A 72089-nucleotide genomic window follows, 5' to 3' on the forward strand; every position below is an offset into this window, starting at 1 on the left:
ATATATCGCGCACCCGCAATCCACTGCTGATGATGTCACATATTACATCATTCATGACATGGTCAGTGACATCACTGATGACATCACTGATGACATCTCAAATGACATCACTGATGACATCACTGATGACAACATCCAGTGACTGTATGTTTCTGTAAAGTTAAAATATGTCTTACATATTGAAGAATGAGTGGATGTATAAGTGTCTGGATGAAGGATTTAGTAGGTGCATGACTGACTGTATGAGTGAGTGATTAAATGTGTCTCACTGAGTGCATGGGTTAGTGACTAAACTGTCTTAATTTGTGCATCATTATGTCTGTTGTTCTGTAAACTGTTGCATGTGTTGATAAGTAGCTATATGAGTAACTATATGGGTTATTGATTGGTTGCCCAAGTATTTGTATGGGAGACTGAGTGTGTGTGTGGGTGGCTGGGAGGTGTATGACTCTGTGCATAGATGTGTGAGCAGTTGATTCACTAGATGTATGGTTTCAAAAGTGCATGTGGAAACAGCTGTATGGGCGGTTGACTGTGTGCATGAGTGTATTGGTGAGTGAATGGATATCTCAGTGCTACATGTCAAAGTAAGTACATATGTAAAACACAGTACATGTGAGAGTTGACATATATAAATAACTGTGCATAAGAGCCAGTGAATGTGTGAGTGGCTGTATGGATCATTGTGAACTTGTATCAGGGACTGTATAAGAGAGTAAATATGTGTTAGTATATGTTTGAATAAGTAAAGTTTGTATAACTGTATAGTTGAGGAAATGGAGGTGTGATTGATTCTTTGCATGACTGACTAGGTGTGTGAGTAACTCCATGGATGAGTGACAGTCTGTGAGTGTCTGTTTACACTGATTGTATCTAAGGTTATATTAGAGTCTGAAGAGGTTCATCGTATTATCACATGAATGATATCATCAGTGATGTGATCAGTAATGTCAAATGAGATGTCATCAGTGATGTCATCAGTGATGTCATTTGAGATATCATCAGTGATGTCATTTGAGATGTCATCAGTGATGTCATCAGTGATGTCACTGACCATGTCATGAATGATGTAATATGTGACATCATCAGCAGTGGATTGCGGGTGCGCGATATATAGTTAGTGCAACTAACTATATATGGAATTTCAATGGTTTTGTGTGAGTAAAATAAGGTTTTGTAAATGCGAATTCCTAACTATATATGGTCTATAACCTATGGCTTTTTCAGTGAATATATATATATATACATATATATATATACATATATTATATATATATACACAGAGGGAGCACCTCAGAGTTGGTGCCATAGTCGAGACCAGGACAGGGTCTCGTAAATATTTCACACGAAGAAAATGATTACTCCGCCTGGTAATTCACATTAATTTATTCCACAAACTGTGATGGCCTACGCATTTCGAACGTATAGTTCCTTCTCACGGCAGTGTGATACAATTCTCCATTTTGATTTCCATATTTATATTGTAAAACATTTGCAATGCATGCTGGGATATGTGGTTTACACATTACTTTGTATGTAACTTTATTCAGTGACATTTAGACAAAGTTGACGCCTGTTGTTTGTGAATAGGACTATGTGCTAGCGATCTTATTTCACGGCACTTCATTTGGGCACGGCTGCGTTGCCATCGTACTGTTATTTGATATATTGTTTCTCTTATGTTTGCGATCTTCGTGAAATCGCAGGTGGTTATCGCATCAAGTTACAATGCGGTAGTTTGTTATGGGCTGAGTGCCCTTACCCAAACTATATTAAGCGCAGGCGCATGTCCTTTGGTCTGTGTATTATCCCTTTATGCAGCATTAGATTTGGTCTATAGTGTGTCAAATAAGGCTTCGCAGTGTATCACTACACAATTATGGCTCTACAATAAGCCTTCTTTGTACATATACTATTGATTGCTATTTCATTTACAATCAATTGAATTAATGTGTATAGTGTGAGTTCATATCTAGGGCTGAGTGCCCTTGCCACTGCTTATACATAGCCTATATCACTGTAATTGTTTCACAAATCATGTTTACAAATACCAAGTCAGTAGTTCTAACACACAATGTATCTTATTCCCATTCGCATATTTTAACTGTTTGTCATATTCATGGTATAGAGTCTTTAATTAAGTCTTTTTTGTTGATTCAGTATCATTGTTCATGGCATGTCTCACATCAGAGATGGACATATAATTCTTCGTCCCCATTCAATCCTGCAGGTTGTTTTGAATCTCATGATTAGTTTTGATTCCAGTCTTCTTAATTTGAGTTTCCTGTTCCCTCCTCGTTCATGTTGTGGTATTGTAGCTAATCCCGAGTATTGAATGTCTTTCCCGGTTTTATTAGCATGGCTGGCAATATGTTTTGCCATTGCATATGAATGGTCTCCATTTTGTATTGCCCGTGTGTGTTCCAAAATTCTCTTTTTTAACGGGCATTTTGTGCTGCCAATATATCTTTTTCCGCAGCAACATTGGAGCATATATACCACAAATGAGGTTTTGCAAGTGATATAATCTTTGATGATAACATTTTTACCTGCTGGATCTTTCACATTTTTTAAGTTTTTTCCTATCTTACAGGCCTTGAAGGTGTGGCATTTAGTGAAGCCCTTGTTTTTATCATTTAGCCAATTGTCCAGTTTTCTAGTCTCAAAGTGACTACGCACTAAATGATCCAAGAGGTTTGGTGCCCTCCTATAAGTCATTAATGGCCGATCACCTACATTGTTGCCTATTCGGGATCTTTTTGGATTATATGCCAATACTTTGTCAAGATTTTTTGGATTCTGTAACTTTCTTTGTTGTACGTTATGATCATACGCAGTGATTCCTCTTTACTCCTTGTCATTTCTTTTTGATTTATCTCTTGTTCATTTTCTTTACTGTTTTTTTCTTCTTTCGTTAGTAAAGTTTCTGCCCTTGATTTTTTTCGTGTTTCCGATTCCCGTCTCAAGATGTCAGAATGTTTGTATCCTCGCTTTGCAAAGCGCTTCTTGGTCTCTGTGAATTTTTTCTCCATTTCACTGTTTTCTGAGCAGTTCCTCTTCATCCTGAGAAGTTCTCCATAAGGGATCCTTCTTTTAGGTTTCTCAGGATGAAAGCTTTGACCATGTAATAGGCTATTTGTGGCAGTTTTCTTTCTGTGTACAGTTGTTTGTATTTTGTTGTCTCCCACATATACTTTAGTGTCCAGAAATTCCACCTCTTTGTCGCTAATTGAGTAAGTGAATTTTAAGCCCACATCATTGTCATTCAGTATGTTGAAGAAAGTTTGAAACTCTGATTCAGTCCCCTTCCATAAAAGAAAGAGGTCATCAATGAAGCACAGCCATAGCGCTACGTTCGCCATGTGATGGTTGTTTTCTTCTCTCCAAGCTACGCTCCTCTCCCACCACCCCATCATGAGGTTAGCGTAGCTTGGAGAGAAGGAAACTCCCATCGCCGTTCCACATCTTTGCACATATATTTTCTTGTTGAAGAGAAATAGGTTGTTGTAGAGGCATAGTTTGATCATTTCTATCAACATTTTCGAGTGTTCAAGTTCATTGATAGGTAGCTGTTGCAAGAAGTATTGTATGGCTTTTATACCAATTTCATGTTCGATTGAGGTATACAATGAAATGACATCTATTGTCACTAGTAAGTATGTAGGTTGCCATTGTATATCCATAAGTATGTGTAGAAAGTCCCCCGTGTCCTTGAGGTATGAGCTCAATGTTGGTACAATTGGGGATAAGAAGTGGTCGACGTATATGGATATATTTTCATAAAGGCCACCACAACTAGATATAACTGGTCGTCCAGGGGGGTTTGTTGAGTGTCTTGTGTACCTTCGGGAGGAAGTATATGGTAGGGTTGATCGGACATTCTACCATAAGAAATGTTCTTTCCTCTTCTGTTAAAAGACCTCCTTCTTTCCATAAATGCAGTTTTTTTACCAAGTTCAACCATATAGTCTTGGATTGGATTCCTGTGTAAGAGTTTGTAATATTTTGTATTATCCAGTTGGCGCATGGCTTCCTCTATGTAATCGGTCTTTTCAATGATTACTATATTTCCGCCTTTATCGGCAGGCTTGATCTCAATTGTTACGTTGGTTTTCAGAGTTTGTATCGCCAAGCGTTCCATCTTACTCAAGTTTTCTCGTTTATGGTTGTCACTTTGTTTCATTTTCTCAAGGTCTCCTAAGACTAATTCGGAAAAGGTATCAATTTTATTGCAGGATGCAATATTGGGCAACATTTTGATTTGCTTTTGAATTCTGTTGCTCTTCTCTTCCCTGTTATGACGCCCATTCCTCTAGTATTTGTGTGTTGGTAACTTATGATGCTGTTGTTTCATTCGCCAATTCATAGGCTGTGCGGAGATATGGTATTTCACCTATATTGTAACATCCAGGTTCTTGCCTTGTTTCCAGAGTATTTGAGTCGGGGTTTGTTCCTCTGTGTGAAGGAAATTTCATAAAATGTTTTTTTAGTTTAAGTTTCCTTATATATTTATAGAGATCAATTTTTGTGTCTACAATGTTCTGGTGGATCTCTGGGCAAAATGACAGTCCTTTGTTAAGGAGATTTCTTTCACTTTCAGTTGGTGTGTATCTATAAAGATTGATTATCAGGTCAGGGGGTGAATTTTTTCGAGGTTGCCGTTTGTTTGTTACTTTTTCAATGTAGTGCGATTCCTAAGATTGTATCCGCTTCCTTTTGCTCCTGCCTCTCCTTTTTTTCCGTCCTGTCCTCCTGATTGAAAGAATCACCTTCCTCTGGCTCTTGTTTGATAAGTTCCCCTGTTTTTTGATTTCCCTCGGGTGTTTGCTGCTCTAAGTACAGCAGCGTGAGTTCCTCTAAAGAAGAGAATTTTTTTGTGCTTTTAATTCTTTGTTCTCCATCGCTAACTTCGGACTCAGTTTCACTCCCAGACAGCACTGTATTTGACCCAGTTGGTGTTTTCATTGTTGTTTGTACACATCATATTTTTTGGCAAATGTCAATATGGGGCCATACGCATAATCATCTTGATCTCTATGAAATTTCCTTTGTTTTCTAATCTGTACTTCCTCCTCATGTTTATCTAGATTCTTTTCCATAACCCTTCTTAATTTCTTCAGTGTTCCACTGTCTTCTTTTAGGGAAAGTATCTGGCTTTCAACCTCCGATATTTTCTGGTGAAATTCTTCCACATCTTTTCTTGTTCATTTAATTATAATGAGCATCATATTGCGCGAGCATCCCATGTTGTTAATTCCCCACTCCTCCAGCATTTCAGGCTTTGTATCTGGATGGTTTGGGAATGTAAATATGCGCAAACCTCTGGGGACCATCTGGCATTCAATATTTTTTTCTAGGGTAATTATTTCCCATGATCTGGATATTTCCTTGCGCATGAACTTTTCAAGTTGGGCAAATAGCTGTTTTGACGTGATTATAGCTGGTTGCGTTTCCTTCAGACATGTATAAACGGAATGAAATACAATATGGGCCATTTATAGAAAACAGTGATCAGTTAACTGTGTATGGGCCATTCAAAGAAAACAGTGATTAATTGGCTGTGTATAATTCTTGTTTTGTTTAAATTTAAAAATGTGTACGCTATAGGCGCTGTAATATGTGATTGTATATGATCATACATTGCTAGAAGCTAAAATGTAATTTCTAACGTCAGGTTATATTAGGACTCCGTGTATGTAAATTTTAAATGTTGTATTTCTTTTTAGTGATTTTTTAAAAAAAACGTCCTGAAGAAGGTGTGCACATCCCCATAAGACACCGAAACGCCGCGTCGACTCTTGTTTTTTTTACAGTGTATTGTGTATAATTATTTGATGATATGTTTGAATTATGTATTTTGTAGCTCTGATATGTTATTAACTCTTAAAAAATAAACTGATTGTTTTAACAGTTTTTCATAGTAGATTGTTCTTAACTGTTGCATGGATTTATTGTATCTTACACAGAGTTCCCAAACTGACGTTAGTCACTATCTTCAGATTTAGTGAGCGAATACAGTCTTAACTGGATCATACAGTTATTCTTGGGGTCGAGTACTGCCTTCCATATTAATTTTTTTGGCTGGTTGTATTACGATGTAGGGGATATCCTTATGCTCAGGGACTTCTTTTCTTTTAAGCGTGTGTTATGGACATAAACTGGCCGTTTCACTTGCTCACTGTTAGACCTGGCTTTTACAGCTGGTTTATACCCAGATTTTTTGCTTTGTGGCCTTTGTGTTTCTGACCTGTTTTTGTTGGTTTTATGACTCTGGGCACTTTACCACTGCTGATCAGTGCTAAAGTGCATATGCTCTCCCTGTACACTGTATTTATGATTGGTGTTTCCATAATTGGCTGATTTGATTTACTAGTCAGTTGCTAATACAGTGCACTGTGTGTGCCCAGGCCCTGAAAATCAAATGCTGAGAGTGGCACTGCAGCACTGATTGTGCCACCCACATAAGCAAACTGTAAATGTCATTCAGGCCTGCCATTGCAGAAACGGTGTGCAGTCTAGTACTGCTATGTCGACTTGACAAGTGCACCCACTTGCCAGGACTTAACCTTCCCTTTTCTTCCATGTTACTCACCCCTAAGGTAGGCCCAAGGTACTCTAGTGGCAGTGTGCAGGGTATGTCAATCAATCAATCAATCATTTGTAAAGCGCACTGCATACCCGCAAGGGTCTTAAGGCGCTCGGGTGGAGAGGGGGCGCTGCTAATCGAACAGCCAGGTCTTGAGTATTCTCCTGAAGGTCAGCAGGTCTTGGTTCTGTCGTAGGCTGAGCGGGAGGTTGTTCCATGTCTTGGCGGTGATATGGGGGAAGGATCTCCCACCAGTGGTTGTTCTTTGGATGCGCGGGATGGTGGCGAGTGAGAGGTTGGCGGAGCGTAGCTGGCGGTTGGGAATGTAGAAGGAGAGCAGTCTATTGAGGTAGGCTGGGCAGGTCTTGTGGAGTGACTTGTGCACGTGGGTGAGGAGCTTGAAGGATACCCTCTTTTTGATGGGGAGCCAGTGCAGGTTTCTCAGGTGGGGATGATGTGGCCGTGGCGTGGTATGTCGAGGATCAGTCGTGCTGAGGTGTTTTGGATGCGTTGTAGTCGTTTGATGAGCTAGGTCGGGGATCCCTCGTAGAGGGCGTTTCCGTAGTCAAGTCTGCTGCTGATGAGAGCCTGGGTGACTGTCTTTCTTGCATCTGTTGGGATCCATCTGTAGATCTTGCAGAGCATGCAGAGGGTGTTGAAGCAGGAGGAGGAGACGTTGTTGACTTACTTGGTCATTGAGAGCGTTGAGTCGAGGATGATTCCCAGATTGCATGCATGGTCGGTGGGTGTCGGGGCTGCCCCCAGTGCCGTCGGCCACCAGGAGTCGTCCCAGGTTGAAGGGTTGGAGCCGAGGATGAGGACCTCAGTCTTGTCCGAGTTCAGCTTCAGACAGCTGGTCTTCATCCAGTCGGTGACGGCCTTCATTCCTTTGTGGAGGTTGGCTTTGGCAGTGATGGGGTCCTTGGTAAGGGAGAGGATCAGCTGAGTGTTGTCGGCGTAGGATATTATGTTGAGGTCGTGCTGTTGGGCTGCGTGTACAAGCGGGCCATGTAAATGTTAAACAGCATCAGGCTGAGGGAGGATCCCTGCGGTACGCCGCAGATGATCTCAGAGGCTTTGGAATGGAATGGGGAAGGCAGACGCTCTGGGTTCTGCCGGAGAAGAAGGAGGTGGCCCAATCCAAAGCCTTGTCTCAGATCCCTGCGGAGTGGAGGTGTGCGTGTAGTGTGCAGTGGCAGATGGTGTCGAAAGCGGCAGAGAGGTTTAGGAGGATGAGTGCTGTTGTTTTGGCGTTGTCCATCAGGGTCCTGATGTCATCGGAGACACGTGGGCTTGAGGAGAAGACGGGGTTGAGTGTGTGGCTGGTGGAGTGGGTGGGCATTGTGATGAGTTGATTCAGTCCGAGGTTGGCGAGGTTATCAATCAGAGTTGTGGAGTTTTTGTCATTGTTGTTCTCAAGGTGAAAGTTCAGGTCTCCGAGGAGGATGTAGTCGGTGGAGGTCAGGGCGTGCGTGATGATCAAGTTGGCGATGGAGTCGCTAAACTGAGGGCAGGGTCTGGTGGATCGGTAGATGAGGGTGCCTCTGAGGGTAAGTTAGGGTCTGTGTGAATCTGGAAATGAATGAGTATGGTGGTGCTGAGCGTGTCGTTGGTGCTAGTCGAGAACCGGATGCTGTTCTTGTGGACGGTGGCGATTCCTCCTCCGACTCTGTTGGTGCGGTCTCTGCAGGTGATCTTGCAGCTGTCTGGGATGGCTATGGCGATGTCGGGTGCGGAGGAGTCGTTAAACCAGGTCTCTGTCAGGAAGGCGACGTCGGGGATGTTGTGTCGAGCAGGTCCAAGAGCTTGACGGCATGCTTGCGTGCAGAGCGGGTGTTCAGTAGTATGCATCAGAGGTGGTTGGGGTCTTTCTTGGCGGGTGGTTCGTTGGCTCTGAGGCTGGTATAGCTGCAGTTCCGGCAGGTGAAGGGGCCATTTGTGCGTTTTGGGGTGGCCTAGAAGCAGGAGTGGCTCCGTCCGGAAATGAGAGAGTGCTGGCGTCGTAGTGGTGGCGGTCGTCGTGGCAGGTGCGGGGGCCAGGGGTTCTGGCACTGGGCGCGGTCCAGGTGCGGACGGGCTTACCTTCGGCACGCCAGCGGCGCAGTCGCGCAGCGGCCGACATATATGGGGAGGTGGGAGGGAGGAGCAGCTGGGAGATTGGGGCAGCGAATGGGCAGTGGGCCGTTAGCAGAGCGGGGCCGCAGGAGATGCAGCAGCGAGAGCGGTGAGCGACAACAAAGGTAATCGAGTGAAAAATTTGTGGCACAGTAGGCAAAATGGCACAAAAAACGAGTGGAACAGAAAGCAAAAGGGGCATAGAAATGAGGGAAAAACGAGTGGCACAAAGGGTAGAAGGGCAAAATAAAATGAGTGGAACAGAGGTCAGAAGAGCACAAAAAACGAGTAGAACAGAAGGCAAAAGGGGCAAAAAAACAAGAGAAAAACGAGTGGCACAGAGGGCAGATGGGCACAAAAAAGGAGTGTAACAGAGGGCAGAAGGGCCCAAAAAACGAGTGGAACAGAAGGCAAAAGAGGCACAAAAACAAGGGAAAAACGAGTGGCACAGAACGCAGAAGGGCACAAAAAACGAGTGAAACAGAAGTCAAAAGGGGCACAAAAACGAGGGAAAACAAGTAGCACAGAGCGCAGAAGGGGATACAAAAACGAGTGGAACCGAGGGCAGAAGGGCCCAAAAAATGAGTGGAACAGAAGGCAAAAGGGGCATAAAAATGAGGGGAAAAACAAGTGGCACAGAAGGCCGACAGGCACAAAAAACAAGTGGAACAGAAGGCAAAAGGAGCACAAAAATGAGGTAAAAATGAGTGGCACAGAAAGCAAAAGGGCACAATAATACCGGAAAAACGAGTGGCACAGAGACAAAATACAGTACACAAAAATACAGGGGCAGGTAAGAACAGAAGACAGAATGGGCAGAGAGGCACGGGGCAGCGAGGGGAACAGAAGGGAAAACTGGGCAGAGACACGGGGCAGCGAGGGGAACAGAAGGAAAGACTGGGCAGAGAGAGCAAGGGGACAGCGAGGGGAACAGAGAGAAGAAAAAGGGGCATGGACCACGTACAGGCAGCAGGGGAAGACAAACAACAGCAGTCACAGACACAACAATAAAATACAGGCAATACAATAGAAGCAATAAAACAAAACTACCTACGGCCTACCACTGGCCACCAGGGATGAGGCACAGGTGGTAGCCTGCGGGTGGTGGAGGGCATCAAACTTCCTTAGCAGCGGCAGCTGGGGCAGGGAGACAGGGAGACACAGGCGGTGCTGTGCGGAGGGGGAGCGACCTACCTGGTGGGCTCAAGTCAAGACATGCCCTGAAGTGTGTGGCATGTCCTGATAGTGAAATACTGCCAATTTCGTTTTTTCACTATTGTAAGGCTATCTGCTCCCATAGGATAAAAGGGGGAGTTTGTTTATGAATATATTTTATTTCATTTACATTTTGTGAACATAACTACCCCTGGGACAAGATAGGAAAATAAAGTTTGACTTGCCTGAACTCAGAGTGTTAGGAGGCATCTTTTAGTTAGGGTGATATGTACATTCTGTGCTTAGAAATACCACTTTTAGAAAGTAGGTATTTTCTTGCTTAGCCATCCAGTGTGCATCTGCCACCATGTGTATTCACTGTCTGGCTTTGGTGTGACAGAGGCTGGGGATGAACAGTGGCTCCAGAGAGTCTGGATCAGTCAGTGCTAGACTGAATAGGCCTAGTCTGCATTTGAAGTGGTGGGAGGAGTAGCACCTACAACAGAATAGGCCTGTGCATGTCTTCCACAATGAGGAGTCCGCACCCCTGTGGTATGTCTGGAGCCAGGGCTCACACTGACAGTGGAGGTTGCTGTGCACTTGCAAAGTGCCTGCCAGAACTGGTTTGGACTGGGCTCAGAGCCCTGGGCCAGGAGAGAACAAAGAGATTTAATGTAATAGAAAGAGGGCCCCAGACCCCAGACCTTTAGATCACTTCTGGGAAATCAAGAAGGACCATTGCCAAAGAGAAGAGCTGGAGAAACTGAAGAGGAATACTGCCCCTGTACTGTTTGCTGTCTGGAGCTGACCTGCAGTGGCTACTTTCTGCCAAGCAAAGGCACAAGGACTTTGTTGTTTGCTGTGTCCCCTGCTTGAGGAAGATCTCCAAGGGCTTGAAACTGAGCTTGCCTCCTGTTTTGAAGTTTCAGGGACACAAAGACTTCACCCCCAGCTCTCCTGAACTTCTTTGCTGGGAGTTCTGACCTGCCAAGAGGTGCCTGCGTTCTAGGCCTCTGGAGGTTGTTCTGGCTGTTGGGAGAGTGAAAAGCAACTCAACAATGAGAAGCGTGACCATTCAGCCCCTGTTTCTGATGCATCACCAAAGAAATCATCGTAGCGCCTGCCTAGGGCTCGAGAAATTAATGCATGCCACACTGAGTGGACCGATCTCCGAAGTCTGAGATCACCGCACCGATTCTGACACAAGGCCTGCTGTGTGGTTGCAGGAACCCACGCATCGTCACGGATCGTCGCACAGCATCAAGGGGCCAAGTCGGTCACATCGTTAGGGGACGCAGGAAGAAACCGACGCATCACCTCCCCACGCAGTAAAAAAACAACGCATCACCTTCCCTGAGTGTAAGGAACCGACGCATCACCTTCCCTGCGCATCAGTAAGGAACCAACGCATCATCTCCCCCTGAGCAAGGAACCAACGCATCACTTTACCATGCAGTAAGAAACCAACGCATCACCTCTGATCGGGTAAGAAACTGACGCATCACCTCCCCTGCACAGAAGAAAGGAACCGACGCTTCACCTCCCTCTGAGAAAGGAACCAATGCATCACCTTCCCTAAGTGTATGAAACTTATGCATCACCTTCCCTGCGACCCTTTTTGTTTGCGTGTCCGACGTATCCAAGGTACTTTGTGTGAAAAGTGTTGCATCTGCAATTTGCTTTGAACTGAACTATTTCTATCATTTGAAATCCTTATTTTTATTTGTTTGGTTTAGATAAAGAATACTTATTTTTCTAAACTGGTTTGGCTTCCATTTGTAGTGTTTTCACTGCATTACTGTATATGTTCACAAATGCTTTACACACTGCCTCTGAGATAGGCCTGTCTGCTTGTGCCAAGCTACCAAGGGAGAGAGCAGGGGTTATTTTAGAAGTGTATCCACCTTACCCTGACTAGAAGCAAGAGTACATATTTGGACAAAGGTACCTACCTCTGCCAACATAGAGACCCTCAATTCTAACACTCACATATGGAAATGTAAGGTGGTGTCAATCCTGGCAGCCCGTGGCAGGCACCTCAAGGCGCCTTCCACAGGATGCAGGCATTAATAGGGCGCACCATAGGTGCCTCCTCAGCCACCACTGGAAGCCACAATGCAACGGGGGCCCTGTTAGGGGCAGCCAAACATGATTTCTAACAGGGTTTCCATGAAAGAAATCCCAGCATGGAAACCCTGCTAAAATCGTGCATCGTAGTCTAGATGGCATAAACCACTGTCCATTTGGATTACGGGACGGTTCCGACTGACAGACTGGCTCCTTGAGCCCATCAGAAGCCAGCCGGAATGACCAGCCGGATTGAATTCTGACCAACTGAATCAAAATCAGATGATCCGAATTCAAACTGACGATGTCGTTGAAAGGCCTCCTACCTTAGGTCAGAGGCCTTACAATCAACATGGATTCAGAATAAGCCCAACTATGTTTAGTTTTATAATTTACAGGTGTTTTTGTTTGGGTTATTGCAGTATTTTGTATATTATTGTATACATCAAAAGTTATGTGAGAATGTGCAGTATTAATTGTACATATAACGTTTTTAGTGTTCCACACCAAAATGCTTTATATTGTAGTGGAAATACTAAATGTCACCCCTTTTAGTTTTCAACTCCATCCACAAATTAGTTTAGATTTTTTTAGGAATAGTAAGTGTCACCCCATTAGTGACCAAAACCTCACCCTTATTGGTTTAGATTAGAGTGGGAATAGTAAATGTCACACATTTACTGTCCAACACCTTTCACAATTGGTTTAAATTGGAGTAGGAATAGTACAGGTCTTTCCTTTAGAATCCAACACTTTCTTCAAAATGGTTTATTTTGGAGTGTCAATATTTAATTTAACCATTTTAATCCGAAATTCTTTTGTTAAATTGTATTTCTTTGTAGTTGGAATAGTTTTTGATATTTAAGTAGTATTTTGTGAAGTTTGGAAAGATAATTCAAAGCTTAGGGGCCAATTATGATCTCGGTCTGGGACATCATCCCCAAACTGGGATCAACTGACCTCTGGTTTACGGTCTCAACCTCCTCATTATGAAGGGACCACACATGGTGCGGTCATATAATAAGATTTCATTTTAGGAGCTTGAGCTATTGCTGTAAACCGGCCGTAGCACAAGCTCCCATAGGGAAACGGGAGGTTGTGCACATCCCTGCACCACGTGACAGGCCCCTCAGGGTGTCTGCCACATGGTAAAGGGGTTATCAGGCCTACATCTGGAGGCTACAAGGAGAAATGGGCCCTGCTAGGGGCCCCCAAACTCGCTTTCCGTCAGGCTTTCAATGTCAGAAAGCCCGGCATGGAAAGTCTGTCGGAAACCAATCATCATAATCACAACGGCGGAAACGCCGTCCATTGGAATTATGGCCTGGTCACTGACTGCCCAACAGGCTCCTTGAGCCCATTGGAATCCAGTCAGAATGACCGGCCGGTTTTAATTCCGACCACCTAGATTATAATGATGTGTTCGGAATTGAAACCGACGATCTCGTCGGAAAGATCATAATTGACCCCATAATTCTATACTTGTATTAAATAATCGTAATATTTACATATTATCATAGAATAAACATTTGTAAACAATTTTCCATCCATTTTTATTTATTTTTTGAAGTTCATTAAATGTATATTTTTACAATTTTAAACATATATCTAGAATTATAAATATATATCGATAAATTAAACCCTTTTCAATAAATTGTTATTATTAAATAAACACTATAACTAAACTTTAAATCTCCACCCACATCCCATCCCTGCCCTCAAAACCATAAAAAACCTTTAAAAAGGACTACATAAACATTGAAAATCTTTATTTAAAATAGTATTGTACATTTTACATGGTTTTCATACCCTTAACTGCCTTTTAACATTTAATAAATTCTTTCATATACATTTTCTTAACATAAGTTTAACATACATTTTTACAGTGTACATCACAGAATTGCCTTGTTAAACAAGTATTTAAATTATACTTTGCAATTTTTTATATTTGTAACATCAACATTTGACATGTTTAATATATTTATTTATTTTTGAGAACATATATTTAAGAAGTGTAACTTATTTTCCAATTGATTTCTATGCGGAGATGGTATTTTGTTAATTTAATTTAGCAGCCATGTTTTACCTTTACTCTCTATTTTGTAGTGTAGGTGTCTTGTTTTTTGTCTATTTTCTGGGATCCAGGTCACAATAAGGTGCTTTTCATCGGAACAGGTGAAGCCTTTTTAAAGTTTTTTTTAAGGTTTTGAGACCTATGAAAAGATATGGGGGGAGTTCCAAAGGTTAGTTATGGTGTTGGTGGGATTTTTGTACATATATTGATAATAAAGTTTTTCACTAGTGTGTTGGTTTACATTTTTGTACAGTGGCTTAGTATTGTTCATATATCTTATGCTGTATTATATTGATTTGTACGGCGCACTAATCACCAGAGAGGGTATCCAGATGCTTGGGCAGTTCTGTAGGTGTAAGGTACCCAAGATGCTTATACAAAGATCAGGTCTTCAGCTTCTTGCAGAACTCAAGAAGTGAGGTTGAGGCTACGTTGTGTTGAGAGAGGTCATTCCATGTTACAGTTGTGATGTAGGGGATTGAGCAATCTCCTGCTTTTTTTTGGTGGGTTTGTGTAAGTGTTTACAGCTGTTAAGGTAGTCTGGTACCATGGTCATGCAGTTGGTGAAGTTGGTCCAGCTGGGTGTCTTGTATTTGAGCGAGAGGATGAGTTGGGTGTCATATGCATAGGAGATGACTGGAGTTCTGGACTTTTATTAAGGTCCAGAGGTGTCAGGGACAACACCCGAAGACCCCTGAGTTCTACCTGTCTTGGTGCACAAATAAACAGAAACACGGGCTTCTCGATGGTGGCGTCAAAGACCAAAGGTTTATTACTGCAGGGACACAGAAGTCACAGAAACTACACACGGGCAGATTCTAGGAGCCTGTTCGATTTGCACAAAGTGGGTTGCTCCTTAAATACAAATTATTTAGCTGGGGGCAACATTCTCCACATACTAGTACGTTTCTTAACCTTTATGTCCTAAACAATAAATATTTGGCGTTGCACAGGAATCGTCAACAATATCTGATGTCAAAACATTACAAACGAGAGGTTCTCACTGTTCGATCATAATCCCATGTCATCTTTTCATTCAAGACCCGGACCGCCTCATCGTAAATTTCGTTACCTCCCCCTAATAAAGGCCCAGAAGGAAAGGAGCAGAGCCAGGTGCAGAAGATAGAAAAACAGGATAAGAGATGTTTGTGGGTCGTAAATGGGCAAGGCTACCAGCTTCGGCCGCCTAATCATGATCAGGCCAACGAACACGAGAACCAGTATAGCAGGGCTGGCCTCGGGCAGAGGAGGCAGCTTTTGCCGAGTCATGCGGCCACAGCGTTTCTGTCCTAAGGTGCACGTGTCACTGGCAAGGTGAATCGCCGGCTAAAGCCTACGTGTCCTTAAGTGAAATGAATTGATCAGAGGTCACTGTGTGTCCATTGACTATGTGAGGACAAGAATACAAGATGGATGCCATAATCTAAAATGGATGCCATCGGTGTGTCGGAAATGTGTTTATAACAGGAGTGCTCTTGCTCGTAGCATAGCGAAAACACCAGGATATACTAAATGGATCATTTGCGGTTCACTGGTACCAAAATTATGAGTTTACGACAATGTTGAAAACACGGGTTCAAATCGTCACGGAACCTCAGACCCTCCTTTTGCCCTTACATAGGCAATTACTCAGTCTATGTCAGAGTCTATCTCTATGTTCATTAGGTCAGTGATATGTTGTTGCAGCATCATCCTTTCTCGCACCTTGTCTCCAAACACAGGTGGTTTTCTAAAACAGGTTGCAGCACAGAGGCTACACAAAGCAGGACCACATTGGATAATAAGGCAGCACGAGAATAGGAATACTAGGATAATACCAACGACCATCAGAACCTTCCATCCCCACGCTGATAGTAGAGTCCAAAGCCATTCCATTAATGACCAATTTCCCTTGTCTACATGAATAGAGTCGGAAATCTTGTGTAGCTTGGAGATCGCTTCATATACGGTCGGAGCATTATTGGGGATAAAAACACAGCAGCTCGATTGGATCATTCTGCATACCCCACCTCGATCTGCAAGTATTACGTCAAGAACCATACGATTCTGTAACGTCATGAGACGATCCGCCTGGAGCTCAGCTGTTAAATTACTAAGGGCACCAGCAGTTTCTGTAATAGTAGATTCAACTACCCGTGTTAGCTGACGTAGATTTCTACTATTGGCCCCCAGAACAGAAGGAAACCTTTGAAAAAGTCTCCGGCTTCCTAACCAGCGGTATCTTCTTTCCTGAAAACACCTCTTGCTACTCTGGTCTTGTGATAATCTGCGGAAGCATTGTATGTCGGAGGCAACAGTCGAGCAATATAGCATGAACCTGAAAAGTCAGCAGGCAACCATGTATATGCCCTATCCTGACAGATGAAGTAGGTACCCTTAGCAGTTAGAAAGGCAGGGGAAGAGTTTGACGGATACACGTAAGTTTCAACACAGTCACTCTTCCCTAGCCGAGCTCTTGGATTTCTCCCATTACCTTGCAAACAGAATTGACCTCGGTGAGGTACGACCCAGACTGGAGTGGAGCTCTTACGCTTGCTTTCACCCAAACTAATGCTATACTCTGTAGAATTCCAACTCAGATAAACTCGAAGTTCATCTCTAGGGATAATTGGGGAGTTATTGGCGTCTTTAATCATGTCAGTTATTCCCTTTATCAAGGCTTTATTAACGGAGCTATACTTAGCGGAACGTGGAGGAGGCGGGGGATAGGTCTCGAGGGCATAGACAAATACAGTTTGGAAGGCCCGACATGATCCATTATAGCTAAAAGGCAAGACCAGATAGGGAATGCCTTTATCCATAGTGTGTGGTATCAAACCACATACCCAGCAGTCTGTTGTGTTAACTACCAGTTGGTGTTGATGCAAGAGCTGTACAAAAGTGTTATTTATGAATTCTGAGCGTCGAGCTTGCTCATGTTCGGGGAACGGATGAAAGGAATGAAAAGAAACAGTAGTAGGAGAAACAAGATCAAGGGGAGGTACTGTAGTTGTTATCGGTGAAAAAATTAAATGGATACCAAAGACGATTCCACCCATCAACGTTATTGAAACAATCAAAAACGTAATTGCACATTGCATCAGAAAACATTTGTTATGAAGAATCTTGTAGAGTCTATTTCTGCGAACATAAATTACATTCTTTCGGTGCAGCCCAGGAAGCTCCATCTTCTACAACCGCTTGCGACCACTGATGATATGTACGTAGTTGAAAATGCCTCTATCAGCCCTGGGAGTTCCCAGAACTAACAGAAAGACCGACCTTGTGTCTGGCCCCTGCAGATTCAACTAGGCACAAAGCCACGACCCTACGGCGACCCAGACGGCAAGGTAACAGAAACAACAGAAACAAACAAAGAAATACAAAACATGAATAGCAAGCTTCCTGGCTGGAGGTAATATGACAGATCAAATATGAAAAAAATGCAGTTTCCTGCTTTATTTGTCCTTAGAATGAGAACGTAGGTTGTATCTCAATTTTCCTGGAGTAGTTTGATCCGGAAATAGTCTGTTTTCAGCAGGAGTAACAATGTTCGAGTTCGCAGAGGACAAATGTTTGTTTGATGCAGTGTTCTGTTCAGTGATCAAAGGAGCAGCTTCAGAAGGGGAGTCAGAGTTCGGTGGATCAGTTATCAGTTCTGCATCACTGAAAGGAACATATCTAGAAACCGGTTCGGTGTCAGAGGCACCAATTCCTTTTCTCACCCAATTATCATAAGGGAGTGGAAGGGGTACACGCTTAGTATGCGTCGCGTGGACCCAGTTTTTCCTCCCAGCCACACGTACAGCAGTCCTTGTTGCCAACAGTACTTGGAACGGGCCGACGAACTTGGGTTGAAGATTTCTGGTTCGTCCAAAATTCCTGATTACAACGTAGTCGCCGGGTTTCAGCTGATGACCTGGACTTTCCGGAGGCTTTGGTAATGCATCGAAAACCTGTTGGTGAATGAGACTCAATTTAGCAGTCAAGTCAAAAAGGTAATCAATTAGCATCAGGTATTCCAGTTGTTTAAACTCCCTAGGTCTTGGTACCCCCCAAACATTAGCAGGGCGACCAAACACAATCTCATAGGGGCTAAGCCCTACTCGAGAATGCACAGTCGCTCTTGTGGATAACAGGGCCAAAGGTAGTGCGTCAGGCCAGGACAAGCCCGTGGAGGCTTGTATCTTGGCCAGTTTCAGCTTGAGGGTGCCATTGTACCCTTCAACTAAACCTGCTGACTGGGGGTGGTTCGCACTGTGAAACTTTTGCTTGATACTCAAGCCTGCACACACACTCTGCATAACTTTCCCTACGAATTCACTCCCGTTATCTGACCATACAATCCATGGCATACCATACCTGGGGAAGTATTCTTTTAGGAGGATTTTAGCAGTGGACATGGCAGTGTTATCTTTTAGTGGGTATGCTTCGATCCACCTTGAAAAAGCACAGACTACCACTAGGACGTATTTAAGGTTGTTACATCGATCCATGTGAATGAAATCCAACTGAATCACTTCGAAGGGGCAAGAAGGAGGAGCGAAGTGACCAGCGGGTGTGGGGATTCCCTTGCCAGGATTATGCATCAAGCATATCATGCAATTTTTCACCACTCTTTCTGCACACTCACCAATTCCATCATTCTTCCAGACTGGAGCCAACATCTTACAAATCCCTTTAGAACTGATGTGCGCTGCTCCATGCGCCATCGTGACCACCGCAAGCACATACGCATCAGGCAACATCCAACGCTGCTGTTCCGATAAATCAATCCAACATCCACTCGAGTCTAATTTACCCGTTTTCTCTTTCCATGCAAGCTTTTCCTCTTCAGTCGCTTCTTCCTGAATTGCTTTCACACTTTCCACTGTGTCCTCACACATTCCTGATTCAGCAACCCATCTTGCAGACGTTGCAACATACATCCCACTCATCGTATTCCTAGCTATCTGTTTAGCTGTCTCATCAGCAAAGGCATTTCCACGACCAACATCATCCGTGATTGCTTGATGAGCACTGCATTTCACAATCGCAACTTCCATTGGTAAGGTTAGAGATTCCAACAAGTCATTGACTAGCTGACCATGCTGGATCTTAGTCCCATGGGACGTAATAAAACCTCTTTCCTTCCACAATCGGCCAAAACTATGCGCTACACCGAACGCGTACTGACTATCTGTGAACACATTCACTCTCTTTCCCTTAGCTAAAACACACGCTCTAGTCAATGCAATTAATTCTGCAGCTTGGGCAGAATTCTGACTCACTCTTGCAGTCTCCACAATCGTACTCAAAGTCGTTACTGCATAGGCAGCCGTTACATCACCACGCAATAATTCTCCAATTTAAAACAAGACCCGTCGACATACAACGTGCCATCTGGGTCTGATAATGGAGAGTCTTTAAGATCAATCCGTCCCTTTGTCTCCTCCTCAGTTCTGAAACAACAGTCATGTGGTTCAGAATCACTCGACTCCTGACTAGTCGGCAACAATGTTGCTGGATTCAATACATTGCATCTTTTAATCTGAATATGACTTGCTAGCAGTGTCAGCTCATAGCATGATAATCTAGCACTGGTAAGGTGCCGTGTCTTTGTTCGGTTCATGAGTGTATCCATGGCATGTGGAACCATGACCACTAGCATGTTGTTCATGACCAAACCAGCAGATTGTCGAATGGACGCTGCAGCTGCCGCTGTAGCTCTCAAACAACTAGGCAACGCTCTAGCTACCGGGTCTAATGTTGATGAAAAATACGCACAAGGGCGTTGTTTATCACCAAATCGTTGCGTCAAGACACTCAACGCGCAACCTTCTCTTTCATGAACATAGAGTGTAAATGGCTTACTGTAGTCGGGTGTACCCAACACAGGAGCTGAACACAATGCATTTCGTAACTCAGAGAAACTTTGCTGACATTCGGCAGACCATGGCACCAGACTCGGAACACCTTTTCCAGTCAAGGCCACCAATGGTTTTGCCAAAAGAGAAAAATTTGGGATCCATTGCCTTCAGTATGAGGTAATACCTAAAAAGGCACGCACTTCTCTCTGTGTGCTAGGAACATTCATCTGCGTAATTGCTTTTATTCTCTCTGGGGTCAACCTTCTTCCCTCCTTTGACAAGAGATGACCTAGGTAGGTCACTTCTTGACAACAATATTGCATTTTGGAAGGTGACACCTTGTGATTTAAGTCGGACAAATGATGCAATAAGGAAATTGTAGCTGCTTTGCAAGTTTCCTTGTCATCGGCAGCCACTAGAAGATCATCAACATATTGCACTAAAGCAGAACCAGGAGAAAGTACAAAAGAATCTAACTGACTTTTTAATGCCTGACTGTAAATGGATGGGCTTTCACAATAGCCTTGTGGAGCACGTTTAAACCTGAAGCTTCGGCCTCCTAGAGAGAAGCCGAAAATATCTCTGCTTTCTTCGGCTATTGGAATGCTGAAAAAGGCATTCTTCAAGTCGATCACTGAGAACCATGTGGCTGTAGCAGGAATCAACGTTAACAATGCAGTAATGTCTGGAACCACAGGAAACTGTGGGATCACAATTTTGTTAACCTCTCTAAGGTCGATTACAAATCTATAGACTGGAGGCTTTGAAGGATCAGTGCGTTTTAGAATTGGCAGTACAGGGCTGTTACAGAAATTTCCTCTAGTTTCCTCTATTACGTCTTTCTTGATCAAATCCTGCACTATCAATAAGAGCGCGCGTTCACCTTCACTAGAGATCTTGTGTTGTGGGATTCGTGGAAATTTGACATTTGCTTTCAAAGTTACTACATATGGTGGAATTTCCAAAAGACCTACATCGTTAGGACCAGTCGCCCAAAGAGTATCAGGGAGAGAACGCAGCTCCAGTGGGAGCGCATCCATTGACAAGTACATCGGGGAGATGATTCTCTTACCCAATGTAAGCTGTACTCCTGACGGAGAACAGTACAAAGTCGCGTATAGGCGTTTTAACAAGTCTAAACCAAGCAGATTTTCATTACAACCGGTCGTCAAAATCAGGGGTGCTTTCAATTGACGAGGCCCAACAGAAATAGACAAAGGTCCAGAAACGGGGTTGTGAACAGGGGCGACTGAAAAACCTACTGAAACATTTGTTAAGCCAGACAAAGGTGCGCCAGGGAGTTTCACATGTATGATAGAACTTTTTGCTGCACCAGTATCCAACAGAAACGGTTCGACTACACCTGATGTGGCTACTGCGACATAAGGCCCACTCTGATCTACTGGAACTGATACTACTCCCTCTCTTTGTCTATGGCTATCCTGGTATTCATTTTGTTGAAATTCCTCACTAACTTCACAGTAATCCTCAACGTGATACTGTTGAGATCTAGTTGGCTGAGCAGATTGTCCGTTTCGTTGATCAAAATAATTAGAAGGGCGGTCATTCGTTTGCGGAGGCATAGCACCTCGTCCTCGACCTCTAGAATTTTGCGTAGAACCACCACGACCTCTTTGAGCTGCAGCAGCATTATTTTGTGCTAGTACTGGACACTCATTCTTATAATGACCTTCTTTTTTGCAGTAAGCACACTGATTCCATTGGTATTGCGGTCTCTGAGAACCATAGTCGGTCCTCTGATATGGCCCTTGCTGTGTGTTCGTCTGATTCGTGCGAGGCGGATATGCCTGCTGCAAAAGGACTTTAGTTTTTAAATCTTTTGTTTTCTTCTCTGATTTTTCTTTCTCTTCTTTATCCCTATTTTCATAGTACTGGGCAGTTGCAAGTATTTGCGCAGTCGTAGAGACAGCCCACGCACTTTCAGAATCTTTTAATTTATTGCTGAGCTCTGGTAACAAATTGTGCACAAATTTATCAACAAATAATCTCTGGCCTCCTTCCGTGCTCATGTCCTGACCACTGTGATCCACGAAAGTTTCTTCGAATCTGGTGAAAAAGTCGGAGACGCTTTCGTCCTTCTTCTGCCTGCATGCGGACAACTTGTCCCAGTTAACGCGCAATGCTGGCATCAGAGTTTTCATTAATTCGATTATTCTACCGGGCAAATTAGCAATTAGAGGTTCTGGTTTAGAACCACCAATTTGTTGACCATCTGCCGCTATTATAGCTGCCCAATCACCACCTAGGGCAACTGGATGATTTTCTTTACGAATTTTAGCCCAAATTGGTTGCGGTACTACATTGCCAAATAACATGTCAATGTCCGCTAAATTCATTACGCAAGCTTCAACCGTCTGGGCCAACTCTTTGTAATATCCAGCGGGATTTTTACGCGGATCTGGCAAGGCCTGTTTTACTGCTAGCACTTCGGCTCGTTTCCACGGAATGTGTATCCACACTCTCTGGAACTGAGCCGGAGCGGCTGCAATACCATGAGCCGCATCAGCTTGTATAGCTTCGCGCCATATTGGCGGACCTTCTCTCATAGGATATTGGCGACCTTGTTTTGTGCTACGTTTCTCTAAATCTCTTGGTGAACGGAGGGAAGGATCAAATCTAAAATCTAAAATCAGTTCCATTGCTTCTTTTATCTCCTGACCAACTATCATACCTGCAGCAAATTTCTGTTGGACATGAATTAATTCATCCGGAATTAGTTCAGATTCGCTCTCCTCCCACTCTTCACGTAAAAGGGAACACCTGACATCAAACACATAACGCTGTGTCGGTTCATTCCATTGCATAAATGTATCGGTATAGAGACAAAATATCGACTCCAAAATATCGACTGGACATAATATCGAGTTTTAAATATAGACTGGACAAAATATCGACTGGACATAATATCGACTACAAAAATATCGTTTTTCAGGTAAGTGAAGTAATATCAACTGTATAAAATATAGATAGCAAAAATATCGATTTTTTAATAATATATAATATTTTATAGTGTATTTTTATGTAATAATATGTGTGAATAGTGTGTATTAATGTTATAAAATATTTTATTACATGAATTTTGTTTTTATAATAATTGCGTAATGTAATTCTGTAGCGGGTTGTGGGTTTATAGGGGAATAGGGTGGGAAGTAATTTAATAATAATTAATTAATTAATATATGTTTGTTAATATTTTTATTTAATAATTAATTGATAATTAATTAATATTAATTAGTTAATTAATTAATATAATTTTGAACATATTTTGTATTAGTAAATAATTGTTAATTAATTAATTGTAATTAGTTAATTACATTAATTAGAGTACATTTTTAATATATATAATTTTGTGTTATTTTTAAGTAATTAATTTGGAAAAAATAATATTAATTATTAAAATAATTACAGCTAATGTTCTAATATATTTACTTTATTGTTATTGTTAATTAATAATTAATTGGTAATTAAATAATATTGATACATTTTGGGTAAAGGAGCATTTTTAGGGTTCAGGGTCAGTTTTCAGTTCATGGGTAAAGGGGTATTTTTAGGGTTCAGGGTCAGTTTTCAGTTCATGGGTAAAGGGGTATTTTTAGGGTTCAGGGTCAGTTTTCAGTTCATGGGTAAAGGGGTATTTTTAGGGTTCAGGGTCAGTTTTCAGTTCATGGGTAAAGGGGTATTTTTAGGGTTCAGGGTCAGTTTTCAGTTCATGGGTAAAGGGGTATTTTTAGGGTTCAGGGTCAGTTTTCAGTTCATGGGTAAAGGGGTATTTTTAGGGTTCAGGGTCAGTTTTCAGTTCATGGGTAAAGGGGTATTTTTAGGGTTCAGGGTCAGTTTTCAGTTTTTGGGTAAAGGGGTATTTTTAGGGTTCAGGGTCAGTTTTCAGTTTTTGGGTAAAGGGGCATTTTTAGGGTTCAGGGTCAGTTTTCAGTTTTTGGGTAAAGGGGTATTTTTAGGGTTCAGGGTCAGTTTTGGGTTTTTGGGTAAAGGGGTATTTTTAGGGTTCAGGGTCAGTTTTGGGTTTTTGGGTAAAGGGGTATTTTTAGGGTTCAGGGTCAACAAATAAGATTTTAAAAAATTATTTTTATTATTTTCATTTATTATTTAATTATTATAATTTAATATAAGTCGTTTTAAGTATATTTTAGTAATTAAAATTTAATATTAATTTAATTTAACACTGTTTTTAATAAAGTCGATATTTTTTACATCTATATTTTTGTTAACGATATTTTGTACTCGATATTTTTGTACTTACCTGTTTGTAGATACAAACTCGATATTTTGACTGTCGATATTTTGTCCACGATATTTTGGCAAGTCGATATTTTCTCCCTCGATATTATTTCAGTGATCCAAATGTATCTAATACATCTTGTACATTATACTTTCCAACTTTCGAAATCCACCTAAGGGCAGTGGAATCTAATATTCCTCGTTCTTCAACACTAGGAAGCTGACTACGTCTCTGAACAGATTCAGAGGCAGGACTCCTAGTCAGACTTTTATAAAAGGGAGATAGAATATTAGAGACAGATTCAGTGATTCTCTGACGAACGGAAAGTGGAGTCACATAGCTTGCAGAAGTTTGAAGTAGAGTAGTAGTCGGGACAGAAGAAACAGCAATAGTAGGGGTAGCAGGCAGGGTAGCTCGCGAAACAACAGGTATCAGTGGTACAGGCACAGGCAGAGGAGCTGGCAACCCTGGAAGAGGGGGTGCCGGAGGAATATTGTTAACCACAGGGAATGCAGGAGCTTGATTCAGGGGAGCAGGAGCAGGTATACCAGGCTGTCCAGCAACCGGTAACAAAACATTCGGCAAAGGTGGAGCTGTAGCACCCTGTGCATACGGTGGAGGTGACCTCAACAAGTAAGACAACAAGGGATCCTTTTCAGGGTCCTCTACTGTCTTAGCTGTACTCGATGGCAAGGCAGGGTAGCACTTGTCTATCGCTAAATTACGCTCTCTATTGGCTACCTCCATCGCTTTCTCAGATTCATTGAGTTGCAGCTGCTTGGCAGACTGTTTAAGAAGTCAACTCTTGCTCTTTTTGCTCTTTCTTCAACTTTTTAGTCTCTCTCTGTTTGGATTCTTTTCGCCAACAACGGAAAGAATCAAACATTGCCGGCCGGGCTTTCTTCTTAAACAACTTAATTTCTAAATTATCGAGAATTTTGGGTTCAAAACTACCATGTAGTGGCCAACTAAGGACACCATCTTTCTCCGTGTAACGGATCCATACCTCGTTATAAGATATAGGACCCACACCGTACTTGCAATAAAGATCATAAAGAGGAGTTCCAATCGGAGGAACCAGACACGAGTCCTCCAACCGGGAATCCCTGTTGCAACCAAAACATGACAACATATAGTTTTTCCGACTTACCATTTTAAAAACCGGAACACAAAACAAGCACAAACAAAGGTGCGCACTCGAACTAAGAACTTAGGCCTACCAAAGTGAACAAATGTATCGATACCCAAACCAAACCAAAAGATTATCATAACTAGAACAACCAGTGATAATCTTACGAAACCAAACCAAACCAAGGAACTAAAAGGATTATCCAAACAGGAGCAAACCCTTACGAAGTAACCAAACAACTAGCAACCACTTAATACTTAACTGAGGCGCTGAAGACGTCACCAAGGAGAAACCCGTCTTGTCTCGCCGTACTAAGGTCTGCACCTCGGGTCCAAGACAGGGCAACAGTCAAGGCAGCGGACCACTGCAGCCGTCCGAACGGGAACCCTCGTGGAAGAGAACGTCGGGCCACTTTTGCGATATGCCGGGATCGATGAAGTGGGGCGCCTCCCTCTGGAATCTTCACACGAAGCTTCTCGAACTCTTCAGGCTTTTGGACCGGTACCAAATGACGTCGCCCCACGTTGGGCGCCAATTGGAGTTCTGGATTTTATTAAGGTCCAGAGGTGTCAGGGACAACACCCGAAGACCCCTGAGTTCTACCTGTCTTGGTGCACAAATAAACAGAAACACGGGCTTCTCGATGGTGGCGTCAAAGACCAAAGGTTTATTACTGCAGGGACACAGAAGTCACAGAAACTACACACGGGCAGATTCTAGGAGCCTGTTCGATTTGCACAAAGTGGGTTGCTCCTTAAATACAAATTATTTAGCTGGGGGCAACATTCTCCACATACTAGTACGTTTCTTAACCTTTATGTCCTAAACAATAAATATTTGGCGTTGCACAGGAATCGTCAACAATATCTGATGTCAAAACATTACAAACGAGAGGTTCTCACTGTTCGATCATAATCCCATGTCATCTTTTCATTCAAGAGCCGGACCGCCTCATCGTAAATTTCGTTACCTCCCCCTAATAAAGGCCCAGAAGGAAAGGAGCAGAGCCAGGTGCAAAAGATAGAAAAACAGGATAAGAGATGTTTGTGGGTCGTAAATGGGCAAGGCTACCAGCTTCGGCCGCCTAATCATGATCAGGCCAACGAACACGAGAACCAGTATAGCAGGGCTGGCCTCGGGCAGAGGAGGCAGCTTTTGCCGAGTCATGCGGCCACAGCGTTTCTGTCCTAAGGTGCACGTGTCACTGGCAAGGTGAATCGCCGGCTAAAGCCTACGTGTCCTTAAGTGAAATGAATTGATCAGAGGTCACTGTGTGTCCATTGACTATGTGAGGGCAAGAATACAAGATGGATGCCATAATCTAAAATGGATGCCATCGGTGTGTCGGAAATGTGTTTATAACAGGAGTGCTCTTGCTCGTAGCATAGCGAAAACACCAGGATATACTAAATGGATCATTTGCGGTTCACTGGTACCAACATTATGAGTTTACGACAATGTTGAAAACACGGGTTCAAATCGTCACGGAACCTCATGACTGTGGTGTCTTGTGATTGAATGATTTTAGTGAGTGGGGTCTTGTAAATGTTGAAAATGGTGGGGCTGGGGAAGATCTCTGTGGGAATCTGCATAACAATCTCTTGGTCTCTGATGTGAAGGGTGGTAGCCTGACCTTTTAGGTTCTTTCCGTGAAGACAGAAAAGATCCGTTTGAGAACAGATCCTTATATGCCATACTTGTGGAGTCTTCTGATGAGGGTGTTATGGGAGACAGTGTTGAAGGTTGAGGAGAGGTCAAGAAGGATGAGGGCAGCGGTTTCTCCTTGGTTGAGGATTATTTAAATGTCATTGGTGGCTGTGATGAGTGCTGTTTTGGTGCTGTGGTTCTTTCTGAATCCTGATTGTGTGTTGTCTAAAAGATGGCGCAGTTTGTGGTGCGTTGTGTGTTCCTTGTTGATGTCCTTCTCATTCACTTTGGCTGGATAGCGATTTATTTAAGCAAAGAGGTACAGGATACTAGTGCATTCATTAGGTAAAAGTAAAGGAAATAAAAACCCCAACAGGAGCAGGGTGAGACTAGCTCAGCCCTAACTCTCAATTGAAGTCTGAGGGCTCTGTAGCATTCTACACATTTGCATTTGTCTGGAAAAATGGCAGACATGATGGAATTGTTGTTGATGTGGGTCAGGATGGTGCTGACTGGGGGCCCTCAGTGGATGGTCCACATGATTGCCTCTGTGTCATTTCTGTTGAGGGATGTCCTTTTGGTTAGGTGGATGTCTTGTTTGCTGGTGGGTAGATTAGCAGCAAGTTCTCTGCACAAGGTTGTGGTAGATGTTTGTGTTTTTACTGTGAAAGAAGTTGGTTACGTTGTTGCAGAGTTGTTGGGAGGTAGTGATGTTGTTGACAGTGGGTAAGGGTGAGGTGAAATCCGTAATAATCATGGAAATATATGTGCTGCTGTTGGGGCTTCCTTTGATGAGGTCCACTAGTGTTCTTTTTTATGTCTCTTATTTGCTGGTGATAGCATTGCAAGTAGGTCTGTCTGTCGCTGACTCCCCATTTCCTTTCTAGCAGCTTACAGTGTCTTTTGGTATCTCAGAGGTTTCCTATGTACCATCTGGCCTGCTTGTTTGATCTACTATGCTTGTTGGGTTTGATGGGTGTGAGGGAGTCTATGCAGTTCTTGGTCAGTTTTTTAAATTTGTTGATGTCCTTGCCGAGGTTGTCTGTGGGGCTAGGTTGATCTTTGCTGAGGGTGCTGAGCCAGTCTGTTTCAGTGAGTTTGCCCCAGCTGTGGCTTGGAATGCTAAATCTGTATAGAGTGTTGAATTGAGGTGTGTTGATGTGGATGTGGATGATGGAGTGGTCGGTCCATGTGAGTGGTTTGGTGGAGTTGTATTTGATGCTTTTGCTTGTGGTGGAGATGTGGTCCAGTGTGTATATTGTGGTGTGTGTTAGTTCTGGGACAAGCTGAGTTAGTCCAATGTTGCTCAAACTTTCGAGGAGTTCTGTGGAAAATATTTTTCTCAATTTCTGTGTATTATAATTTTTGACTAAATGGATACAGCTATCAGTAAGTCATATTTATATTTTGTGGTTTGAGTGGGAAATGTTATACTTCAATATTTATGTAAGTGTTTTGGTATTGTTATTTGGAACTCTGCATGTTATTTTTTTAATTATAGTTCATAAGGATTGTGTTTGTTCTTTCAGCTTTTTGGTTGTTGAAGTTGAGATTTTTTATAGAAATTATTTATGTATTATTAAGGTTGGAGTTATATTTGTTATTACGGATGCAATGCATATTATGCTTATTATTTATAGCCCTGGAAACCATGCGACCTTCATATTCTCCATCAACGCACACCACCTCCTCCTCAAAACCACAAATAAACCAGCTCTCCAAATCAGAATCAGCGCCAACGCACACAGCAGCATAGAACTCATTGCTATTGTCAAGGAGTTTGCCAGGCTCAACAGCGAGACCACAGATGTCCCTCCCTCCCAACACCTCTGCAACAAACTTGGCACCTTCTTTCACCACATGATCAGACAGATCTATGACAGTTTCGACACCCCAGACCCTGCCACTATGCCCGTCACCACCACAATGAACCACAACGCACCCCAAAAGGCTGTGCTTTTATGGACACTGCTCACCACAGAGTATACACTCATGACAATGAAGAGTCCTCAGATGCCCTGTCAGATCCTTTCCCTTACCACATCTTCCAAAGAGCAGCTGCCTCCATCAACCCCAGCTTTGCCGTACCATCAACTGCTCCATCAAAACCGCCATCTTCCCCGATGACTGGAAACACACTGCGATCAATCTCCTGCTGAAGAAGCTGTCTGCTAACCCGACGGACCTCAGAAACTTCAGACCGATCTCCCTCCTCCCTTTCCCAGCCAAGGCCATCAATGCCCAACTCTCTACGTTTATAAAAGTGATCCACATCCTGGACACCTCCCAATCCAGCTTCTGAAGCAATTACAGCACGGAGACCGCACTCATCGCTGTCACCAACGACATCCGCTCCCTCCTAGACCGGGCTGAGTTGGCAATCCTCATACTACATGACCTATCAGCTGCCTTCAACACCGTCTCCCACCACACCCAAATTGCATGACTCCATGACACCGGCCTCCGTGACAAGGCACTCGACTGGATCCATTCCTTCCTCACTGACTGGACACAGTGAGTCCAACTAGCACAGTTCCTCTCAGAATCTGCAAAGATCAGCTGCGGGATCCCCAGGGTTCCTCCCTGAGACCCACCTTTTTCAAAGTCTATATGGCCCCACTCACAGCCATCTTCAGAAGCAACAGACTCAACATTGTCTCCTAGGCAGATGACACCCAGCTGATCCTCTTCCTCACCAACGAACCCACACCACTAGAACCAACTTCCACAGTGAAATGAAGGCTGTCACTACCTGGATCAAACAGCTGCCTCAAGCTCAACTCGGACAAGACCAAAGTACTCATCCTGGGACCCTCCCCTTTAGTCTGGGAGGACTCTTGGTGGCCAGCCACTCTGGGACCCCCTCAATCAATCAATCAATCAATCACTGCATTTCTAAAGTGCACTACATACCCGTTAGGGTCTCAATGCGCTGGGGGGGGGCTGCTACTGATCTAAGAGCCAGGTCTTGAGAAGTTTCCTGAAGGCCAGCAGGTCCTGGGTCTGTCGTAGGCTGGTAGGGAGAGCGTTCCAGGTCTTGGCGGCAAGGTAGGAGAAGGATCTGCCACCGGTGGTGGCTTTCCGGATATGAGGAACTGTGGCGAGGGCGAGGTTGGCTGAGCGGAGGTTTCGGGTGGGGGTGTAGAAGCTGAGTCGGTTGTTGAGGTATGTGGGTCCAGTGTTGCGTAGTGCTTTGTGTGTGTGGATGAGGAGTTTGAAGGTGATCCTCTTGTTGACGGGGAGCCAGTGCAGGCATCTCAGGTGGGGTGTGATGTGGCTGTATCGGGGGACGTCGAGGATCATTCGTGCTGAGGCGTTCTGGATTCGTTGTAGTCGTCTCAGGAGCTTGGTTGTTGTTCCTGAGTATAGGGGGTTCACGTAGTCGAGTCTGCTGGTGATGAGGGCCTGGGTGATGGTTTTTCTCGTGTTGGAGGGGATCCATTTGAAGATCCTGCAGATCATTCGGAGGGTGTTGAAGCAGGACACGGAGACGGCGTTGACTTGCCTGGTCATGGAGAGGGTGGAGTCGAGGATCACCCCCAGGTTTCGTGCGTGGTCTGTGGGTTCCGGGGCTGTGTCTAGCGATGTGGGCCACCAGGAGTCATCCCAGGCTGATGGGGTGGGTCCGAGGATGAGGACCTCTGTCTTGTCTGAATTCAGCTTCAGTCTGCTGTCCTTCATCCAGTCGGCTATGGCCTTCATTCCTCTGTGGAGGTTGGCTTTGGCTGTGTGGGGGTCTTCGGTGAGGGATATGATCAGCTGGGTGTTGTAGGCATACGAGATGATGTTGAGGTTATGTTGTCATGCGACGTGGGCAAGCGGTGCCATGCAGATATTGAACAGTGTTGGGCTGAGGGAGAATCCCTATTAGACTCTGCAGATGATCTCGGGGTTTTTGAGTGGAAAAGTGGGAGGCGGACGCTCTGGGTTCTGCCGGAGAGGAACGATGTGATCCAGGCCAGGGCCTTCTCTTCAATTCCGGCGTCATGGAGGCGTGCTGACAGAGTTCGGTTGCAGACCGTGTCAAAGGCTGCTGATAGGTCCTGGAGGATGAGGGCGGCTGTTTCTCCTTTGTCCATCAGGATCCTGATGTCGTCAGTGGTGGCGAGGAGGGCGGTCTCGGTGCTTTGGTTGCTGCGGAATCCAGATTGGGAAGGGTCCAGGATGCTGTTGTCTTCGAGGTAGCGGGTTAGCAGTTTGTTGACAATCTTCTTCGTCACTTTTGCCGGGAACAGGAGCAGGGAGATGGGCCGGAAGATCTTGAGGTCCTTAGGGTCTGCCTTGGGCTTTTTCAGCAGGGCGTTGAGCTCAGCGTGCTTCCAGCTTTCCGAGAAGGTTGCTGTCTCGAGGAACTGTTGATTGTTTTCCGGAGGTGGGGTGCGATGGTTGAGATGGCTTTGTTGAAGATGTGGTGAGGACAGGGGTCGGAAGGGGATCCGGAGTGGATGGAGTTCATGGTTTTGATGTGTCTTTGTCACTAACGTGGGACCAGGTGGTCAGGCGGCTGGTGCGGGTGGTGATCGCAGGGGTGGCGGACTCGGTGGTGGGTGCAGGGGCGTCGGAGTTGAAGCTGTCGTGGATGTCGACGATCTTGCTGTGAAAAAAGGTGGCCAGGGAGTCGCACAGGTCTTGTGATGGTGGGATGTCGTTGGTAATGGAGCTGGGGTTGGAGAGTTCTTTCACGATGCAGAAGAGCTCTTTGGTGTTGTGTGCGTTGTTGTCCAGGCGGTCTTTGAAGGCGGTCCTCTTGGCGGTCCTGATGAATTGGTGGTGTCTGCAAGTGGCGCTTTTGTGAGCTGTGTGGCTGTCTGGTGTTCGGACGAGGAGCTATTTATTCTCCAGCTTCCGACAGGTGCGCTTGGAGATCCGGTGGTCTTCGGTGAACCAGGCGGCTTTCTTGTTGGTGTTTTTGGTTGTGTAGGTCTTGAGAGGGGCGAGGGTGTTGGCACAGTCGTTGATCCACTGTTTGAGGTTGGTCGCGGTGGTGTCTGGGTCGGTGGGGTCGGCGGGTGGTCTCAGGGCGAGGGTGGTAGTCAGTTGGTTCTTGGTGACTTTGCCCCAGGAGCGGCGTGGTAGCTGTTGGGTGCGGTGGTGTGTGGCGGGCTTCCGGAAGGTGAAGTGGACGCATCTGTGGTCGGTCCAGTGGGGTTCGGTGGTGTGGTTGAAGGAGACGTGTGGGCTTGTGGAGAAGATGGGGTCCAGCGTGTGTCCATCGGCGTGGGTGGGTGTCATCAAGAGCTGTTTGAGTCTGAGGTTGGCGAGGTTGTCGATTAGGGCGGTGGAGTTGGCATCATTGTTGTTCTCGAGGTGGAAGTTCAGGTCCCCAAGGAGGATGTAGTCCGTGGAGGTGAGGGTATGGGTGCTGACGAGGTCGGCGATGGTGTCGCAGAACTGTGGTGACGGTCCAGGTGGTCTGTAGATGAGTGTTCCTCTGAGGGTGGTGTTGGGGTCGGTGTGGATCTGGAAGTGCATGTGCTCGGCAGTGGGGAGGGTGTCGTCGGTGTTGGTCAAGATTTTGAGGGTGTCCTTGTGGATAATGGCGATTCCTCCTCCAACTCCGTTGGGGCGGTCTTTGCGGGAGATCTCATAGCCCTGTGGGATGGCTATGGCGATGTCTGGTGCTGAGGTGCGTTCAGCCAGGTCTCCGTCAGGAAGGCGACGTCAGGATTGGTGGAGTCTAGGAGGTCCCAGAGTTCGATGGCGTGCTTGCGAGCGGAGCGGGTGTTGACGAGGATGCAGCGGAGGTGGTTGGGTAATCTGGCTGGTGGTTTGGTGGGCTGGATGCTGGTGAATCTGCAGTTCCGGAAGGCGAAGGTTCCTTGAGTGCGCTTCGGGGTGGCCCGGTAACAGGGGTGGTCCTGTCCGGTGTTGAGTGCGTGGAGGGTGATGGAGTCGTAGTGCAATCTGGCGTTGCGGGGGGGCGGGGTCCAGGGGTTCTGGCGCTGGGCGTGGTCCAGGTGCAGATGGGCACAGATGGGTTTGCCTTTGGCGTGCCCACTGTGCGCGTCCACTATGCGTCCGCTGCGCGTCCTCCATAAGAGGGGGTGTGGGAGGGTGGAGCAGCTGGGAGGCGGGAGCGGGGTGGCGAATGGGATGGCGGGGGCGGGCCGCAGGAACGCAGTGGTAGGAAAAAGGCACGGAGGGAGAGGGGGGGAGAAACAGGGGAAGGGGGTACAGAGAGGGAAAAACGGCGGAATAAAAAAGGGAAAAACAGACCACACTCACAATCTTTTCATCATACTGGACTCAGCTCACAATGATCCACCAAACCAACACAGTTTCTCCATCCTGCTTCTACACGCTCCACCTACTTTGAAAGACATTCAGATGGATCCCCACAGAATCCAGAAAGATGGTTACCCACGTACTCATCTCCAGCAGACTCGACTACTGCAATGAACTCTACACCAGCATCACCCAGAAACAGTTCAAGAAACTACAGAACGTCCAAAATGCCGCAGCCAGGCTGGTCCTCAACATCCACTGCTGCAGCCACATCACACAACACCTCCGATAACTCCATTGGCTCTCAGTCAACAGAGAATCACATTAAAATTCCTCACTCATGCCTACAAAACTCTCTGCGATAAAGGACCAGCATACCTGAACCACCGCCTCGCATTCAAGTACCCACCAGACAACTTTGCTCTGCCCAACTCACCCTAGCCTCCGTTCCCAGGATAAGCAAGACCTGAAACGGTGGAAATTGATTCTCCTACCTCGCCACCGAGACCTGGAACAGCCTGCCCCTCCAACTCAGGCAATCTACGTTGCTCGCCCAATTCAAGACCCGCCTTAAGACATGGCTGTTCAAATGATCCTACACCCAGAGGTAACGGCACCAGCTCCATGAGACCCTCATGGGTGAGTAGCAATGCTTTACAAGCCCTGATTGATTGATATAAAAAATTATTTGTAATTTGAGATTATGTTATACATTTTTGAGAGTTTTGTAGGTTAGTATTTATTTCATAATATGCTTTTGGCTATGATTCTAAAGTAATCTACTTCTTGTTTAGGAAGAGATTTACTTTGAATTGTAGCATATTGTACAATAATTTGGTTTGTTTGCTAGGTTTAGGTGCAATCTGAGGTACAGATTTTGCCATTTGTAGTTGCTGGTAGATTTGCTCCTATTTAGAGCTGAAGAGCGCCGACGCGCAGGTTGAATTTGAAGTCTCAGGTCTTTGCTGCGCTAGCGCTTGGGGGCTATTATCCGCTACACTGTTGCCACTGTTTTAAATTGCTACTTACTTTTATAAACTGTTCTGGGCACTTTGTAATCCCGAGCTGACTCCCCGGTCCACCGCAGCTCATTGGTGCTGTTTGTTGTGGAGGGAGAATACAGCACACTGCACTTCCTGGTGGTGCCATTAGCGGGCGGCCATCTTGCAAGGTGACGCTCTACCTTTCCCAGGAACCCAATCTATATTAGAACATATGATGCTGTTGCGCAGCGGATACACGCAGCGGACGTGCCGCGGATGCGCCGAAGAGGTGCCTAAGAGAAGCCAGTCTGTGCCAGTCCGCGTCCAGCCGCGCCCAGGGCCCCAGACCTCCGATCCACCATCCAAAAGTATAATTACCTAGGAACCCCTACGCTTACTTGAGCCTGTTGTCAACGCTAAATGCCTACACTCCATGTACCCTGACACCACGACCCACTGTAAACATTGTAACCTGAAACTATCAGCTAAAACTTCTGGGAGACTTACTACTCTGCTCTGGAAGATGTTTCTCCTCAATTGTAGATAATTGCCAAAACACCACACTGAGATAGCCCTATTGATATACAAACTCAAACCCGATGCTCTTTTTTTAACAGAGACGTGGCTCCAACCAGAAGCTGATCCAGCTATTGTTTGGGCACTCCTGCAAGGTTACACTGTAAAAAGAGCCGATCGCACCTTAGGTAGAGGAGGTGGTATAGCTATTATATATAGAGAGAGATATATATGTTGCATCATCCCCACCACACTTTTAGACTACGAAAGCATGTCTTTTGCATTAGAATTCTCTCAGACTAACAGCTTAGCGGGCATCCTGGTTTATCGTCCTCCAGGAGCCATAGGTCATTTTATCCCCAATTTGGTCGACCTAGTCGCCGACTCAGCACTTGCATCGGCCAACTTCACTGTACTGGGTGACCTAAATCTCTATCTGGATAACTCTCTTGACCCCCTCGGCCAATAACCTTCGGCTGAGTCTTCAAGCGATCGATCTGGCACAACAAGGATTTTCCCCGACACACAACAAGGGTCATTTACTGGATCATGTATTTAGTAACATTGATACTTTAACTACTGAAATGCCTCTCCCCTTGCCTTGGACAGACCATTACCTAATTCCCCTAAATTGGGTAACTGGGAGCCCTTTATCTATTCAGGAGCCAAAAAAACAATGGGGCAGGAAGTGGTCGAAACTCTCCTTCAATCATTGGGAGTCTGCTCTTATCGACCTCAAGCCAGTGAAGGTCTCCAATCCAACTCTAGCTAATAGTAATTTTGACAACTGGATTCAGAACTCTCTTGACCTAGTCCTTCCCAAAGAACGTTTGCAATGTATAAAGAGACAAAAAGTAGCCCCATGCTTTACATCGAAACTAAGGGACATGAAACAATCCTGCCGTAAGATGGAAAGGGTGTGGAGATGGGACCACTCTCAGGGTAGGAAAGCGGAATATAGAGCGGCAGTTAGACTCTATAAGACCAAAATTAAGGCAGCACAAGCTCTCTTCTATGAAACAAAAATTTATATCGCTGCCAATTCACCTAAGGAAATCTTTCAGATAGCTAAATCACTGATTTCCCCTCCCCAAGAATTGGTATCCGCAGAAGGACCACTGACACGATGCAACAACCTAGCAAATTTTTTCCATCAAAAGATCGAGACTATTTATGCCTCCTTTGCCCCTGACAATGTTGAGCCAGATGCAGCTGGAACGGTGAGATTCAATCTCCCGGCCGCCTGCATGCTGGAGCAATTCACCCCCTTAGACCCTGTTGCCCTGGATTAAATAATTCCCAGGGTTTCCTCGGGCTCTCCTAGGGACCCAGCGCCCCCCCAATTCCTCACCAAAGTCATTGATTCGATCAGTCCAGCAATTCTTGATGTCCTCAACATCTCAATTGCCTCGGGCATAGTCCCTATATCTTGGAAATGTGCAATGGTCAGGGCTTTACTAAAGAAGCGCAATCTGGACCAAGGCAATTTTTCCAACTACCGCCCTATCTCCTTTTTGCCTTGGATGAGCAAACTGGAGGAGAAGCACATTAACAACTTATTAGTCAAGTATCTGGAGTCTAATAGATTGCTGTCCATGTCTCAGATGGGGTTTCATCCCCAGCATGGGACTGATACAGCCCTGCTAGCTGTGACGGAGGAGACAGGACTGTGTTGGACCAGGGAGGAAAGGCAGCCATCATCCTGATAGATCTCAGTGCTGCGTTCGACACGGTTAACCATGCCATCTTATTACATCGTCTTAGTGGCATGAGGTGTCGAGCGCAGCACTGACATGGCTTACCTCCTTCCTAGAGAAGCGTTTCTTCCAGGTTTTTGAGGGAGAAACGGTCTCCACTAAGCAACCACTTAGGTGTGGGGTTCCTCAGGGCTCTTCCCTGAGCCCCACTCTCTTTAATGCATACATGAGGCCTTTGGCGGAGGTGGTCCATCCTTTTGGCATCAGAATTGTCACCTATGCAGACGACACCCAGCTTGTGGTCCCATTAAACCAAGCTGAGGGGTCGTCTAGCACTCTCGGCCCTTGTCTGGAGGCAGTCGCCAGATGGATGGAACTCTCCTGCCTCAAATTAAACGGGGAAAAAACTGAAATCATGTTATTGGGTAACCCCTCACCCAATATCCTTGTCTCCCTATGGCCTGAATGCATGGGACCCATTCCCCTTCCGAAAACACAGATAAAATGTCTGGGAGTGTGGTTAGACAGTTCGCTTGATTTCATGGTCCAGGCCACCAAGACCTCATCCACCTGTTACGGCCTGATGAGAATGCTCCGTAAGATTCTCCCTCTACTTCCATTCCAGGCGAGGAGAATCATGGTTCAGGCTCTGATACTCTCTCGCCTGGATTATGGCAATGCTCTCTACCTGGGAGCCCCAAAGGCCACAATCAATAAACTCCAGGTTACACAGAACTGTGCTGCACGACTGCTCTACCAAATCCCACGTAGGCAGTCTGCCAAGCCTGCTCTCAAGAAGTTACACTGGCTTCCTATTACAGCAAGGGTACAGTTTAAAGCCATGTGTCTTACTCAGAAAGCAATCTGGAGGACTGGTCCTGTCATATTGCACCCATTGATTACTCCCTACCTCCCCCACAGAGCCTTGCGCTCTAGCTCATCACATTTGGCCACCTCGAACAAGATAAACAAAGCCCGCTCGTTCACATTCAACACTACAAAAATGTGGAACTCCCTTCCTCTCATGCTCAGAAAGACCAATAACCTGTTGGCATTCAGAAAGCTTTTAAAAACTCACTTGCTTGTAACATCCTGCTAGCACTCTTTCCTTTACTTCTTGATTCAGACATCAACACTGCGAAGCCTCAGGGTAGTTTATGCGATACATAAATGCAATTTTCATTTCATTTCATTCATTATATTTGTAATCTATACTAATATAATAAAGAGAGAGCCCAAACATTTGAGGCGGGTAATCTCAGGAACCACAGCACCAATCACAACACCCAATACAGTGTTGGAAAGGGCAGTTACAGCAGAAGAACATAGGCTATTCAGATGCCCACCATATACATTTAAAAGGTGAAAAGAACCGTGCCAGCAAAGTTGGCATGTGTCAGCCTTGTGGGCGTGTCTGCGTTGTGCAGTGGGTGTGTGCTGTGGGCGTGACAAACACTGGGGGCGTTTGGTACATTCCGCCCTTCATGAAATGTCTCATATCGTGTGCTGTGGGCGTGTGCTGGGGGCGTGGGTGTGTGCGGGGCACGGGATTACGAAAAAAAAAAGCGAGCGTTGTGCCCAATATTTCATTGTTTTTTCTTCCCAGGGTCTGTACATTCCAGCTCAGGGTGTGCTTGCCCCGCACTCCCAGTGACGTGCACCTGCTTTACTGTATGGAGGTCAGGCATGGCGCTATTCCCAAGGGCCGGAAGGAGCGCAAACAGGGGCCATTGGGCAGGAAATCTAATCCAGTTAACTTCCGCTGACGCCTGAAGCACTCACTGGATATTTTCCACTTCTGTTGCGCACAGGCCTCGCAGCACGCACATCCGGACACAAGGCCCGCCTCCACGGAAATAGCAAGAAAGGGACTATCCCTCCCCCGGTAAGTACATTGGTGGCACGGCGGCCCACATCTCCAGCAACATACTCATATTTTTTCACCACCCATTTGAAAAATGCACAGGTCTCTCTCATTGATGGCCAGCACCGACATACACTTTTAGACACACCTCCCGCCAGAAGTTCTAGAATTGCGACCTTTAGAGCTGGGGAGCTACGTTCGAATCTTGCCATCAGCTCAACATCCTGTGATTCCAGGCAAATCGCTTTGTCTCCCCGTGCCTACCACAAATTAATGTGTTCTTCTGTAATGTAAATTGTGCTCATGCCATGTTGCCGAGTTCGCGCTATATAATATTGCAAGGAAAAATAAAGAAGGGAAACTCAAGTTCACACACTACTGACCGCGCACTCTTAAGTGCATCAGCAGTGCACTGTGAATCGGAGTGTTTCACAGGCCTGTCCCAGATAAGAAATTCTATCAAAACGAAATCCTACAAAACAATATACTACTGGCCGGCAGCAATTCATACCCGGACAACGTCGGAACGGGCTGCTAGTGCTTCTATAAATTTACAAAGTGTGGGTTGGGTTCTGCCTAGTGTTGATTGGAATGCATTGCACCATCCATCTACTGTGTTCTTTCTTTTTTCTTCCTGTGCCAATGTGCTGTCATAAGCAAGAACAAAGTAGACAGTTTTGTGAGACTCTATCACATGTTGTGTTCAGGTCAGTACCGGAATCTTGCGCGCCTTTGATTCTCTGTTTAAAGTCCTTGCTCATTTGCACTGTTTTAAAGTCCTTTCTCATGTGCACACTGTTTTTTACTGTTTTAATGCATACCTGAAGTTATCTGCAACTCCAGTTTCTCAAGCGCTCGACCGCGGTGCCCGTAAGTAAGAGCGGGCCTGCCCAGGTCAAAGGTCGGCGCATTAGTTGTCAGCCAGCTGAGCTAGTTCAGCATAAAAGCACACGCTGGCGCAACCACGCAGCTTGTGACGTGCCGTATTCAGGTCAGGACTAGCATCTTGCGCAGGTTTGATTCACTATTTAAAGTCCTTGCTCATTTGCATTGTTTTGAAGTCCTTGCTAATTTGCACACCATGTTTTACTGTTTTAATACATAGCTGAAGTTATCTGCAACTCCAGTTTCTCAAGCGCTCAACCGCGGTGCCTGTAAATAAGAGCGGGCCTGCCCTGGTCAGAGGCCGGTGCACTAGTTGTCAGCCAACTGAGCCTGTTCAGCATAAAAGCACACTCTGGCGTGACCGCACAGCGTGTGACGTGTTGTGTTCAGGTCAGGACGGGCATCTTGTGCCCGTTTGATTAGCTGTTTTTAAGACATTGCTCATTTTCAAACAGTTTTTTACTGTTTAATACATACCTGAAGTTTTCTGAAACTCCAGTTTCTCAAGCTCTCGACCGCTGTGCCTGCATGTATGTAAGAGCGGGCCCGCCCTGGTCAGAGGTCGGGTGCACTAGTTGTCAAACAGCTGAGCCAGTTAAGCATAAAAGCACATGCTGGTGCGACTGCGCCAAAGGCAAGCCCCTCTGTGCACGTCGGCACCTGGAGCCCCTCCAGGGCCAAGACCCCTGCCCGATTTCCTCCACGTTCATTCACAAGACAACAGTTGCTCGAGCTTAGGACGGGTGAGTGCTCCAACGCATATGTAGGCCATCGGTTGGGGGATAAAGAAGCTTATAAGTGTAATACCTGTGATTTCACTTTTGAATAATTCAACCAGCATGCAAATAACTTACCCGAATAACAACTGCTCAGCTCCAGCTGCCACTAAACTGCTCCTGTCCATCATTTGTTTTCGCCCTAAGTGGGATTGGTATGCCCAGACGTGGGTCCCTTGCGCACTGTGCCATTGGATTCAAAAGCTAGCCTGGCTGAAGAAGGGTGACATACCCTGAAACCGGTCCCAGGATGCTTGTTTCCGGTCCATGGAGGACCTGGCCTGACATACCGATCTGGACTGTTCCCATGAGGCAGAGGGTCATGACAGATTTGCATATGGCTGGGTCCAGACTGGGGTGGCATAGTGGGCAAAAGAAAAATGGATTTAAACCAGATCTTTTGACTGGGGGAGAATGTTTGCATTTTCAGCATTCCGTCCATCATTTGTTTGCTGTAACACTAAACTGCTGCCCAGCATGCAGGGGGAGGCTTGGAAGCCACTCAGCCACCTCCCAATTGCCCAGATCCCACAACAGAAGATACCCCTAAAGGAGGGAATTCCTCCTGGGTTATCTCTGATGACTTCCTACACTGTATTCTACTAAATACCACGTCACTTATAAAGCACAAATATGAGTTTGAATGCATGATGCAGATTTCTAACCTGGACGTGGTATTCTTGACTGAGACCTGGGCTAACGAGACATCTGTGCCAGATTGGAACATTGCTCTTCCTGCAGGTTATCTAGCAGTCTGCCTGGACAGGACGAGGAAAAAAGGAGGGGGTATTGTCATCCTATATCGCTCCTGCTTCAACATACAAATAGAGCCAACCCTACAACTTCCAGCAGAGGCTATGCTTTTTAACATTAAAGTAAACAACACCTTGACATTCCCTGGCCTACTCCTATATCCTACAGCCCCCCAGCCCCCGAACACCCTTAGCCTCCAACTTAACCATCTTAATCGCACCCCTCAACAAACGACATACTCAATGGAAAACTGAATTTCCACCTCAACAACCCCAGCGACCCCAACTCCACTGTCCTTTGTGACAACCTTGCCAGCATCGGACTTAAACAACTTGTCAACACACCGACCCACCGAGCAGGACACAACCTTGACCCCATCTTCGCAGAGGGAAACAGCGTCCAATTCAGCCACACAACGCTGCCGCCATGGACCGACCACCACTGCGTAAACTTCGCCATCAACAAACCCAAGGCACCCAAACCAGCCACAAGCCCCCACGAATGACCTGGAGCAAGGTTACCGACGAGCAACTTAACTCCACCCTCACCTAAGACAACCACACCTGGACACCCAACTCAAATGACGCAGCCAGAGAACTCCACACCTGTATCTCCGACTGTGCAGATGACCTCGCAACGCTGCACAACCCCAACAGACAACTCCCCAGGAAAGCCGCCTGGTTCACCACCACTCTCCAAGAAGCCAGACGCACCTGCAGACGCCTGGCGAAGAATTGGCGAAACATCTAGACAACCAAAAACCACACCACCTACAAGGACCCAATGACAGACTACCACAACCAGAGCAGAGCCAACAAGAGGAACTTCATCCACAACTAAACCCTGGCCAACTCCACCAATTCCAAGGAACTCTTCAGTGCCATTCAGGAATTCACCTACCCATGCAGCGAAGCCACAGACATCACCCCATCCCCAGACCTCTGCGACAAGCTTGCACCTATTTGCACCTCAAGATCAAAAACCTCTACGTCGACCATCCACCAGACACCACAAACTACCCCCCAGAAACACCAGCCAGACCACCATCCCCAACCTGAACACCAATCACGGCCGAAGACACCGTCTCGACCATGAAAAGCATCCACTCGTGGCCCCCACCAAACCCTGCCCCCCTCACATCTACAACAGAGCCACTGCCACCATCGCACCTGAACTACAATGCACCATCAACGCCACCTTCAAAACAGGCACCTTCCCAGACAACTGGAAGTGAGCAGAAGTCAGACCTCTGCTCCGGAAGCCCACAGATGACCCCACCCACTTCAATAACTACGGCCCATCTCGCTCCTCCCCTTCACAGCCAAAGTTGCAGAGTAAACTGTCAACAAGAAACTGAAACGATTCATTGAAGAGAACGCCATCACAGCTGTCAGCTTTCAACTTTCACAACTGCCTGAAGAGTATCATGAGCTGGATGAATCAAAACTTCCTCAAGCTCAATACGGATAGAACTGAAGTTATGGAGTTTGGGAAGGGTCCACCAATATGGAACCAAGCATGGTGGCCAAGAGAGGCAGGTAACTGCCCTCCGCTGGCTACCAAGGCGAGAAACCTGGGAGTGATTTTTGACAATCAACTCAACTTTGCAGGACAGATTAATCGCCTGACATCCTCCTGTTTCTTCTTACTAATGATTCTTCATAAGAATTAGGAAATTAGTAATAGGTGCACTGATACTCTCAAAAATAGATTACGGCAATGCAATACAGTCAGTACAGAATTCTGCAGCGCGACTACTACTCAACATTGCCAAATACCATTCTATTTCTGCTAGCATCAGGCTACTCCACTGGCTTCCAACACAACAACGGGTGGAATTTAAGGCACTTTGGGCCATATGTATCAAGCAAATTAGCATTCGCAAATGCCGAAATTCTGCGAATTTCTGCCTTTGCGAATGCTAATTTGCTAAATGGAATGTATGAAACATTTTTGCAGCAAAATAAGGAATCGCAAAATTTTCCATTCCTTATTTTGCGATTGCACTTAAGGAATCGCAAATTTAGCGATTCCTTAAATGCAATGTATCAAATAAAAATGTATGCAAAAATGCCCATAAGGAATCGCAAATTACCACCAGCTTCTAGTTGGTGGTAAATTGAGAATTCTTTTGAAAAAGCAATTTATTTTAAATCCAAAGGTGGCATATGACGCTCATACATGCCTTTAGGGCATGTATGTGCGCCATATGCCCACACATGTCATTTTCAGGGGTGCAGCAGGGTGTTCTTGTGACACCCCTGCACCCTTGAAAATATTCCTAAATTGCGATCAGCAAATTGCTAATCGCAAATTTCCCCTTCATTCCTATGGGCCTCCTGGCCCATAGAAATGAATGGGAAATTTGCGATTAGCAATTTGCTAATCGCAATTTAGGAATGTTAAGGAATCGCTAAAAAGAAGCGATTTCCTACATACATACCATTTTGCGATTTCTAAATAGCGATTCCTTAAAAATCGCTGTTTAGGAATCGCAAATTGGCATGATGATACATAGGGCCCCAAGTCTAGCACACAAGGAACTGTATGGCGGGAAAGCCTTGCATATGCAGAAATTGTTTCCATGGTACTCCCCGAAACGGAATCTCAGATCAACCAATACTGGACTGGTTCAAATTTCCAAAATTCGCTGGGCAAGATGGGAAGGCAGGAGCCTATCTCACCTTGCTGCTAAACTCTGGGACAAGCTGCCAACCTCTATTAGGCTGCAACCAAATAGGCTCCAGTTCAGGAAAAGGATTAAGACCTTGTTGTTTCCCCCCAAGTGTCATGCCCTGCCTGAACAACACAAATTACACTCCCTCAGCGCCAAGACGCCTCAGCATCTGTGCGCTTTATAAAACTCTACTTTCTTACTTACTATTGATTATGCAATTAATATAGCACTCTCTCTTCACATTATAACCACATTTCTCTATTTATTCTCAAAATAGGTGTAATGTACCATATCCAAAGGTGCAGTAGGGTGCAATATAAAAATTACACATATATACAATCAGGATGTCTCACTAATTTCATAGAAAACCTACAGTTAGTTCAATGTGTATTCCCTGATTACTGCCTTTGAATTTTTGACCCTATATGCAATATACATGAGTCTCTTTAGGACATATAGGTGCAACACCTATCGGGGTAAAATGCAGAGACAGGCTATGTTACCCTGGTTCCATTTTCAGGTATACAGGTTAGGTCCTGTGTAGCTTTTATATGACGGTACTGTCATAAACATTCCACCATGGTAATTTGAATTTCAAATGGCACTATGTCCAGATCGATGTAGTCTGCCAATCCGAGTACCTACAAAATAATCCATTAGGGGGTTTAGTTTGTGTTTATTTTTTTGGTTTCTACTTGTAAATTGTAGTGGTTAGCTACCTCAGTGAGAGGAACATAGGCTAGAGCTATTTTTTTTATCAGCAGGCAAATTGACTGCTTGTAACATATTTTGCACTTAGTGCAGATTGCTGAAGATGTCTCCATATGCTTTGATTGAAATGGTAGTAACAGCCTTGAATGGTTGTGTGTTTGTAAACTTTTAAAATGGTTTGAAGCATAGCTTTTTCAAAGTCTATGATTATTTTTTGTGGGTAGTAATAATTCATCTTATGTTTAATGTGATTCAAGAGTTTGTAGTAAGTGTTAGTTTGTTTATTTGGTAACATGCCATATATAATAGGAATATTTATGTTTTGCTATTCACCATGTATGTTGTACATCTTAATGAGTGTTAATGACACGTTTTGTAGATCCCATTCATCAAAGTTTGAGAATGGATTTGTTTTAGTAGGTTATCTACTGTAGAAAATATGAGTATTTATATGTCCTTGTTTAGGATGTCATGTAACAGGAGATGTTCCTCTTTATGTGCCATCTTTAAGTATTCAGGTATTTCAATATATTTGCATCTTCCTGGGGCATTGCATTCCTGGTGGCTTTTTTCCTACATGCAATTAAATGTTTTAAGGAGGAATAGGTAATAGTTGGCCTGTGATGTGTTTGGGAAGTTTAGAGTGCTTGCCTCTCTTATATTTTGCAATACCGCCCTTACTTTAATTTCTGTCACATTTGGTAGGTGGTTGTGTTCCTTATCATTGATTACAACACCATCTTTTGTAGTAGTCCTCCTATAGCATACATTAGAATAATATTTAGTGCATATTCACATTTTCATTGATGTACTTTCTTTGGTTTAGGTGTAGCCCATGTGACTTAGGGCCTAATTACGACTTAGGCGGTCTTGCAGCCAGCCTGTGCTGGCGATGGTTCATAAAATGTCACTAAGCTGCCAGTATCCAGACTGGGGTGTTGATAGTCTCCTGCGGGGCTGGTGGTGTGTGGGTGGCAAAGTGATGATGGTGGCCCGGTTCTGCTCTGAAAATGAGCTGGAAGCCAATGCCAGCCATACTGCGGTGCCCTTTAGCCAGTCAGACACTCTGTTTCCTTTCATTCTGTTTTGCAAGTGAAACATTGCACTCACCTGACCTGAAGGCATTGGAGGGAACTATATAAGCACCAGTTAAATTACACATGGCACATTCCCCCTTGAGCCATTACTTCGGCTCCTTACATGACTTTCTGCTGACTCGCACATGGTGGTGTCCCTACCAGGAAAAGGTCGGCGAAAAGACAAGTAGAGATAAGGCTGGGGGTGAGCGGCATGAGACCGCCTCCATGGGCAACCCCTGCTTCCGTGGTAGCAGAAATGTCAGTGGTGGCGGCAGTCCTGAGGCAGTCTTCCATCTTACTTCCTGATCAGTTGTTTGGACCACCAAGGAAGCAGGTGGAAAGATCGCTGAAAAGTGGCGGCAGTCCCCATCCCACCATCATCGTAATTAGGCCCTTAGTAAATTCTTCCCTTTCTGGAATGTTATATATCTTGCTCTGTCTGTCATTATGCCTGAAAATAATGTAACTGTATGAAGAATTACAATTTATACATTTGATATGTACATATAAAATCAGGCAACTAATTTTATTATTTATACTTACCCTTCATTGGGGTATTGTATTGTGGAGGAGGTGTTTTCTTTTCTGCTGGAATCAAAAAATATTATCAGTTTAATTTCAAATGTGTATTTGTCGATCATCTGTTAAGCTTGAGGTTGTTAGGTTTTGTTTTATTCCATTTTAGATTATTTTCTATCTTCTAATAATTTACATATTCTAAATTTTCTACGCTTTTTCTGGTTTGTGATCAGTGTTCTTATGCAGTTTAATGCTTTATCAAAGTTATAGGACTTTCTTTTAGTAGGTTCTTGCAAATAGATAAAAGTTGGTGAGTCCTTTGTTATTTATTTGTTATTTTATACCTTTAATTTTAATGAAAAGGAAGTTTTAGTTAAATATATGTTTTACCTTCTTTGCAAGGCATTGTGTGGTCAGATAATCCAGCAGAATTTCCTCGTCCTGCAACTTTTGTCTTTTTTGCAGTATTTAGTTGATAACGTTTGTGTGCATTTTTTATTATTCATTTCGTTATTTGTGTGATTTTATTGGCTAAGTTTGTTCATAGTTTGATTTTATTGGTTAGTATATTCTTGGTTTGAATTTTTTTATCAGTTGTGTCGTTCTTTGTTAAATGCTAATTTATGTTAGATTTGTAATGCTTAATGTGTAGTTTGCTACATTTCAATAACATTTTGGAAAATAATATATTTATATTTCCTATTTTTGCTCTTGATTTAAGTAAAATCGATATTTTTAACAATGATACTTGTGTTTTTGATATTTGTGGTTTCATTCGCTAAGTAAGGCAATAGTTTTGTTAACTGGACTATAAATGCTGCCAATTTTTGCTTAAACAAGGGCAATTTCACAGAGATGTAAGGTTTTGAGGGTTAGATGACTGGAGGTCCAGGCAGAGGGCATTGAACCAAATATTATTTGATTAGATGATTGAAATAAAATGTTTTATTGATGATTCTTGGTAGCCAGTTTTAGTGTATCAGAACACACTATTTCCAGGGAAGTCGATTATAATTACGATTGTTGTTTTTTCAAATTTGTGGTTAAATGCAAATAAATTAAAATACAAATAGTTTGATTTCATTTTTACATTTATGCATAAAAGAGGAAAAACTTAGTACAGTTGAAAATAAGAAATCCATTTTGTCAGCACACTAATAGCCAGACAACAGTAGAAACATATTAGAATATATTTTTGAAAAATCCAAGTTAGAATTTAATTTTTGTATGAATTTAAACTGAAATGTAGAAAAATACCAGTCGGATTATAAAAAGTAAATATAGATACATATTGATGGAAGCCTCACCAGCAAACCATGCCAGTTTTCTAGTATCTATCTGTATGCATCCATAACAATTAAACCTGATAGCATATTTAGAGGATTTGTTTACAAATAGGGGATAATAATATTTTACTGGATAGTATTTTGGACTGGATCTTTTATTGCCCTACATTGAAAATGTACTCAAGGTTTATGTCTGGGACATCACAGGAGAAAAGGGTAATGATGACACACATTTTCATTTGTGGTATTTGGAAGTTGAACTATTAAACAGAGAAGATCCAAATGCTGTATTTCAATTGTCTTAGTCCCGATGAACTCATATTTTTGTGGCATATTAGCACACTAAGATAGTCTGTTGTTAGGACTGATTCATTATACGCAAATGGAATTTGATCAAAAACAGTCAGTTCAGATGTAGACTTTCTACTACCATTATTGTTAGATTTCCTTATTTATTACAAAAGGTATTGCAGAATCTATAAACTTAACTATTGTTGTTTGGCCGTTCCAGTGTCTTGTTACATTTGAAACCATGTACACATGGGATTATCGTGTCTTGTACGAGGGCAAAAATAGAAATGTGATTTATGGAAGAAAAAATTGGTCAAGGTAATGTCTACCTTCAAAGAGTATACTTAGCATCGTTAGAAGGTCTCAGACATAGAAAAAGCAGGGGTGTAATATTAGGCAGATTTGAACTGCAAAATGCATAAGTAAGGAAATATTTTAATTGAAACGTCTAAAGACTTATTTTCAGTGAGTGACAGCCTTTTTCATGATACATCGAAGGAAGCAGGTTAGGTTAACTATTTTGCTGAACTACAATCACCCCAGCTGGTTTATTCTGATAAGGACATAACATATCTAGTTCCTCAATTAAATGTCTTTATTCACTTGTATGAAGTTTGGCAGGGTGGCAAGCCATCTAACACAATGCCTTCAAAGATTAGGACGCAAAATGCAAACTCTCAAGAGCAAAATTGTGAAATCAGTTCCACTAGGGATAGTCCAGTGTTTAGATCAGATTCTGAACTTGATTTGGATGCACACAAGGGGACTCAAATGTAATAAGGAAAATGTACAAATAGATTTCCAAGATGAGAATTTCTCCCAGCTTGGATGCCACAAACGCAATTCAATGTATTGAGTGGAAATTCTTCCAGTCAAGAAAGCTGATGTTCAACACTGAGGTAGAATGTGTATGAATGCTAACTATTCTGTACACAGCCCATAGGTAGAAGCTTAAACTGAAATTGAGAAAGGTACAAAATATGTATACTCTTTTTTCACTTTGATTTCTTCATCATGTGTGGAGCATTTGGCAGATGTATACAAGGGTGCAGAAACTTTAACGTGTTTCAAATTTCGTTTGTTTAGAACCTACTCCTATATAAACAATTTATTTCATTCTACTTTTAGAAAATGTTGTACCAGAAGGGGTAGCCCAAAGTGCAAACACAGGTTGCTTATTTCAGTGCAGTCAACCCAACATTATACCCAGGTGGATCAAATAGCACAGGGATGCAGTCTCGTATTCTGTATTATAGTTGAATAATGGTACGAATGTTTGGTCCCGATGACTTTTAGATCATATGCAAAGAAATACGACCTTACCTCCTTTTCATATTAGTCAGTTTATTAAAAAGAATATCAAATCACATATCCTCTCATCAGATCACATCTTATCAATTTAGTTACAGAATTCCATATCTAGGAGTTTAATACACAAAATCAGTTTGCAGACTTAAAGAATGACAATGAATTGACATGGCCTCAGGCGTTGGTTGGTAAACATTACTATGCTCTTTTGCATTTTAGTTGAATTGGATGCATAATTTTGTTATTTTATGAGTTAATGAATCATTTTTTAGAAGAAAGAGGACGCTTTTTTTTTAACAGGTGATTATTTAACACTTTTCAGTGAATCCCAGCCTATGATCGAATATTAAAAAAGGACGACATTGATTTTGCAGAATTATATTTATTTCAGTTATTAACTGTCAGGCACTGGCTGTCTGAACCATAATCTTGACCAGGTTATTTGTGATTGTTGGTACAGGGATCAAAGACACTCACACACATTTTGAATACGGTGATTGTAGTTTGGCCAAGTTTGAAACATCTTGTTAACGGTTTCTTTTATTAAATGTCAATGGTGAGGTTGCTAATCGCGCAGCAATTTGCAAACAATCTGAAATTATTTAGTGACTTCAAAGGGTAAGGGCAATACATAATGCCAGTAAACACTTGTTGATGACCTATCTGGAATGTGATTGGTCCTTCATCTTTGAGTTAGTTCATACTCTGTAATGTTCTACGTTTCATATATACATAAGCTTCTAGTAGAAGGTTCGAGCTGAAGTGAAGAATTTCTTTGCCTAATAGATACTTGGAGAACATTCTACTGAAGGAACACTTTTAATTAATTACCGACTTCGCAAAATATGATGCATATGCATCACAATACATACGCCCACATGCATCAAAGTCAATTGCATTCGCAAACGGTGCGAATCGCAATTTTCGGCCGTTTGCGAATGCAATTGACTAATTTGGAATGCATCATGCATTTCGCAATTTTAGGAATCGCAACCATGTTGCGATTTCTAAAATTGCGATTGCATTTAAGAAATCGCAATTTCAGATTTCTTAAATGCAATGCATGATCATTTTGTAATTGCGAATTCGCAATTTGGAAGTGGTAAATTAGCATGAAGTTGAACTTTATGCTAATTTACCGAATACTTTCAAATATGCACAAATTGCATTTTTGAAACTTTTAATTTACAAACACATATGCCCTTGCGGCATGTGTGTGTGTAAATTGCACTTAAAGTTACATTTCAGGGGTGCAGGGAGGGGTTCTTTGGACCCCCCCTGCACCCTTGAAATTGCATTCACATTTTGCGAATCGTAATTTGAAATTCGCAAAATGTGAATGCCTTCCTATTCCCAAAAGGCCCATAGGAATCAATGGGAAGGGTTTTCCTTAATTGCGATTCGCAAATTGTGACTCGCAATTAAGGAAAAATACTGAATCGCAAAAAAAATTGCGATTTTTTAATGCATAGCATTTTGCGATTTCTTAATTGCGATTCCTTAATTTTTGCAATTAAGAAATCGCAAAATGTAACACTGATGCATGTGGGCCATAGACTTTTCTTATCACTCATATTGTTAGCTATGTAGATTATGTTTTGCGATGTCAGCGTCTTCAGTTGCTGCGTGCTTTGTAAAATAGTGTATTTATGATTTGGGCTGTTTTCAAATGATTGCTGAAGTTATTCCCATTGTTTCGATTTGATGAATCACTAATAAGCTGAAAATGCTGTAGCAAAATCAAAACATTTGATGCTGATAAAAATATCAGCAAATTAATGAATACATACTTAGATTTTTAAACAATTCTGATGCCTATAGTGTATCAGGTTTATTGGTTCGAAAAAATATATGTACTTATTCTTATATGAACATTTTCAGCAGCTAGACATAGCAATGCTGTTAAAAGCTGACGCTTTTCATTTCAGAGCTATTACTATGGCAGATCAAATTTGTGCATGATGCAGTAAAATTACAATTTTCATTTACGGGTGTGCTACGACTTCAATTTGGGTTTGATTTTCTTCCAACTAATGTACCAGTAATAAACAAGACTGTTATTCGTGCACACGTCCTATTTATATGAACATATATATTTAAATCATTTCGAAATATGGCAATGCAGCATATTTTCCTGGCAATGCTCCCAGAATTCTTATTGCACAATTATGATTTTTCAAGGATGATTGGAGAAATGCACTCCGTGTTTTGTTTTGTTTAGAATTGAAATAGAGTGGCATATAATAACCATCTTAATTATGCACCTAATTGCATTTGAGGACTGCTTTAATCAAATATGTGATTTACTCCATTTTAAAGCGTGATTATTGGACAACCACCTACCAAGGAAACATACTGTTTCTACATCACATGTCACCTTTTGAATGAATGTAGTGTTCCAGAAATGGATCTGATTGAAAAAAACAATGAGGCTTATTTACAAGCCAGTGCCTCACTTTTAATATAGGAAAAAGTGATGTACCGCCAGAACAAGGGGCTTGTAAATAAGCCCCAATGTTTGAATAGACTGATTTACACTTGAAAATGTGTTCGCTTTTGCTCAGAAAATTTCTGAAACTGTTTCTCGGGAGATATGCTGTTGAGTTACACCCAAGTTTATCATTATCCCATGGTATGGCTCTCTGACATGTGTGCTATGATATCATATCATTTCGGAGGTGCATGATTTAATTTGCTTAGGGTACACAGCAGGAGAAGCTTAAAAGTCTGTCTGCAGAAGCAATGCTTAACACCATAAAAGCAACGGTTTAATTTAAGGGCAATAAACTCTCCCAATTACAACATCTATAGTCAGGATTTATTACAAAGTACAACATTCAGAAATATTTTGGGCTAGCCAACTACTGCCAGTAAATGCTCTATTACTTACCGGTAATCGTCATTACTCCTGGTCCCTTTGTCCTCATCCCATTCATGAAATAGTGAGATAATACTATCTCATGTCAAAAAAAAGAACAAAGGAATGCTGGCTCTAGCCCACCCCCTCCCTCTGGGAGTACAAAAGAGTACCAATCCCAGCATTCCCCCTGAAAAACCAAGCCCAGATGAAGGCTGGCAAGACCGGGAGGGAAGGAGGTAAGTAATGAATAGGACAAGAACGGCAGGACCAGGAGTAATAAAGATTACCAGTAAGTACTAGGGCGTTACCTCCTAGGACCCCCCTCATCCCATTCATAAATAAGTGAGAATAGCCGAAGAAACAACACCGGCATTCATCAACAGCAAACCACCCAGACAAAAAAATACTGCAAACCAAGCGATTTATTGAAGAACAAGGTGAGAAATTCAGGAGCACCCAACCCACTGAACCTCCAAACCAAAATTAGCATCATCCCCCAGCAAGTTCTGGATCTGATAATGCCTCACAAATGAGTTAGAGGAAGCCCAAGTAGTTGCCCTACAGATTTGGGCCAGGGACAGCCCTGAACCTCTGCCCATGAAGAAGCCACCACACGGGTAGAACGCCCCTAAACCCCAGCCATAGAAGGAGCACCCAAAAGAGAATAAGCCATCATAATGACCTGCTTCAGCCAGCGACCAATGGAAGAGGAAGAAGCCTTCCCCCCACAAGATAAGGAGACAAACAAAGAATCAGATTTCTGAAAAGAACTTTTACGTTCAAGGTAGGCCAATAAAGCCCTGCAAACATGCATTAAAGGCCAAGGAACATCATCAGACAACACAGGATCAGCATCCAAAGCAGGCAACACCAACTTCTGGGAACAATGGAACTGAGAAGAGACCTTGGGGACAAAGGTAGAATCCAACCAAAGGACCACACTCAATCAATCAATCAGTCATGACATTTTTATAGCGCGCTACTCACCCGGAAGGGTCTCAAGGCGCTGGTGGGGGGGGGATACGGTACTGCACGAACAGCCAGGTCTTGAGTTGTTTCCTGAAGGAGAGATGGTCCTGGGTCATCCGAAGGTGGATGGGGAGGGAGTTCCAAGTCTTGGCTGCTAGGTAGGAGAAGGATCTTCCTCCGGCGGTGGCTCTGCGGATGCATGGTACGGCGGCGAGGACGAGGCTGGTCGATCGTAGCTGGCATCATCATCCTAGAAAGATAAAAATGTCTCCCAGGCCAACAGAGCACCCATTTCCCCAAGGCACTGAGCCAAAGTAATGCCCACCAAGAAGACCACTTTCAAAGCCAGAAACATGACATCCACCTCGGATAAAGGCTCAAAGAGAGGAGCCACCAGTGCCCTCAACACAAGGGGCAATCCCCACATAGGAAAGAAAGGCCGCACCACATTGCGGGACATCGAGAAACTCCGCAATAAGCAAGAGACCAAATCTTCTACATCTGACAAATTCTCTGAAGGGGAACGAAAAGCCTTAATAGTAGCCCACTGAGCCTGTAAAGTAGAAACTGGCAGCTGCTTCTCAAAACCTTCCCAGAGAAACTGAAGCACTTCTGGCAAAGAGCATATCAGATGGGGCGAACCCAGCACCCCACACCAGCGCTGAAAATTCCCCCAATCACACCCATAGGATTTCAAGGTGGAAGACCTTCAAGACTATTGTAGTGCCAAGGCCAAATGCTCAGGGAAACCTCTACGTCGCCACCCCTGCCTCTGAACTTCCACACTGACAACCGAAGCTGTGGAAGAGACAACATCGGAGCCGACCGCAGAGGGGATTAAAAGCAAGGTAAAAACCAGGGACCCTGAACAGCCAACAACCTCAGAGTGGGAAACCTTGACCAGCAAGGCCAGAAGGGAACCATCATCACCACCACTCGAGACTCCCAACAGAGGCAAGCCAAAAATCGGGGGGTCAGAGCCAGAGGAGGAAATGCATACAGGAGGTGAGGAGGCCAAGGAACGGACAGTGCATCCACCCCCCACAACCTCCTCGTACCGAACCCGTGAGCAGAACCGGGGCAGCTGGGCATTGTACCGGGAAGCAAAGAGGTCGAGATAAGGAAGACCAAAGCTCTTGCACACAAGTCGAAAAGCCTCAGGAGTCATATACAACTCCTGGGAGGTGGGGGAAAACCTGGTGAGGGCATCCACCACACCATTGTCCAACGCCAGAATGTGTACAGCCGATAGAGACAGAAGGTGCCCCTCCGCCCAATCAAACAATGGAATCATGACTGCATTCAGAGATAGGGACGTAGAACCCCCTGATGGTTCAGGTACACCACAGAAACCATGTTGTCTAAACGGACCACCATATTGTGACCCAACAACTGGACATGGAAACCCATCACAGCATGTGACACTGCAGCCAACTCCCTCCAATTTGAGGAACATCACCTCTCCAGAAGGGAGCAGCGATACTGAATGGGCCTGGACTCCAATGCTGCCCTCCAACAGAAGGCACTCGCATCCATTGTCAGAACCGCTGGTGGAGAGGACTGCAATGGTAGCCCCTGAGAAAGATGGTCCGACAAAGTCCACCAGCACAATGCAGGAAGGAGAGAAGGGGCCACCCGAACCCGAAGAACCAGATTGCACAGACAACAGATTTCAATGGTCCAATAGATACAACCACAGAGGCCTAGATAAAACTGAGCGCAGGCCACTGTAAGGACTGTTGTCCCCCTTAGACCCAAAATCCGTAACCACAGATGAACTGGAAAGAAACCTCAGATCATAGGTCTTGTGGGAAAGTGTTTCGGCATTTTGAAAATGCTTAGGAAATTTCTTCCTATGCATGCGCTTTACAAATTGTAATAATAAATAAAATAAAATAAATATCTGGATCACAGCCATACCTGCGCATTGATTGCATTACCCAGGGAGTACCTTTTTGTGTACTTTCATTCTTGATTGATCATGGCCATGACACATCTGTGTGAATTGGAATCTTTTATTCACATTCAGTGGAGTGTTGAAGCTGGACCAGTACAGGGCCATGCAAACCCCACTTTACATTGTTGGCACGTGGAGGGCCAGGCAGAGTCCTTTTGGAATTGACAAGTTCATAGGGAGTGGAAGACTACAGTCTGCGGTGTGATTGCTGTGTAATTGGTAACCAAACGAAATATGGCAGTCCATGTTGAGGTCCAAGGTGAGTGTCGCTCAGTGTGTAGGGAACAATGGTAGGTGTTATTCCAGGGCATGATGCAGAGTGAAGAACCAAGCTGAACCTGCCCATATGGCGGAGATGTATGCTAACACTTTATTCTTACCACAAAGCCAGATTCATCATCATCTTCGTCCTCTGATGCGTCTGATGTGTCAGGTGCCTCATATGCGGGTGGTGGTGTTTTGTCTGCATCACTGTGTGTCAGTGACACATCAGGGGCCGGTGGTGGAATGTCTGCCACACTCTGTGGCACTGACACTTCAGGAGGAGATGTGGATGTAGTAGTAGCACCAGCATCTATCCCATCCAGGCCTTGTGGTGGCAAATTGCAAAAAACACAGTTGATGGACAGAACGTAGAACAATGTCATACATTCACCCCAGTACAAGGATCTGGGCCTAAATCCATCGTATTTTTGCACTCCACACCACCCTGGGTTAAACACTGGCTATATGCAAATCAGCTCTGACCCTGTGCCTCACGGAAACAGTCCAGTCCGAACTACCAAGCCATGTCTTTCCCAGACCGGAATCAAGCATCCAAGGACCGGTTTCTGGCTTTCAGCCTTCATTCAGCCTGGATAGCTTGACTCCAGTGGTGTGGAGAGCCTGGGACTCACGTCTGAGTATACCCAGCCCACTCGGGGTGAAAATTGCAAAAAACACAGTTGATGGACAGAATGTAGAACAATGTCATACATTCACCCCAGTACAAGGATCTGGGCCTAAATCCATCGTTTTTTTGCACTCCACACCACCCTGGGTTAGACACTGGCTATATGCAAATCAGCTCTGACCCTGTGCCTCATGGGAACAGTCCAGTCCGAACTACCAAGCCATGTCTTTCCCAGACCGGAATCAAGCATCCAAGGACCGGTTTCTGGCTATCAGCCTTCATTCAGCCTGGATAGCTTGACTCCAGTGGTGTGGAGAGCCTGGGACTCACGTCTGAGTATACCCAGCACACTCGGGGTGAAAATTTAAAAAAGCACAGTTGATGGACAGAATGTAGAACAATGTCATACATTCACCCCAGTACAAGGATCTGGGCCTAAATCCATCGTTTTTTTGCACTCCACACCACCCTGGGTTAGACACTGGCTATATGTGGTGGCAAAGCCATGATGAGGATCAGCATGGCATGGAAGATCACAGCTACATCTAGCTGGTGTGCAACCATGGCAGCCATTTCTAAGGCCTGCGTCTACTCCATGTTCTCCATGATCATTTGCATGTGATGCAACTCCTTGCTGACATTGCTGGGGCCACTCTGACTAGACAGTTGTTCTTGGCTCAGAGTCATGACTCCAGCGATGTCAGCCATGGCTTGTTGTAGAGCAAGGAGCGAACAGTGGGTGTCTATTAGGGACTGTGAGTGGTCCCTGGTGGGACTTAGACACCCACCTATGGCATCTTGTTTGGCTCCCATGAGGTCGATTCCCACCTGCAGCTGGTCAGACATCTCCCCCTGGCACCCTAACACATGGCCTTGGAAGGCCATGTGTTGGTCGTGGGTGTCCTGGGAGACAGCAGCGGTGGTTGGTGCTTCCTGCTGTGTGGTCTGTGCTGGGGGTGGGGTTTCATGGATGCAGCTGGGCTGCCCTGCTCCTGGAGATGGGGTGCCGGAGCTGTCCCGGAGATGTTATAGTGTGTTGTGTAGATGTTGGGGAGGTCTTCTTCATCATCAGTGCTGAGTTGTTGGGTCTGCTCTGCAGGAGGTGTTGATTCTCCCTCTGCAATGTGAAGGGGAAATGCAGAATGACATTTTGTTTACATGTATGTTCACGCTTTGTATATGTTTACTTTCAAGCTGCATGGCAATGTACATTGTGACTGTTTATGAGGAGACGCCTATTTGAAGCGGGACACCTGGCATTTCTATGCCATCAGGGATGTGGGGTTGTAGTTGTACATTGTCATCTCACAGTTTCCTGCTATGCCAAAGGCGAATGGCGATGTTCTGAACACAAGCAGCAGCAGTTGTGGCCTCTGTTCTGTTGTGAAAGTGTTGCAGTTAGTATCACATTGTTGTCAATGTTGTGGTGCTCTGCATCTTATGTGTGTGTGCTGCATTGTGGGTGAGTTGACCCTTTGGCTCTGATTTGGCTGGCCCTTATCCCTTTCAGGTGGTGTGCCTTTCACTTCTGTGCTCATACAGTGCTGAGATATCGCAGACTTGGGTAAATTGGTCTTTTGGTCGGAGTATTGACCCTTGGCATGGTTTGTCCGCAGATGTCCTTTACTTACTTGTGCCATTATGCCCATCTCCCCCATCCCTCCAGTCCCTGGTCGTTACTCACCCTGTTGCTGTTGGCTCAGATCATGTTGTGCAGTGTCCGGTCCCCCAACTCCTGTCACCGTCTCCCCAATGATTGTCCGAGGCTGGTCCTCCATGTGGGTTGTGGGGTTCTGGTTGTCTTCTGTACTTGCTTGGGCTTCCTCCATGATGCTACGCAGTTGTATGTGTTTTGTTTGTGTTTTTATTGCCGTTTTTATAGTAATTGTTCCCAGTTGACTTGTACAACTTGCAGGCATGGCATGGCGCTGCTTATTGCTGCAGTTTTTATCGCTGTTGGGCCCATCGCAACTTTTTTCACGTTTGGGCTTAGATTTTTATCGCCTTCCTGGTGATTTTATCACAGACATTTGACGCGTTATCGGGAGACTATCGCATGCTACCACCATGTTGTGAATAGGATGTTAACACAGAGTTATTTTCCCATTATAGATGGCGATATGAAAGATTGCGTTAACCGATTTTGGTGATGACTATCGCACATTCTTGATAATATCCCCTTGAGTTTGTGAGCAGAAGGGAGAAATTATCTAAAGAGATTAATGGTCAAAATAAAGTCTAAACAGTTAGGGGTTTAGATTTTGGCAAACCAGTAGACCATCCCTTTGTGGTGGAGGCATTCAGGTAAAGAGTTCCAAACATATGTGATTGTCCCTGCTAAAGATTGCGTAGCTGAACTTGTTTAATTCAGTTCTGAAAATGTCTCTGCTCCTCCATTTCATATTATCATCAGAGATGTTTAAGGAAAATGCAGTTAATATCAAGCAGAGGTTGCAAAATGGTGCTTCTGAAGAGACAGCTAAAGTTTGCTGATGATCCCAGCAGAATGATACACTTTTCATTGAAGGTTGGCTTTGTAAAAGCATGGCACTCACATGTCTTTCAAGCTTAGTTCTATAGAACATCCATGTAGAGATCTTCTCCAGGGCCTTATTCTGGGGGCCTTTCTCGCACCTTCAGAGCAAGAATCCTAAATTGAAAGCATTAGGACCTCATCCTACAAATGACATGTACAGGAACACTTGAAGACTTATTTTCCCTGGAAAATCCCATGCAATCCAGCAGTCCATTCATGTGTAAAAGTAATAATTCAGAAAATGAGACTGGAATATTTGCTAAGGTTTCAGGTAAATTTGAAATCATCTCAGAAGGGAAGTTTTTTTACAGAGCTTAATGTCATTTCAGAGTGGAAGAAAAATTTTCAAATGGGAAATGGAGATCACTGAGAAAGTAAGCCCTCCATGGTCACAGTTGGAATAGTAGACACATATTCAACATTATTTAAAATTCAGTGTGAAGTGGAACATAGTAACATTATCCTAGTGGATGAATGAATGATACCCGAGGAAAACGCCCATTTAAATATTAACACTGGATCGTAATTTGAGATTTGAGCATTCAATAGATGTATTTAGGTGTCTCTAGAATGACAAACGCCTCTATTTTACAGAGTGGCTGGAACAGACTTGTAAGTAGACTTATATTAGACAATATCACTGATCGTACATGTGTACATGCTGAAATGTTGTGCCACAAGCTGCCAGTGGAGATGTTTTGGGATTATGATCAAGACTGGATTGGTAGGGACATTGGGGGCGAATTTGAAAATATAGTTTCACCATAATAAGATTGCCTTTATATGGTGATATCCAAAATATCACTATCTGGTATATCAAAGATTAATAGCCCTGCTGGTGCCTTATCATGACTAGCATGTATGTTTTCCTTGCTTTCAACTGATTTTCATTGTGCTGAGTACGCTAATTATTAATTCATTATTGTGTTGTGTTTGAATTGTTGCTAACTAATTTTAACTTTACTCAAACTTGCTGCTAATAATTTTAAAAACTGAATTTGTTTCTTAACGTTATCCTTGGGTACCAGCTACACATACCTTGAGTCCTGAGTGTGCCGACCCCAGTCCGTCACGAATTTTGTGCAGATTGAACAGAGGGCAAACACACCATCTTCAGCTTGCCTCACTTCCGCTTACACTCATTTCCAGTTGGGACGCGGTCTAGTCGTCCACCGGAATTACCTTTAAATTGCACGATGATACGGACGTGCAGCTGACGCGCCGCTGGTGTGCCGAAGGCGCGCCTAAAGCAAGCCCGTCTGTGCCTGTTTGAACCCGAACGGGACCGGGGAGAGGTCATTATGCCCACAATCTTGGTTACTCCTCACACGATCTGAAACATCTGCACTCTAGTAATTATCTTCTCAATACCCATAATAACTCGAGGCCAATTGAACAGGGGATCATGGAAATACGGGTTTCTTTTCCAGAAATTACCACTCTCCTTCATACTATATCCACCCACCTAAGACAGACTAGAGACTCTGATCTCAAACTTAACATCGCTTATCTTAACACCCGCTCCTTGGTAAAACATCAGCTGGATATATTTAATCTCTTGGATTCAAGCCAAACTGACATTCTGTTCCTAACGAAAACTTGGCTATCGCAGCACACAGCTCCTGACATTTTAGCAGCTCTCCCTAATGATTATTACATCCTACAGGCAAATCGCACATCACAGAATGCAGGTGGGGAGTAGCGGCCATTGTGCATCAAGATTTAAAATTGACAAACTTAATCCCACTTGACTTGCCTTTGGTAGATAATTTAGTCCTCAAATTGTCCTCAAATTGGAGTCAGCTTCGACTCCTTTAATCTGTGTGCTACTGTTTAAACCGCCCAAGAACACGTCCCTATTTCCCTACTCTATAGCTGAACAGCTGGCTCGGCTAATTACAAACAGTGCGAACATTTTACTGATCGGCGATTTAAATTACTGGTCCAATGACATACAGGGTAGACCCCATGCTAAAGAACTAAATGATCTTCTTGTTGAACCAAACCTTAGTCAGCTTATAACTACTGCCACTCATAACAAGGAACACACGTTGGACCAAGTACCGACAGCCAATGTCACAGTGACTGCACTGACTGTCTCCCCTTGCACCTGGTCCGATCACTCCCTAATTGAGCTTCCTATTAATAACATTGATATAGTAAACTCGCCAGGTCTAAAAAAATTAGTTGCTAGAAACTGGAATGATATTAACACACACCAATTCAATGCCACTCTAGCAAATACAGTCCCTATCCATCAGAAGACAATTAATTCAAGTGAGAGAAATCTCACAGCATGGCTTACGGAGGCCAGTAATGAACATGCCCCATTAAAAACTATTCGGTTAGCACGACGCCATGAAGCCAAAAACTAGCAGTTCGTCAAGCTGAAATGAAATGGAGAACAAATTATTCCCTGGATAAAAAAGAGAGATATCTGATGCAATTGAAAGAGTATAAAAAAGCAATTTCTTCTTCTGCAGCGGCTTATTTCTCCTAAAAAATTATGAGTTCTTCCAACAAGTCTAAAGAGATATTTGCCATTGTGAACGAATTATCTAATCCTCATAGAGTTACATTAAAATCTACCCCTAGCCAAGTTTTTTGTAACTCTCTCAAACTCGTTCTAAATTGATAAAATTGCTCAAATAAAAGCCGGTAATCCCTGTTGCCCTGTTCTTGAGGGTTCGCCCTCAATGTTGGGAAACTCTTGTTCTCTTGAACAATTTCCAGCAATTGACAATCAGACCGTTTTGGACCTTCTGTCTAAAGTAAAGTCAGGATCACCTACGGATAGTTGCCCGCCAGGTGCAGACCCTAGGGCTTTGGCCAACTATCGACCTACATCCCTGCTTCCCTATTTGGCCAAAATATTGGAATCTTACGTGGCTAAATGTCTCTGCACATTTATTGAGCAATCGGAGTAGCTTGATCCTTACCAAGCAGGGTTCCGCCCAGCCCATTCTACCGAGGCAGTAATACTTACTGTACTGGATACGCTTCGAAAGGAAGCCAACAAGGGCTCCCCCCAGGCTTTGGTGCTGCTGGATTTGTCAGCGGCATTTGACACGGTCGATCATGTTATCTTGATCGACCATGTCAGGATGGCAAGTATTAAGGGGATGGCATCCAATTGGGCTGAGTCCTTTCTTGAGGAGCGTCTCTCACAATTCTCTGCACCCAAAATGGCAACAACATGTGGAGAGCCACGGGGCTCCTCACTATCCCCCCACCTATTCAATCTCTACATTCTTCCTTTACTTCATTCTTTGAAAGATAGGAAGGTGTACACGTATAATTATGCAGACGATCTGCAACTGCTGTTCTCAATCGATAATTCATACAAATCGATATCTGAATTCCAGGCAACAATGTTACATATACGTGATTGGATGAACTATAACCAGTTAAAACTGAACCCTGATAAAACAGAAGTGATTTTGATAGGTGGTTCCCTGAAGCCCTGGAATGCACATTTCTGGCCAAGTGAACTAGGCTCTCCACCTAACCCTTCTTCCTCAGACAAAAGCCTGGGAGTGATCTTTGATAGTGATCTCACTATGAAATCCCAGTTAGGAGCTGTGACCTCCACTTGTTTCTTTCAACTGAGGAAGATTAGGAGATTACTTACTCGGGAAGCCTTAATTCAGGTGGTCCTAGCCCTGGTAATATCTCATCTAGATAATGCCAATTCTCTTTACTTCAGCAATCCGCTCTATCTCACAAAAAGGCTGCAGATGGTTCAGAATCCGGCGGCAAGGCTGATTTCCCAACAACCTAGATGGGAACACATCACACCCACCTTCAAAGAGCTACACTGGCTTCCCATCTTGCAAAGAGGCGTGTTTAAAGTTGTCTGTCTCATATTTAAAGCTTTGCATGGTGCTAGCCCTAAATGTATATCCAGACTTGTCCAGAAATACCTTCCCGTACGGAGTTTACGCTCTGCCCATAAGAATTTCTTAACCGTTCCCTCCTATAAACGGAAACTAATAGGCGGCTGCAGGTCTGCAGTATTGGCCCCCAGTTTCTGGAACACTCCCCCCTTAGATATTAGAACCTGCACCGAATTTGCTAGATTCCGTAGACTTCTTAAGACTTCACCCAAGCCTATAACTAGTTGGTTGACTGCTAATTACATAAGGTTCCAGCTAAATTCCTAAGTTAGCGCCTGAATTATTTTGGTGGATAACTTTGAGATTTTGGTCATCAGCAAATAAACTCTAACAGCCTGATTCATGTACATGCCGTTTTGCGTGTCCCTAATAGCGAATCATAGCGAATCGCTATTGAGGACACGCAAAACGGCATTCATGTAGGAATTGCTACTTAAATAGCGATTCCTACATGTTCTTTATTTGCGAGTAGCAATTTGCTATTCGCAAATACTCCCCAATCATTCCTATGGGCCAAGAGGCCCATTGGAATGAATGGGGATTTGCGAGTAGCAATTTGCTACTCGCAACTGAGATAGCGATTTTAAGGGTGCCAGGGGTGTCCAAAGGACGCCCTGTAGCACCCCTAAAATGCACTTTTGGACAGGTGTTGCGCACACACATGTCCAAAGGACATGTGTGTGTGCTACATGCAACTTTGAATGATGCTTTTAAAAGCATTTTTCTGAGTTTTTGCTATTTACCGACAGGTCTGACCTGTCGGTAAATAGCGGCCCCAAAAGTCCAAAATCGCAATTTTGTTGTGTGTCATGAATAGCATTTGAGGAATCTCTATTAGAGATTCCTTAAATGCCATTCCACGCAAATATGCGAATTCTTACATAGCGATTTTTGCATTTGGTATCATGAATACCAAATGCAAAAATCGCACTCGCTAAGGGCCAGATTCTGAGAATCTGGCCCTTTGCGAGTGCAATTTACCTACATGAATCAGGCTGTAAGTGCCTCATTATAATGACTGGAGGACAGCCACCAACAAGCCATCGGGGCGGTCTGCCCGACATCCAGGCCATCGGTCTGACTGCCAGATTATAATACCAGCGATCAAAGCGCAGAGGCCGTGGGGAAAGACCACATTCTCTGTTAAGAAGCAAGATTCCGTTGGGGCTGCAGTCGGACTCCTATACCTACAATGGAGGCAGCGCCTGCACATGCACTGCTGTAGGTCTTAGGATGTCCCTTTATAACTGCCTTTTCATGGTGGTCCGACCTTATTAAACAAATGCCACATGGACATGGCCCATTTGATAATTAACAAAAAAAAGGAATAAGTGCTTCATCTTTTTTTCCAGCTAGTTCTGCTGATCCTGCTGAAATTCGTTTTTTTTACACTTTTTTTGGACCTGTGGGTTCGCTGTGAGGGGTCAGTGCATTTCTACAATGCCTTATTTTCTTTTTCTTATAAAAAAAATTCTGGCACACTGCTCAAGCCGAGTACTAAGATGTCTGCCAACACTTCCTGGTTTGAAGTGTTGGCAGGAAATTAGATCTCAGCACAAGATCAGGAAGTCTTGCGGCTCCTCCGCATTCCTGTATATACAAATTTGTATTTTCATTAATATTTCAAAACTATTGAATGGATCTACACCAAATCACATAAAGTGCACTTTCTGGACCAACAGCTTGCTTTCTGCTAAAATTTGTGGAATTCCATTCAGTAGTTCGGGCTGTAGCTGTGTCTAAAGATCCTATGGAAATTAACATGTGATGAACTTGTTTATGAACCCCACTTTTTTCTCTGCCCCCTGGACGGATCACTACAAAACTTTCAAGACAGCAGCGGATGTAGGCATTGAACTAGTTTGGGGTCTGGTAACAAAGGGTATTTGTATGCCTTGGCTCTGGTTGGTCCTGGTGTCTCCAAACTTGGAAAGGAGACAGATCTGACCCATTGGATCTGTTGTGCCTTTTCTTGCTTCGGTACCTCATCACGGTCATTGGGGAGCAGCAAGTAGACAAGCTGGTTTCAAAGGATCTGTGCCTGAAGTGTGCAAGGGGGTTGATACCTTCACTCCAAAGGAGATACTTAGTGATTTCTTGAATGCTGGAGATGTTCCAGCGTTCTTTGACTCTTTTCAGGTTTCAGGATGACACAGCAGCAGTGATTGTTGAGTCCTGGCAGTGTCCGGATAGGTGAATATGATGTCAGTGAATGTCATGATATGTGCAGGCCCGGCAATGACAATATCAGTAAATGCAATGTGAATGCATGCCACATCTTGTGCCGGCACAATTCCCATCAGTGCAGTCTCAATGTATACCGTACCTTGTGTCCAAACAGCACCAACGACATCAGCAACAGTAATATAAATCCTAGCAGGGCTAGTGAAACAGAGGTGGCAGGTATGCCAGCTGGCGATCCTCGAATTTGGGGAAGGATGTGGAAAGATGTTAGCATGGAAATCTAAGCAGGACCTGGTTAGGAATGAGATAAAGGTAGTAATAAACAAGGCAGGAGCTAAGTGTATGAAAACAGGTGCAATAGAAGACGTTTTTGTGAATTTCTTTCAGGAACTATACACTGATGATGTAGAAGGGACACTAGCAGAAATAGGTGATTGGTTAAAGCAGGATAAACTTCCCCTCTTAGGCACAATTCAGAAACAGCTCCTAATCAAGAAATTTCAAGGGAAGAAATAGAGGGGATTATCAAGAATTTAAAGAATGGAAACGCCTTCGGACCCAATAGCCTACCCAATGAAGTATATAAAATCCTGGAAAAGGAAATCACCCAATTCTTTGCAGAAATGCTTAACTCTATATATATGCCAAACTCTGATTCCTGTCACTTGGAGTGAAGCAGTGATCACCTAATTCTCAAGCCGGACAAGGATTTAAAAAAATGTGAAACCTACAGACCTATCTCGTTACTAAACGCAGATTATAAAATCTACTCTCAGGTTCTGACTAGATGACTAGATAAGGTTTCAGGAGATATAATAGGTATACATTAAAAGGGTGATATACCTGTATGCTTCTGAGGGTCCCCTCACCATTATGATTTATTTTGTCCCCTTTGGCCTCTGAGTGTTATTATTTTTTTTTTTTATGTCCACCCGGACCTTTGGTTGTCAGCATTGACTGGGGGGGGGCTAGGTGTTCCTTGAGTAGGACGTTTCGCCTTTCCCTTGAGGCCTAGTCATCCTCATGAAAATTTAGTGAGATCCAAGACACCTAAAATGGAGACCACCAACTGCCATAACGGTCATCTCAACCAAGCTGACGCATTGAGTTGCATGGAGAAGGTTCTGGAACCCTCTAGCAGGTTCCAACGGACTAGGGTCAGCCTATAAAAAGGCCAGTACTCATGTGGCCATTTTGTGAAAAAGAAACCTGTGACCAGAGAAGGAGAGAGGCAATATTGTGAGGAGGACAGTGCTTTACCAGGGAACGATCGACTTGCGGGCCGGCAACCACCTGTTCTGACGCTGCCCCTCTGGTGTTGACCAAACCCTGATCTGACAGAACCATAAGTAATTTTCGTGCCCACACTATTAATTTGCCTCACAGAACTTGTGAAAAGAAAATCAACCCCAAAGTCTGGCAGTCGGAAGGAGAACATACAACAAGGACTGCCCGACACTTCAGAAACTCCAGAACTCCACCTGACACTGACTGTGGAGCCTGCACCCCGCTATAGAATCGGCCTTGCGTGTGAGACGCCAAACTTACCGAGCGGAGAGAGAGCGGAGACTCCGGCGTCGGCGGTGAGAGGAGCAACGGTGGTGTCCCGGAGGAGATCGGGAGAGGCTGTCCCGCAGCATCGTTGAGGAGTCAGGCGGATCAACGCCAGTGAGGGCGAAGCGGAGGAAGAGCTTCCGGAGGTGCCCCCGGCGTCAGCAGAGAGGGAGGAGCCGCGGCCGCATCCGGAAGGGGATCGTGAGGAGCGGACCTGCAGCAGCTGGACCGCGCAGCGGAAGGAAGGTACAGCTGGCGGTGCTGGGCCGCTGTGGAAGAGCACCGCGCGGCCACATTCAGACCCCCGTGGTGAGGCCACCCCCTGAGACTGAGTCGCACAGGCAACCGGACACCAGCAGAGATCAAAGTAAGCTGCGGCATCCATTGGGTGAAGGGTGGAGTCAGTTCTAGGAGGAGCGGTACCTAAAAGGGTGTCAAGTGATTCTCGCCAGAAATAGAAACCGGCCAGGGTAATTTCCCTGAACTATTCTGCCACAATACGAGCAAGATATAAGAGAACTAAACCTGAGGAACACGAGGACTGCCAAGCGAGTAGGGGGAGGAGATTGAGAGGAGAGAGTGGAACTCGTGGGGGGGGGGGTTTAGATCAAAATAATAAGGAATTAAGGAGAGAAAGGCTGAATCCCTAGTACAGGGGAAGGTGTAGGTACAGTCACACGATCAGAGGAAACAGTGTATTAAGATCCTGCCAAGCTGTATTTATGACAGCAGGGGAAATGTCACTGGAGGCAAAGTGAAATGTGATGTTAACTTACATATTCTTTCCTAGGGATACAGCTGTGCCAACCATTGTGAAGTATTGTGTTACAGTGAATATTAGGGCGTTTTGATCCTGCAGCCGTGGGGGTGAAGTATACTCTGGTCCCCTCTTGGGAATCATTTAACTCAATAATCTTTCTGTGTGTAACTGTAGTGTATTGATTTCCCTAGGAAAAAGGAGGGAAATGTAAACTAATACTGAGACGTGTTGTGAAATGTATTAAGTGATATAAACTGCATTAATTTGAAAGGTGTTGTACTAATGTAACAAAAGAGCTATCAAACTAAAGAGAACAGAGTCTTTTTTTATAAAGTACAAAACTTATTTTCCTAACAAGGTGTAGTGTCATTTTTGGAATGGATGGGCGCTGAGTTCCTGAGAAGTTTTACGCAAGCTTCACACGTTAAGCCTTTGGAATTAGTCTTTCCCTCTGTGCCAGGCTATCCACGTGTTGGCTAGGAAACCCCTAGGTCTAACAAAGGGTTTCATGAAGGAAAGGCAGCTCTCGGACTTGACACAAGAAGTGGTGTGTGCAATAGATGCAGCCTCAGTAATGGGGATTCCCTTAACGGTTATTATGGTCGATGCCGCTAAGGTGTTTGATGAAGTGAGTTGGCCCAACTTATACGAGGTACTAGAACAAAACGGTCTTGGAACTTACTTCCTTCAGACTATTCAAGGCATATATGCTTCCCCTACAGCAAAGGTATTGATTAATGGCCATCTAACCCCTAACTTTCGAATAAACAGGGGAAATCGGCAAGGTTGCACACTCTCACCGTTACTATTTAATTTGTATCAGGAACCGTTGGCAAGGAAAATAAGAGCAGATCAAAGAATTCTTCCATCTCCTCTACGACCTTGTACCACCCTTCATTACGGCAATATCCTTGACTTTAACGGATGATACCTCCTGGCCCTTCTGGGCTACCCACCCGGGAGCTGAGACTACCTATTTTCTTGCATATTGACTCCACCTGTGACTACCTATTTTCTTGTATAATGACTGTTTTTATCCCAAATGTATCCAGAACTTGACACTGCCTGTTTTTTCCTGCACAATTTACATAACCCTTTGTATCCCTTTGATATCCTACCCTTCTATGCCCTTTGTATACCACCCCTTCTATCCTGTGAAGTGCTCTGGTACCCTCACGGGTCTGGTTCGTGCTCTATAAAACCTTAAAATAAATAAATAAATACATTCAATATAGGAAGTGGGATACTTAAGAAGCTCTTTACGCGGATGACCTGGAAGGTTATACAGCTATCTTGGGAGCAGCTTTGCCAGTAGCAGGAAGCTTTGGGCGAATCTCGGGCTACTTAATCAATGAAGACAAGACCAAGACTATGTCACAGAAAAATCCCATCCCCATGCACCTTAAACATCTAGATAAGACTGAGTTTAGATACTTAGGGGTACGAGTAACAAAAAATCTGGCGCAAATGGCATTGGTAAACTATACTCAAACCAAAAATGATTTTGCAAACCTGGTATCTCCTTCCACTTTCTATTTTGGGAAGAGCTAATTTAGTAAAAATTACAATCCTCCCTAAATGTACATTTATATTTAACACTCCCCATTTGCTCTTTAGGGCTGCCTGGTTTAAAAGCTTCATGGGCAAATTAGCCGTTTTATATGGAAGAGCAAAAGTGTGAGAATTTCCTGGAAAAATCTTAGGAACAAAAAACTGGAGGGAGGCATAGCACTTCAGGATTTCCAACTGTTTTACCGGGCTTTCTTTTTGAAAAACACCAGGCGATTACTGATGACCCTGCAGGATATGCCAATGAGATATACAGCTCTAATAAGCAACCTTGGAGAAGCAAGCAAAGGATTTCTGTTTACTCATTGGCTCCCATTCGGAATTCTCCAGGAACCCCACAATGCATTATGGATAGTCTAACTTCGCCTTTGGTAAACACAGGTTTCTTACAATGGGGTTAACTTATGGAGGAAGGAATGTTATTAACATGGACTGAACTATGCCAGAAGACGGATTTTAAGTTATCCAGATTTAAGTACTACCAGTTGGTTAGTTGGTCACAAACCCAGTCAAACCTTGGGGCAGACTCAGAGGAAGAGAAGGACTTATTAAAAACACATAATTATAAGAAGGAGGTCTCCAAGTGGTATTGGGTATTAGTTCAAGGCGATGATATTGGTGTGATCTGGGCCTAAGATGTCTGGAAACAGGACATACCAGGCTGCGATATCCAAAACCCATGGCAAGTATCTGCTGCTACATTATGGGCTTCAGTAACTTTGGCTCCACTTAGGAGGAATCACTCTTTCACCCTACATAGGGCCTACTGGTCTCCTAAGAAAGTCACTAAGATGGGAGGTACTAGAAGAAGATGTTGTCCGAAATGTCAATTGGAAAATGCAGACGACATATACCTCTTTTGGAAGTGTCCAGCCATCCAGCTCTTCTGGCAAGAAGTGGGTAAAGTATTTTTAAAAAATCCTGGGTTGCAGCTTTGAGGTGAGCCTTCCCTTGGTTATATGTGGAGTAGATAAGAAGAGCTGGGGGAAAAACATTAGATCTCTATTGTTTACCTGAATGACAATTGTGCGCAGAGAAACTTGTGTAAAAACGGTCTCTTAGCTCTCCCCTACACGTGCGAGTTGGATAAACTTTTAAAGACATATTGCAAGACAAGACTGCCGGATAGGTTCAGCTAAGAAAGAAAAAATGTGGGCCTCCTTTGTCTCTCTTGAATTTTGATACCTGCATGCATAACACACTTTCCCGGTAGGGTTTAAAGTTAGATCTTGGTGTTTTTGATATATTTGGATTAGTCAAAGGATTAAGAGAAGCTCATTGGGTTGACGAGTTCTGTGGTGGTGACCACTAGACTCCTTATCAACTGTGAGTTGGAAAAGACTTTGCTCTTCCTGGCATAGATTTTGGAAGTTGTTTGGCACCCAGGTACTGCAGACCTTCAGAAAAATCTTGCTCTCAGTCTTTGTCAAATATGAGGACAAAAAACAGTAATACCAATGTATGTGATATTCCATGCTCATGCGATAAATTTGTTGTAGCTTAAAAGACCAATGTCAATGTATGTTTAGACCTGAGCAAACATAATTTTGTTAATAGCAGTACATACAATATCAATGTACAAAATGACAATCAGACGTGTAATGATGATAATGTTTATAAAAGTGATACCAATGGTTGCCATATTATTTTTTGGGAGTTCTGATGAACTCACATCATTGCTTTCAGATTCACCCAAGGCGACCTCCGTATCACCCTCGAGTCAGAAATACGTGATCAGACAGGTCCTGCGACCCATGATCATGCTTATGGAATAACAAGTCACAGGTTGGACCTCCCATAACAAAACAGGCAAACACACACCCAGGGTAAACCCTGTTTGATTCTACAGATAGGTAGTTATACCACAAACAAGCCTGAAATAATTGGGTCCAATAAAACCTGTTTGGCCAAAGGCTCGCGTGCCCCAGAATTACCACAAATCTAGATTCCAAATGTAGATAGGTAAACTTAACCAATCAGGACACGACATGCACACTGCACACATCAATCACACACCCCTCACACCAGACAACTGGACACGTATATTCTGCAGCAAACATAGAAAGAGGAAAATGCCTCTCAGAATTGATTTCTGAAAGAAGATGTCCATTCCTGTACAAAAACAATCCTGCAACCAACACAGGCACCCTTGAACCATGGGGCAAGGGTGGCTGCTTTGGTGCTAGGCTGTCTAAAGGGTGTCAGCACAGGGGAAAAGCAGGAATGCTCAGTATTACGTTAATTACAGCACATTCCTGCCCTATCCCTGTCAAGCAGTGCAGCTCAGCACAGCAATGTGACTTGCTGTGCTGCAGTGTGTGAAATTCTCGTAAATGGCCCCAAATCATTTTTAGCAACTGTTGCCCATGTGGTGGTTTAACAGGGCATTTGCTTGTATATAAACCAAATTACGAGGCAAGGTCTCTTAAAAAAATATTTGAATAAGAAAAACGGAAAGCCTAAATCATTGTGTCTTGTAAACCGATGAGCGCTGCTCTACCTCCTCCTAGGTAAATATTTTTTAGTGTGGAATATGTTACTCTGTCTGGCCAATGGCATGTTTTCATATTGTGAGCAAATTCTGGTCCATTGAGTGCTCCATATCTCGATTATCAAAATAACTGTACTTAACACCTTTTTATAATGACGTGGAAGGAAAAGAGAGTGCAAATGTCGCGTTTAAAAAAAGGTTTTTTAAATAAAGGAGTAAGGGACACGACCACAAGACATTTATAACTAATACTTTACAGTCGCTTTACTGCTGAGTTTTCAGCTGTTAAGAGATGTATGAGGTATACAATGCTTACTGTACAGTGCAATAACGAGTGTGCTTGTACTTAAAAAGTGCTGCTTTTCCTTCCCTTCACACTAGGGGCATATTATCAAGGGGGTTTATCTCCGCTTTTTTGGCTTTAAAAGCCAAGAAAGCGGAGATAAAATTATCTCCCTATTACCAAGCTGTCGCTAACACCAGTTAGCGACAGCTAGTAGGAGATAGCGACCATCTTGGGCCCCACTTTGCATGTCAGTGATATTTATCACTAATGAGATGCAAAGTGGGCGTGCCAAGATGTTAGAGACTGAAAACAGTCGCTAACATCGCTATCTCCTATTACCAACTTTTGGAGATATTCGCGCTAAGCGGGAATATCTCCAAAAGCTAACACCTGCCCTGAGCAGTTCTTAGCCATGTTATCCAATGGGAGGTGGATAACATGGCTAAGAGCATTTGCTTGATAATGCATGAATATCGCTGACTTTTCAGCGATATTCATGCATTTCGGCCGTTTTTTATCGCATTTGCGATAAACCTTGTTAATAGCAAGGTTTATCTGCGATAAAAATCGCCGATGTGCGGCGATAATTCTTGTCTCTAAACAAGTTAGAGACAAAAATTATCGCTAGTTGTTGGTAATATGCCCCCTAGTTTGGCTGAGGGTTTAATGATGTTGGAACAAAGCTGAATATCAAACTTGCTGTTTGTAGTATTACTTTGTCAATAAAAAGCTTTAAGAGCCTTTGTGATTTTCTTTGTAGGGAAAAGAACACTTTAAGAGAAACACCATTGAAATAGAAAAGGTACATGTTTAATTAAAGTTCTTTAATGCTCTAGCACTGTTTGAGGCTTCAATTGTTTGTTAGTCTAATTAATGTGAAATTGTCTTGAAAACAGACATTTTACAATAGGTATGAGGGGGCATATTATCAAGCCTGTGCGCTAAAATTATCGCCGCTTTATCGGCCGAAAACGGCCGATAAAGCGGCGATAATGGGCTTGATAATATGCTCTATCGAATTCCAATCGAAGCACATGTTAGATGTGAAGACATCTAACATGGGCTTCGATTGGAATTCCACAGAGCATATTATCAAGCCCATTATCGCCCCTTTATCGGCCGTTTTCGGCCGATAAAGCGGCGATAATTTTAGCGCACAGGCTTGATAATATGCCCCGAGATGTATAAGATTTCGACAAGTTTCTTTCTTCTCTGGGAATGGATGAGAGCCACTTCTCTATTAAATCGGAGAGCTCATTATATGTATGAAATAATCACTATGTTAAACTTTGCAACATCTGCGCTTCTGGAGTTTGTAGTGCAACGTTACTTGGTTATCATTTGATTTGTTTGGTGTTATTTAAAAGGTGCGACTATTACATTTGGTTAATACATATTTTGGATGTGTTCATATCAACCACAGCAATTGATTTTCTGACGGAAGAATGCCTAGGATTTCAATTAAATATAGTTAAATGCTAATCAATGCAAAATACATTTGGGATTGCAAGGTATGAGGTAGCAAAGACCATGGTTTAAGTGCTCATGTGTATCTTCAGACCTTGAAAAGAGAAAAAAGCTCAAAAGAAAAATATTTTAAAGTCTTTTATCAATTTCAGCTAATACACCTTGAAAATAAATGCATCTGTCTAGGATCTAGAACCTCACACAGTTTTATGACTTCAATATCCTGATATTCCTTGTTC

This window comes from Lissotriton vulgaris, chromosome 8 (assembly GCF_964263255.1).
Source record: "Lissotriton vulgaris chromosome 8, aLisVul1.2, whole genome shotgun sequence".
Classification (NCBI taxonomy): Eukaryota; Metazoa; Chordata; class Amphibia; order Caudata; family Salamandridae; genus Lissotriton; species Lissotriton vulgaris.